This window comes from Lonchura striata, chromosome 3 (genome assembly GCF_050655825.1).
Source record: "Lonchura striata isolate lonStrDom1 chromosome 3, ASM5065582v1, whole genome shotgun sequence".
Taxonomy (NCBI): domain Eukaryota; kingdom Metazoa; phylum Chordata; class Aves; order Passeriformes; family Estrildidae; genus Lonchura; species Lonchura striata.
In genome coordinates this window covers 37,212,885-37,284,973 of record NC_140705.1, presented here as the reverse complement: position 1 = coordinate 37,284,973, position 72,089 = coordinate 37,212,885, and positions in this window count along the sequence as shown.

Here is a 72,089-nt window from a genome sequence, read left to right as displayed (position 1 = left end):
TGCTACAGACCCAGCACAGATGCCCCAAGAGACTCAAAGGTGTGAAGCTTTATATCGATGTATTCTGGCACAATCACTATTATTTCTATTGTCTAAACTAAGGATAAAGGTATCAATTGAATTTTAAAAGCAGTAAGGTTCTTACTGACAACAGCTGCAGCTCAAGAAAATGATCTTACAGTTCATATTGAAATCTGCATAAGCAATTGGCCAGGAAAAATATGGAAATTTGACTTTTCTGTGGTTTTGACCAAGCCATAATGGCAATAAAAGCCTGATTTGTTCCCAAGCTGAATTACTGCTTAGAAACTGAAGGAGAAGTGAGGTGTAAATGGCATAGGTAAATTCAGGATATGTCTTTGTGTGTATCTGGAATAGAAGAAACAGGTAAAGTGGGAAAGCGGTCAGGAATTGAACATACCTTTGGTATAGAATGAGGCTGAATTTTTATATGTGTTTACAATATGACTACTGCAACAGAGTTTTAAATTTTTCACTTATATTTTCAGTATTCTCGAAAAATTGATAAAAAATGTATGAACACATTTGGACTTTCTCAGGTACAAGCCAAATTTTACACTGCACCGTAGAATTGCCAGGAGTATGTCATGAATTCCATATGGAAAGCAGATTTTCAGTGTTGAAAGCATGACTGAAATATTTAAGGTGTTTCAGTCGTGAAACACCTTATACATTTACTCTGGAAAAACACTGTTTCTACTCTTAAGGAACTAACTAGGACAAAATCTGAATCCTCTTTTAATTTCCAACCCTTTAACTCCACACACTGTCATATTTTATGTCATGTGGTTGAAGTGGAAATAATATAAAGACAATGAAAAGAAACATGCCTTTCAAACCATAAATAATGCTTGAGTAAGGTATGTACCACACACATATCATTGGCAGTGCCCATCATCTGTTGAAACTCTTCAATAGAAGTGCTAGATAATAGTAATTTCATTGGATCCAAATTATAAATATAGGAATGGCACTTGTCCCTATCACTTTGTATTTCTATATATGCTACTCTGTTTACTGTACACTGTTTACAGATCTTATAAATATATCCTTAGAGAATGTTCAAACATTTATAGCTTGTTTAATTCATGAAGAAATTATACTTTAAATATACATTTGTTTTCTGCCAAGTCTAGTATGGCTAACATGGCTCAAACTATTTCCTTCCCTGGAGGTTTCAATGCCAGAAGAATGTTCTCTGGAAGTTGTACACAATATTTCTATATATGCTTTACTCCCAAGTCTTAAGAAAAACCCAACAAACCAAAAAAGCCATTCTAAACAAGTATATTAATGCAATGCTAATAGTGTTCAGTTTTATTTTAGGTAACATGGATCATAAAAACTCTATTAAAATATTTGTACTTTTTAAAGGTTTTTCATCTGGATCATTATCATACACATTCCTTAGTTATTTTTACATATAACCTTCTGTATTTTTTGAAATGCAATAAGACTTTATGGTATTCATCACGGTTCTAGAGGGAAAACAAATGTCATTTTAAAAATCATTTATAGTAATACAGAAAGGGTAATAAATTAAAAGTCACCTTATTTTCCTATGATTTTTCTTCCTTTAAACAAGGAAATATCAAAGAAAATTGTTAAGATTCAACAAGGAATTTGAGGGATGCATGAAATGAGAACAAAACAAAGTGAAACAATAAAACAAAAAAAAAAAAAAAAAAAAAGACACAAAAAAGCCAGAAAAAATAGGAAAAAACAAACACAGATAAAAAAAGCATGAGAGGGTTCCAAAAAATTTCAAGCCACAATGGATTAACATTTTGGATTTTCTTCTGTTTTTGTTTTCAGAAATTAACTGTTCATTAAGGCCAGGGCCTGAAATAGATTGAGGCAAAATGTTAGTTTGTTGCTGTGTTGAGAGCTAGTCCACTGGTTTATGGAATATAAGCTATGAAATTTGATTTTTGGACATGAGATGAAGACAGCTATCTATTTTCTTCTGAGGCCATTTGTGCAATCAAAAAGAATTGCAATTATATTACGTCAATAGAATTATAGTAGCAAACCACTCTGCTAGAGAAATAGTTCACCATGGGAATGTTTTTTTGTAGATTGAGTTAGCATCAATTTATTGAGAAATAAACAAACATCATGCACATAAGAAGAATATTTTGCTTATACAAACATTTTATACAAATGTTTTTACCAATATGACTATACCAGAAACGGTAATAGGGCAAAACATACTAAGTGATACATAATAGAAAATATCTGCTCTAGACTAAGCCTGATATGAAATATTACATTTTAGAATTTACTGCAAAAGTAAAAGAATTGGTAGTGAGAATAATTTGGGATATCCAAAACAGTTTACACTGTATCTTGGAAGGTAATTTACATGGCTGTGCTGTTTTATTCATATGATTTCCCTAATTATTTTCAGGTCTAGTGGAAAAAATATTATTCTTTACTTTTTGTGTGTTTGTTTAATTTCATGTATATTAAAATAAGTTTCTTAGTCATAAGAAAGGCAAATACGATAAATGTTTCCACATTCATTTTTTTTTTTTTTTATATTGAATAGGACCTGTATATATGTTACTGAATGCTGGTTTACAACTGCATTCTTCTTTCTTTTGCATAAGGTGGTATATTTATTTCCTTATTAGCATGATTTTGGTTTGTCTTTTCTTTTTTTTTTTTTTAATGAGCAAACTATAATGGTTAAATTAATTAAATTAATAAAGAAATAGTGTCAGAAATAACAAAAAGTGAAAGAAAAGTGCAAAGGGATATATTTCTAATGCCTTACAAAACAAATGGCTTTTAATTCTGAAAACAAACAAACAAACTAAGCATTGTAAATTACATTTTAAATTCAAAATATGCTACATGATCTAGCCTGAAGGGGACTTTAAAACCCAAAAAGGAATATTTCAGATTCATTTGATGATGTGGAAAGCCTGACACACAAGAAATTTGAATGAGACATACATTTATACATAGATGCATATATATAAAAATGTTACTTTCCTTCCCTAAAATTCTACTTCATAATTACTTAAAGGTGGGAAATTTTTCATGAAAATTAAAGAGGAACAAAAAATTAATAAAGTGGAAATGCATATCTGATTCACAGAATTATCTTTTTGCATATCACATTTTTATTTTTAAACAGCTTGCTACAAGATCAGTAACCTAGTAAAATTCAGAAATAATTGAAATCTTATGTAAACAATAAGCATATCTGCTCCTCATACATAGTGCTAACAGAAAGTTTAGAAAAGTCTGCATCAGTACTGTGGTACAATGTCTCCCATGTTTAACCTTAAACTAAGACAAATCTTTATGCAGGAAGGGTTCCTCCCCTGTACACCCAGATTTTATGAGCTGGAGAAGGAAGGCATGTAAAAAGAAAGCATTCAAGGAAGAGAACAAGATCCTACTATAAAAGATTCAGCTACAAAGCTACCACAAAATTTGTTCAGATATTGTGGTTAAAGACCTAAGGAATGCTGGGTACCTGTGGTGGTTATGTGAATATTGATAAAAGTTACTTTGATGCAACAGAAACCCTAAAAATGATACTGCATAGATTTTCAGTTACTCAAGTCTGTCTATGTTCTCCTTTAAAACATTATTTTGAAGCCCACACTAGTGCTTTGCTTCCCATTCTAGGCTGTGTTTTCAAAAGGGGCAAAAGCATACTCATCAGCATACAAATTATATTGATAGCAGAAAACACCTCAATGAAAGAAAAATGAACTGTATGTCAAAATAGATTATTCTGCTGTGGAAGCCAAGAAAAGAGTTACAAGTTCTGACTTGGCCACATCTAGCTGTGTCTAACCAAAAAATCAACACAGAAGTAGCAGGACCAAACATGGAAGAAAGTAAATATCTGACTTTGTTCCAAGACACATGACTGAAATACAAGGGCAAATTAAATTCAATAGTGACCAATTACTGGACCAGAAAAAAAGAAAAGAAATAAAAAGAAAACAAAAAGAAAACAACAAAAGAATAATGTTAGGCTTCTCTCCAAGAAATGTCATAAAACAGCCTAAAATGCTCATTTTTAGTGCAGCAGGAAGGGCTAATCTGTAATTAAGGCTTTACAAAAATAGGACTGCCTACACAGAAGAATATGGAGCTTGATAGCCTTGACTAAATAATACAAGGTCAAAGTAAGAGAGAGTAGTGGTTCTATTAGCACAACAAAAGAGGAAATATCAAGGCAATCTCTTGAACAATTGCAGCAACTAAGTTGCCACACGTCAAAATGAACAGCCATGCAAAGCAGAGGAAAAGAGACAGACGAGGTTTATGCAGAAGAGAAAACCTAAAATTTCCCTATCACACTGCTGATCAGCATTGTAGCTGATACATGCTCAACAACCAAATGGAATTCATTCCTGAAAATGAACTTTCTATTAGTGCTGAATGCATGATGTAGAAGAAAAAAAAACAAAATTACTTCAAAGGCAAATGCCATTCCTCAGACCAAATCCATATCTGTCTGTGTATGATACTGACGAAAGCTAAATGGAAATGCGGTGATTTGATATGCTGCTGCTGGGATTAGTTCGGATGGCAGCACTGTGCTGTCCTGTAACATTAAACGTGTTGCAGCATGATCCAGCTTCTGTGCGGTCTGCAGGGGTTTTTCACTGAAATGGGAAAGGCATCATCTTCTTAATAAGAAAGGAAAGGTGGGGAGAGATGACAGGCTAAATACTGGAGGGCATTCATTGCTGCTGCTTTCAGCCCAGCCCAGCATACAGAGCAGTTGCATTTCTGCAGTATCACCTGAAATGGAAATTGTCACTTAGTGGGCCACAGGCTAAAACTCTATATCTCAGCTTCTTCAAAGAGAAGAGCAAGCATCAGTCTGCATGCATGCATTATCCCCCCTGCCATATTTTCTGTCAGAAAGCACACTGAAGGTGCAAAGACACTTTATGTATTCCCCACTCTTGCACTCTCTGGTCACCAGAGTGAAGAAATATGTCTCCATGCAACCATCTCTTTTCTAAGTGCAGTTGGCTGTGGCATGTCATGCCAAAAGGGTATCAGCGCAGTTTCCTGCAGGCTGAATAAGCCATGACCTGACCTCAAGTTCTGCTCTTCTCTCTGTGTGCATGTGATAGAGAAATAGCTCTAAGGAAAATATGACAGAAGCAAATCAGTAGTGATAGAGGCTGTGGCTACCTTCTTAATCAACATGTGGCCCAGGTTCTTTTAAGAAAATAATGCTTCACAATAGCTATATCTTTAATTCTATTATGCTATTTTCCTGCTGGCTTCCACAAAGCATTTCATCTGTCTAGTGAAAAAGAGAGGCCTCTGACCTTCCCATTTAGAGCAACCATTGTGAGGAATTCACTTCACCTAAGCTTGGCCCCATGCAGAATAGTCCTCTAGCTTAACATATTCATTTTGGTACCCTTAGAGAACATTGCCTGTATTGAACATTTATTTCAGGATACTCTGTGTCATGCTATTGATGAACTAAATGTATATGCTGTTGGCATAAATCTTCTTTTCTCTTTGTGCCCTTCATAAAAATTCCTACTTATAAGATGCTGTCCTGATCTTTTTCTTCTTTGTGAGGCTTAGCATGTTTTGATTATAATGAAATCCATGTTAATTGACCACTCAAAGACTGGGTCTATACTTCAGTCACAAACTTACACATCTCAGCTATTTTTAAAATAGCTGCTTCTGATATTGTAGCAGTTTAATCAAGACAGTATGGAGCATAGTGCAGGCTAAGCACTTCTCCTCTGTAAAGACACTACTATTGTTATTCTTACAGCAAAATAACATCTCAAAAGTGTCCTTTAAAGTATGCTGTTGTAACTGGAACAGAGAGCATTTTAAGGACATGGTAGGAAGGATTCAAAAGAAAAACTGTGAAAAGAAAAATACTTCTCAGTCAAAGCATAAACTCAGGATGTTTCTAAACATCATAAAATAAAAAAGGTAAAATACCTTTCTTGGAATGCTGTTAGGAATGCCCACTTACTGATGATCTTAGTGATCATATAGGAGCACACATACAAGATAGGAACAAAATTTTTTCTGGAGGTTTTCTAGTTTCCCCAGTTTGAGCACCTATCAGTATTTCAGAATGGCAATATTAAAGCCCTCAAGGAGGTGTCCAGTGGTCCTCTCTCATCTCTGAAGGCAATGAATTTCAGCACAGGATCTGTTTTCTGTAATCTAGATGAAAAAGAAAAATAACAATCAAAAGATTCCATGAAAATTGAACTTTTAAACATCTGTCCAGTGTATACATATGTGAAATAACATTTGAACTCCTTTAAAATATCTGAGACACAAATTCTTCAACACATTAAAATTTTATGAAATATCAAAAATACCCATTTAGATTAAACTCCATTTATTAACATCTAGAAGGTCAACCTTCACCTGGCTTCATTTAGCCAAGCCATTGATCTATCTTTCCACTTATTAAATAAAAATAAAGCTTTCATATTCACTGGATTTTACTGCAGTCTGGTGTATATATTTACTCAAAATAGAGCTGTGACTTTGTAAAGTGAGGAATTCCAAAGTATATAGTAATTGGTATTAGAGTTCAAAGCATTTTAATCAACTTACCAAAGATAGATGTTACTGTCTCTGGCCCTGGTCTAAAGATTTAATACTAGAAATGTTATTTTGCTCTGAAGATGCTTCTGATGTCCTTTTAAAGTGTATAGTCATTTCACAGACATGGACTTTAGATACTTGCTTCCCCCTAATTATTTTTCCTTTAATTTGAATAAAGTTTATTAAAAAAAGATTGGAATGAATGATCACTCTTTCCATGGCCATTCATTTGCCTGCAGCACCACTTTTTAGAATTTTCATAATACAGAAAATGCGATTAAAATAATTTACTGTTCTTCATGAATAATAAATTATACAATAATTCACACATCTTGTACATAATAAGCTTGTTTGGCTATATTGCTTGTCATGATATTATGAAGCTATTAAAATTTTTATGGGTTAAAGTAAGGATTCCCTAAGTTCGCTTCAGCATGCTTGGTCACAAGTGTAAGTTTATTCTAGTACATAGCTATGTTTAGTACATGTTTAGTTAGCTTGGATCTGGGTTCTGGCAATAGTTCTATTGTCTTCTTGGAGAATCATCTTTTTGTCTTGTCTTGTCCAAACTTCCTTAGGTTTTACATTATTTTTTTCATTCTGGGTCAGAACTTCCCAGCAGCAGCTAAAAAGCACTGGTGTGTTAACAATACCTTTCCTAGCTACCAATGAAACCAGCACTGTGAGGGTTGCTGTGGGAAAATGAACTCCATCTCAGCCAGACACAAAACAATCTCTAGCAATCATACCTGGGAAAGAAGAGCTGTTCCTATACACAACTCTCTAACAAAAATAAATAAGTAAATAATCCAACATAAACCCTGAGTTATACTTTGGTTGATCTCAAAAGCAGCAATCCATAACTGAACAAAAACCTATGGAACGTGGCAGTAATAGGCAGACTATGAGCAGATTTGGCATTAAAGTTTCCTTCTACTTCCCACCCAGAGTAAAACAAAGAATCCACCTAACAGTATTTTTTTTTCCTTAAGACCTTTCTTTGTTTTTTTGGAAACTAATTACTGAGATGTTAATATTCCAAGACTTTAGGCTTCTAAGAATATTTGAGGTGAAATGGTCACAAGAAAAGTACCAGAATAGTTGTAATCCCCCACAGAAGCACAGACATATTTACCCCGACCTTTATCAGTTGGGATAAATGAAGTCTATTTCTCACATTAAAAAAAAAAAAAACAAAACAAAACAAAAAAACAAAAAAAAAAAAACCACCCAAACAAATCCTGACCTACAACTTCTTTGCATTTTTCTTTTCAGGGTTTTCTTCTCATTTTGTATTGCTACTCACTAACTTAGCAAGACCAGTGTCCTTCATTACAATACTCTCTTTCTATCCTTTCATTAATGAGTCTGAGTTGAAGACTAGATTGAGAAAAACCCCACATGATTATGAAATGGATCATCTGGTAGTATACCATTAGATTTCTCAGATGACATTTGTAGAGGAACTTAACTTTTTAAATGAAAATTCCATGTTAATAAAAATGTTGTTTAATAAAAATTTTTAAATGTGATCATATTTGTTCATGATATTTCAGGTGTTAGACCTTTTTCAGTTGATTATATTAGTCTTTATAGTTTTTGTTTTCTTCTTTTTAAATCTCCATTAAATCTGCATGATCAAGTATATTTGCTTTTAGTGTTGAAGTTTGATGACTTATTCAAAATCCATTTTCATACTGTTTTCAAAGATGCTGCAAACCAGCTGTCTCCAGCCAAGTCTTCTTCAATTAGAATGAGGGTAAACCTTTGTTCCTTCCATCACTTGATCATACAGCTGACATAAAAACACAGAGAAAGTAGGGAAGGATGGAAAGGAGGGATAACCTGTTTTACAGTGAGGAAGTCTGATCACACAGCATTTTGAGTTGTTTTTATTTAACTTGGTAGGAGTTTTGCTACAGATTCTGGTGCCTATTGGTCCAGCCTTTATTGAAGAGATTTTTTTGTTGTATTCTTAAAGACCCTCACATTACATTATTCAGAATGGAAATCAATCTACCAAGAGAAGTCACTTTTAGAGTAAATACAGTATTGAGCTATGCAAGTGCACATATCTAACCTCTGAAATTTCTTTGAAAAATTTTGTTGTTCTCCCAGTATCACCTTCAAAGTTCTTCCTGTAATGGCTCTCTTTCATTTGATTTAATTGGAAATTGAAATCAGTGCCATTAAAAGACACTTGAGTTTTGATAGCAAAGGAACGGAGGGATTTCTGACTATTTAATAAGAGGTTAAATAAAAAATGTATATAAAACTCAGATTAGCACCAGACAATCCTTTCCACATGCAACATGGGAAACCTGCAAGTACTTTTTACCCAATATTATAAATGCTTGCAATTAGTTCATATAAGAGACATTAATAGTTTCTCCCTGATTTCATCAATACTTCTAATTCTTCTGTTAAAAAACAATGCAAAAATATCAACTTTCACTAAGTATACAACATAACAACAGTTGGCAATCTGATTACTGTCTGTACTATGTATAATATTAAAATTATACTGTGTGTGTACATGTTTACCCAAGCATGTTCATATGCAGTTTGGCTATGCAGCAGCAGCATACACAGCCCTTTCCACTTAGGGATTTGTCATCCAGTCCTCTGAAAGGACAAAACAAAATTGTGACATCCATTGCAAATCCAACAGCATCACAAACATTAGATCCTTGGCAGGGCAGGTGTAGAGGTTCATCTTCAGACAGAAAATATGGAGATGATCCCTCTCCTCAAAGGATTTTTCATTTTCCACTCATATACTGATATACCTTAGGGTTTAACCAAAACAAAACCTGGACACCAATGAATTTGCACAGCTTCTGTCAAACAGCCTGAACTTTTTACTCACTGTATTGTTGTACTCTACCATTACCTATGCGGTAGGTGTAGGGTAGAAAAGCCAAAGCATTTCCAACAATTCACAGTGAAAGGATGAGGAGCCATGGATACTTGATATAAGGAAAAGAATTTACAATGAGAATGCTCAAACACAAGACCAGAGAAGTCTATATTTTGCAACTTACTGACGTAAAATAGCATAATGATAAAAAGCTGAGGCAACCAGTAATGTATTTCTGAAGTTTCATATCATGGTGTGTGAGAATTGCTGCAAGGAATAATTTGTGAAATATCTCTGCAGATGCCTCATATTTTCAAAAATAACTAGGTCATTAATCCCTCAGGGATCGAATTCCACCTTCCTTTTACTTCCTGAAGTTCCTTTATTTACAGGAGTTGTCTGCCAAATTCAGGAAAATGTGTCAAGACTGGAGTACACAACAAACAGCTTGGATTACACAAGCATTGCCTCCCTTGCTGTCCGATGGAATAACAAGAGCGTGGCTCTGAGAAATGAGCCATTTCCTTCCATCTATTTGAACTGGAAAGACACCATGCTGAACTGCACACTGAATCTTCTAGTGTGTGTATCTTTTATTCAAATGAATTAACCACATATCTAGATAAATCTGGATCTAAGAGCCAGATAGAGAAGGATAGAAATAGAGTTCAGCTAAAAAACCATGGGCATCCTTCTTATTTGTGACTTTTCTTCAGGAGAATACTCAGGGTTCAATCCCATGGAGTGCTGAGTTACCTCACCTACCACTAACATCAAAGGGGTTCAAGGGTACTTGGTGTCTCACAGAACAGAGCTTCAGCCTGTCGACATGTTTAAACTCCAGACATTTTATTTTAATGAATAAAATAACATTCCCTTCTGTGCTCCCCGTCTTTACTAGCACTTTTGTCCTTTCAGGCTTGATTTAGAAAAGTGCTAAGTAAAATGAACACTTACTCCCTTCCTTTTCCATCACCAATTATCCTTGACAGACACAGAGCCAAATGGCACAGAGGATGTCTTTGCCACATGGGTGGTCTTCAGGCTACAGTTCTGAAACAAGTAATAAATTCAGTACTGCCTAACAGAAGTCACAGAAGCAAAAGTTAAGGGAGGGCAAAGTTACTTTCTAACATTTTGCTAAATGAGATGGAAAAGAATGTTTCTGTTCAGAATCTCAATTCCTGCTTTATAAAATCTGGCACCTACCTCTGCAAGTAGAATAATTTAACTATGGCTTTAACTATCACTAACTTACTAATTACTGAAATTGTCTGATGGGACAGAAGCAGTATCAGAACTGAATCACTCAACTCCCGCCACAACCCAAGCTGGTTGAATATCACAGAAACATTGAGTCCTGCAGCAAAAGAAATCTGAGATTTACGACTCAAGTCTCCTCACCAAGGAATAGCCTCTTTTTGAAGGAAAAGCATAGACTCTTCAAAACATATTTTTTTCCTCTTCTTTAATTTGGGTGAAAAATCATTGTATGACAAAACAGGACAAAAAGTGATAGTTAAGAGCACACCCTGCCACTGCAGTGAAGCCTACTACACCACGTCTCTTTGCAGTCCCTGTGCCAGGTTGGATGAGTAAGGCAAAAGGAAGCATTTTAAATGAAAGGACTGAAATTGAACTGCATCTCACCTAACGTCAGGTGAACAATAATGAGGCTGCTGTTACAATTCCCTCTATAGTCAGTAGGAAAAAACAGGGAACTGCACTATTTTAAAGGTTTCTTTTAGGATGGAATGAGATACTTTTCTCCATGGACTATGAAAGTGGTTTTGACAAACTATTGATTAACAGGTCCAAGATTCCTCTGTTGCTGAAGACCTGTGACTTTTCAGCCTCTGGATACTGTATAGTGCTCTCTATTATCTGTGTTCCAATCAGATAGTGAAATAATCTGGGCTAGGAAATGGCTTCTATGTGTGAGTTTGTGGGGGAAAAAAAAGCACAGTGGAGAACATATACGTATGTTCTCCTACTAATAAATATTAATGGTGAGTATCTAGGGAGCAGGGCAGTAGTAAACAGTAAATAAAACCAATCTCAGTTTCTGAAACGTTATTTATTGTAAGTAAGACATTATATTACATTACTTATATATTATTAACATTATATTGTTATTTCATAAAGATGTCAGCTACTTTGATGGCATTATTTTTTAATAACCAGCTGTTGCAGAGTACAGCATTACATTGAAAACCTATGGTTGCATTAGATTTGGGTAATTGCAAGGGCTGAGTCAATGGAGAAAAAAAGAGTATTCTTATATTGAGAAAGTTCCCCACCACATTAGCAGCAGAGCTGGGAGTGGAGAAGCTCATTGCTTTCAAAAGGCTGGAAACAGTTCCAACATTTCCACTGCCAGAATACTTTATTAATATTCCTTGTCTTACAGCCTGGCAAGTGAAAAACTAGAGACCTGTCATCAATTAGAATGGTGATGATGAGCCAGCCTAAAATAGGCCAATGAACAGGGTAAGTGCCCCTGTGGTTTGTCAATTACCTGAATTATTTGCAGTAGTTTTAGTGTCATCTGCAATGAATACAAATAGAAAGCACATGATGTCTGGAATGCAGCATGTTCAAGATCAGCTTCGGTGTTAACAGAGGCGGGGAAACAACTGACATGTTTTAGCAGAAATATTGCAGAAGAGGAGCTCTCATTCACATCTCTCTCCCCAACTTCACACATGTTAAATGGACTCCACTCTGTCTGGCAGCCCTGTGCTTTTTATAGAGGGTGAAACCTAGTGGAGGGAAGTGCAGCTCTGCTGACCCTTCAGTCTGTGTCACAGTGTCACTGGCCAGTGTCACCACTCCTTGTCAGTGACTCACCAGGGTCAAGAAAATGGGCCAGCAGGACTGGTAGTGTAGGTAAATTCAGGGGATCTCAGATAACCAATGCTTTTCTTTTCCCAAAAAAATCTGTTTTATACAGAACTCTACAATAAGCAGAAGAAAAGGCAAGAGTAAGGAAATCCAGTATTCCTGAATTCAACCAAATTATAAAGAGTCATTTTTGAAAAGGGGAAAAATAAAATAAAAGAGATTGATCCCTTTTTTGTGTGTGCTTGTTTGAAAGATTTTTAGAAAGTTTTGTGGTAAAATGTGTGAGAAATATTTAACGGAATATATTATACTTGTGCAACAACGAACTTTTATTCTTTATCATGAAAACAGCTGGATTACCACTGGTTTGGTGACTATGTAGACTGATTGCTCATTTGTTGGTCTTCCTTTCACATTTCTCCTTTTCTTTATATCTTTCTGTCCTTCTTTGCTTTGTATCCTTCCCTCCCACTTCTTCTTTAACTTCTTCAGAAATCATTAGGTAACTGCAATGATTTGACATTTGTAATTATGTATCTGGCCACATTGATATTCTTTGTTATTTAAAAGAATGCATGGGTAATTATTGGTAACTCATCAAGTTGTCTGCTGTTCCTGAAAGGTATTTTGAGATGTGTATTTTATATGGCATGGTAAGTTTCAGAATATTCAGTAAAATCACTGAATACAATAAAGGTTTGGAGTACTACAAAGAAACCTATTACTCTAGAATCCTCTCCTTTCCTCTTGGCTTTCATATAGCTCTGGAGGCTAAATCTATCATAAGCATCTAACCTTCATTAAGAAATTAGCTGTTTAGAAGCCTGGCACTTTAAATATCTGGCTTCCCCATTGCCTAAGCATTCAGACAAAGACAGAAGAAAGAGGTAACTATTGTACTTAATTTTCCTCTACATGCTCAGTGTGCACCAGTAATACAGGCCTCCCTACAAAAAGCAGATAATTCAGGAGAAGGAATACAGAAGTCCAACTCACCTACAGGAAAAGGGTTATGTTCACTGGTCTTTCCAGGGCAAGTAATGCAAATGAGCTAGGAGGTCTTGACCACTAGAAAGAAGGAACCTCTAAGACCCAAAATGTGAGCAGAGATCATTATTTTGAAAGGAGCACTCTAAGATAGTGCTAAAATAACAATTGACTTCATTCTGCCTACCAGTAACAGTGACTACATCTTCTATAATGAAAAAAGTTTGAATAATTAAGATCTTGAAAATTTCTTAGAACTTTAGAATATACAAAACATTTAAAAGAAGTCCACAATCATTGGAAATATCTCCATAAATAATCTCAAAATCATTCATTCATGTATAGAGATACAATAGAAGTGTGGAGTAGAATTTTGGCTACTTTTTTACTTGGTGCACATGCTGCCATCATGCTACAAACATTAAATGGGATGATTCACTTTACAGAATATCCAGTATTGTTACTAAATTCCACAGTGACTATTTTATTATGCTAATTGATAATATAGTGTGCTCCAAAGATTAAAGGAAAATGAAATTAAAGCTACAAAATCAAAGGGTAACAACTTTATAATGCCTCTTTAATTTAGTGAAATACAATTAAAGTCACACAGAGATAGAATTGACTATGAATACCAAAATGAATGTAATTGACAGAATAAATGTTACAGAGCAGGGCTGCATAAGAGTAAAAAGAAATGTCAATAAACTTCAGTGCCATTGAGCTGTACAACTGAGCAGGCGCACAGAACATCACAAGCCTTAAAAATCCTTGGGGATAGCCAGCCACAAAGAAAGCTATGATGAATGTTTATGAAATCACAAGTAGATAGTATTGGAAGGGTCTGATTTTATAGGCATGAAAAAAGCACCTGAAATGTAATGTGGACTGTAATTACAGTAGAAGCTTGACAGTGCACAAGAAAAATGCTCCATTGATTGGAAAAATTTGAGCTGAACAAACTGCAGTTTTTAAAACCTTCTGTGCTCACAGTCTGCATTTAAAAAATAGTTTATTTTAGGCCATAATCTGTGGAGAAGTTACCTCAATATTTAAGTTTTTGAAATTTGTAGAGACATGGTAGTGTACCCTTCAAATTTGTGCTATTGTTGTCCAGTAATTCAATAGCTCTGTGCTGGACTACCTATTAATACATCTTTTCCTATGCCATATCCCCTGACACCTTCTTATTGGTTACATTTGATCTGGGAGGACTGCACCAATCCTATTTAACTGAATATCATACCTTCAAATTACTTTGTGGACTGCCGGGATCAATGACAGTGTACAAAGCCTTTTCAGTGGAGATTGCCATTTCCAATACAACTCTGATGTGAGAAGTTTGAAGGTGTTAACTCCTACAGGCCTTGTAGCTATAGTGATAAATGTGTCAGATGTGCTCTACATCCCATGTGATATTCTTATTTATCACAAAAAAAATTAATATTTTATTATCCCTAGAAGTAACATGTATGTATCTAGAAAAAAGTTCTTCCTGGAGTATCTTCCCTAAATTATTCTTTGAAGAGGAGTCCAGTTCTTCTGGTTGTCAACACAAAATATTTTTGAAATTGTGCATTCGCAGCCAAAGAACATTTTTCAAAATTGTCTATAGTGGACCAGAGTTTACATGAGTATTATAATCAGGTTTTACATAGTCAGGTTTTCACATCCTAAGTACTTTAAAATTGCATACTAAAAAATAAGTGAACCTGCACTGAGGGATACATCTCAGATTTTTAGACATTTACAATGCAGATTTTTATATATACTAAGCATCTAAAAAACTTCTGTAGATGAAGTGAAAAATAGTGCCTTCTGAAGGATGATTTGTTACAATAAAGAAAGATAATCATGGCCAGTACATGTCTAAAAAGCTCAAGTATGTCTATCTACACTGTCAGCTATTGAAATTGAGTAAAAATGTTCCCTTTTCCTCCCAGTCAGGAATGTAGAGGTTATAATTACATGTTCTTTAAAAAACAAGTCCTATTTATGAACAAATTAATTAAAAAAAATTATTTACATTTGACCTCAATATCATATTTATTTATTTATCAAAAAAATTGAAGGCAGGGAAGAATCTCTTTGGAATAATTCAATAATCAAATCCTGCCTCAAATATGGGGATCCCACATTTAAGTCCTAGTCTGAATGAGAATCTTTGATTTACTAAAATAAGCTTTACATTATTACCTGGTATTTTCCCCACTGTTGCAGTTCCTGCAAATATTTCAGTTATTAAGTTCATGTTCGAGGAAAATTAGACCCAATGGTGATACATGCACATTACAGATTCCCATACTGGCTTTAACACTGAGATTCACCAGCCAAGAGCATCCCACCTCCCAGCTACTAAACCTTCCTATTCAGCCTAACACAAGGCCTGCAAGCTATCTCTTATAATGCTGTTCCTGCATTGGAATTGCAAGCAATTCCTGCATTGCCCTCTGCCTTGGAATTGTTTGCAGGTGCTATTTGGCCTGGGCTGAAAATAATGCCAGGTGCTACACTAACAATTAAGACAATCAAGGCCAGTGATATCCTCAACACTTCATCTGCACTTTGATAAAATATATTCAATTCCTCTGTAATTTTCAGAAGCCAGTTCACTGATTTTTTTTTTTTTTCTGAAATATTAGGAAGTGAATGGGCTCTACCAACCACCTAAAAGAGGTCTATATAAGGGTGTGGGTCAGCGGCTAAGTGCAAACACAGATTATCACTCATTCCACATCCACACCCGAATGGTAAAAGCAAGAGTAAACACTTGGGTCAGCATACAAACACTTTCATAACTAAAGGAAGGAAAGGTAAAAAACAAGAATGTGGCATAAAGGCAATCATTCACCAACTCCCAGCAGCAGAACATGCCCAGCCAGTCTCAAAGCAAGCACAATTTGGGGAAGATTTATCTCCTCAACTTCACTGTTGAGCACAATGGTTTATAGCACACACTATCCCTTTGATCAATTTAGGTCAGTCATCCTGGCTTGGTCCCCTCTCAACTTCTTATGCACCCCCAGCCTATTCACTGGCAGCCAAAGGGATAAATAGAGAAAGCCTCTCTGCTCCAAAATTACTGTTCAGCAGTAGCCAAAACACTGCTGTGCTATAAGGACCATTTTAGACACAGGTCTATACAGCTTCCTATGAAAAAGATAAACTCCAGACCCAGTACAAAGTCTACTACCCAAAATGAACAAAAAATTTTGACCTATGAAAGAAGCTCTTCCAACAGCCAAAAATCTCAGTTAATGGGAAAAGCATTTAAATATGTTATTTATTTATAAAGAGAAGATATTTAGAAAGGTAATATTGTTATTGCTAGGATCAATTTTTTCCTAAAGTGACAGAATGCAAAGGATCAGTCATCTGAAATAATACTTTCTTATTAGTCTTCTAAGGTTTTATTTAACTCAGGATAAAAATTTCAAGGTAAGTTGAAAGACATAGGAAAGAGCACAAAATTATAATTCTGGTATCAGTGTGTCCCATAAATTATAGGATTTTGTAAATAGTTAAACAGCCATTTAAGTATAGACAGTAAGTTTATAACATCCAGGAATGTTAAATGCCACTGGCTAATTGAATGTTGAAGAATAATAAACAACAACTTTCTTATTTGCAAAGTAACCTAAATCTAGCCTGTTTAAATTATTAAGTGTAAACCAAATCAAGGATGTAAATTTCAGCTAAAAATAATGCATCTATTAGATCAGAAAATAAAGTTTCACATCCTTTGTGGGTAATGTCAAAGACAAGAAAGGAAAAAGTGCTCACTTTAGGCAGGTACATCATCCTATTTATAGCAAGAGAGAAATTAGAAAGTTTTTCTGAGGTTTATGAAGTTCTGACTCTAGTGTGCACAAGGTCAGAACTTCCCCGGTTAAGCTGTAGGTTTCTCGGCCAGAAGTGTAGTACACAGGAAATAAAGAGTCACAGTGACTAAGAAATAATTTTGTCTGGAAGATAAAGAATCCAGGAGAATCTTATACTCACCATATATTCTTTATTAGTCCAATAAACCAGTAAAGCTCATTTGGGAGCCCTTTGTGAGCTGATGACATGTTTACAACATGAGGTAGCAAACTAATATATGAGTTTCTGTATTAATTTGTGAGTGGCTGAAATGTATTTCAAAAACTAATGCACCAGGAAAGCAAAAGAATCATCCATGTAGACAGGGAAAAAGCATAAAGAGCCAAGGTCCAAGCCTGTATAATAAATATGGTCAGGCCCTGGATTAAATCCTAGAGATGAGCACTGCTAACTCAATAATTGTCCAAGTATGGGCTTCACTTCAGCAGGAGGAACATTCCATATGCAGTGGAGGAGATGACAACTGCCAGGCCTTGATGGGTCAAGGAGACACCTTCACCATACATCATGGGAAACCCTTGGGAGGAGATCAGTTACAAGCTGGCAAGTTGAAATCTTAGATCATTAAAGGACTCATCTCTCAAAAATATGAAAATGACAAAAAAACTTTTTCCTATGATAAGAAAGCAAATTGAAGAGAGAACAGGAAGGCAATAAAGATTAAAATTTATTTCCCTGACATAAAAGCAAAAGGGAGAAAGAGCAATTTCTCTTACCCCTACCTCTTTACTGCTTTTGCTGTAACATCTAAAAGTAAGTTTTAATAATTTTTCCTTATTCATTTGTAAAAAGAAGCTGCAAAAGAAATCCCATTTCACTGCTAAGTCTATGGAGACAGAACTATTCTAACACCAACAGGGGTGCAAATTCATCTGTTGTGGGCTTTGTCACAGGGTGATGAACAAACAAACAGTAAAATCTGCTTGTCCCAAACTTATGACAAAGCTGTGATTTGGAGAGGTGAGCTGCATCTTTATTTCACATGTACTGGAAAAATGTTTTTGTCAGAATTTCTCTTCAAATGTTATCAGACAGTTCTTGTTTCTTCCTTTTTACTATTTGACAGTCAGTGTGGGAAGGGAAGTCTTCATTTGAGAGATTTAGTTGCACTATGTCAAGGCGTCACAATAATTTAAAAAGTGCATTGGGAGGATAATTTTACTGATGTAGTGCAATCTGATCCAGCACAAAAATTACATATCAAAACTGTCATTGGTGTATTATTTTAAGGTTTTTGCTTTTTATGTCATTATAAAGGCAGAAAGGAGTGTCTAGCAGAATACTGACATAATTTTGCTTTTTGTTTTTAGTAATTAAAATCTGAAAATACCTATTTTACCCTACATATTTGCTTTACTCTGAATTGAGGTCTGTTTTGGGACCCTTTAAAGATCTGAGCTAAGTGACAGAGATGTGCTTATCCAGGTCCTGGCTGAGTAGTCAGGGCCAGTATTTGACTGTGCATCTCAAGGCTCTCAGTGTTATAGACAACATTGTCAAGCTTTGGTACCCAAGATTAAGTCAAATAACTTTCCAGGATATGCAAATCTTTCCCATGCTCCTCACTAAGTGATCATCAGTCTTCAGTCCATAAAGCTAAAGGTAGTGAATCTAATGGTGAATTAGCACAGAGGAATGCAGGACTGTGTAAAGATAACTACTTTTGGTGCAGAGAGTCTTTCAGCAAACTCACTGGAATAGAAAGGGTTAATATGGCTACATATGAGTGGTGTAGACACCAAATGCTCTTTTTCAGATCCCATGAAAGCTTCTTCTTTCACTTCAAGTTGCATGGTGGCTGCCTGCTGAGATGAGACATAGAAACTCCTGGTAACATTATCTCTTCTTTTTAACTGACATTAATGATTCTGTACGTGTGTGAAGTATGCCAGGAAGAGGAGGGCACAGAAAAATCAGGGCTGCTTTTAGAAAGCTCTTAGGCACATGCCTATCAATACAGACCTTTGCTGCTGGGATTAGTCATGTTCTGGTCTAGCTCCATAATGCTTGCATGTTGTAGATCCACTATGGAGAGCACAACCTCTAAAATTAAGATGTGGTGTGCACAGTACACCAAAGCTGCCTTTCTATGCTCAAAACTGGATGGTATTGTGATTTTTTAAAAAGTTAATTCCATTGTAATCCATTGTTGCACTCTCGTGGGTTTTAAGGACAAGTAAGAAGAAATTTTGTAAACATGCTAAGTTTTGGCACCATTATAATCACTTTTGTGTTTGATTTTTTTTCCCAGAATTATACACAGACACATTTACCCAGAGCATTATACTCATTGAATTATCTAGAAGAAAAAAAGGAGTCATTTAATGCAAAGGGAATATTTAGAGTGTATGGTCAACATTTCTGGGAATTTATGACTGACACATTTATTTGAGGCTGTTAAGGAGGTCTTGCTCTGACTAATAAGTCCTTTGAGAGGTATAATTGAAGCCTGATGGATTGATCATAGTGGATAAATCTTTGTTTCCCAAGCATTTTTTTAAAATTCCTGGTACTCTTCCTACTCGGTTATTTATAAAATACATTATCTTGTTTTAATCTTTGCAAAGAAGTTAAACTAAGCATGTCTTTATATATCTGTGTTGCATTTTCCTGAAATATTGTTTAGAGTAATTCTCCCATCTATACAATTTCCTTTACAGTAATTTTTTGCAGAAGTACAAGTGCTGATTTAACTGGCCATAAAAAGAGAACATTTATTCACAGCATCTGGCTTATACGCTGTGTTCAGAATGGCAAACGTTTTTGTTTGAAACAGCATTGGTTAATCTAGACCATCCCCCTGCCTGTGCTACTACAGTTCATATTGCACCATTTAATTGAAAACTAAGCAGCCAAATGAATCCTATTTTGCAGCATCCAGCATTCCTCCCAAAAGAAATGTGATAAAATACATTGTAGGAACTGCTACAAGCTGGCAACAGAAATTCAGCAAATCACATTTCAAAGAAGAGGGGAAGAAAAGGATTTCAATCATGCTATGAACTACAAAACTCATGTTTGCTGTAAGTTTTTATGTCCAGATCTCCTTCTTCCTCTCCATCTCTCTCCAGCCCCTTCTCTTCCCGCATCACCCAACATTTATTTCCTCAAAGTTTTAATGCCAATTTCAATTTAATGGATTACAGGTGAGATAACTCCATTGGTACAACTGCCAGTGTGAATATCATTATATTCATGTCTAAGTGTTTTTACAAGACGGATTTTCAATTTGGTATATACCCAATTTTTTAATTTGTGTACTTAACACGGAAAGAGCATGAATTTATGAATAGTACTTCACATACTTCTAAAAATCTATTCTCTGGTTGTTCACTCTGATAGGTATGGAAATCTTGAAATATGAAAATTAGTGAAGAAATAAAAAAATGTTTTATTTATTATAACATTTTATTTTTTTATCATACAATATTTTTGGACCATATTAAAAATTACTCTTTATAGAAAGCCATAGAAACCATAAATTTTAGTTCATTATTAGTACTTTAAAAAATTACTAAGACAGTTTAATTATTTCATAATTTTCCCTTTTGATTTAAACACCACCTAAAAGAGTATCTGTCTACATCTTTGCATAGCACTGACATAAGTTTTAAAACACAACTAAGCAGGGTTGTGCAATCAATCTAACTAGCAACAGCACCCTTTCTACCACTGTGATCATATCTCAAACAAATCAGGAACTGCCAGACTCAACATGGATTATAATTCTATTCCACACTTCTGAATAACACTCCAGCTCCCAAAATACAAGTTTTGCAGTAAGCTCCATGGTGAATGACTGGGACCAGAGGAGCAACTGAATGTTTTCTTATGAAAGGAACCTTAAATTGATCCTTTTTCATAGCTAGTAAAAAATGCACGCAAGCATCATGTTCCCACCCCCATCCTGGGCTGCAACAAAGACTGTTAACATAGCAGAGCAGTATCATATGATCTTCAATAAATCATTAGCCTATGAAACTGCTTTTCTCAAAGACCTGAGCAGATAGCAGTCATTGAATAGTTTGACATAATTTGACAGGAAAAGAAAATATGCCATTAACATATAAGTTGCTGATATATAAGACTCAATATAAAGACTATAGACTGAGAAGAATATTGGTATTTGCAAGAAAGTGGGCCAATGGAACATAAATTCATGGTAAAACCTGAGAGATTACTCTAGTGCAATAGAAATGGATAACATACGTTTGATGTGGATCCTCATTTCAGACAAGTTATGAGCAGTGAAGTGAAAATCTAGTAGGAAATCACAGTATAACTGGACAAGACAAGGATCAATACCCCTGAATGAAGTCCTGTGGCACAGGAATTGAATTAGGAAGGATGAAACCACAATGAGGAATGATTCCAAGTCCACGCCTGTCATTGCTGTCTATTTTCAACATCCTATCCCATCAGAGAGCCTATCTTAAATTACTGCTCTAGATTTAGAACAACCAGGATGAAACTATTGCATACTCAATTTATTATCTACTCTATCATATCTTAATAGGTTAGTTAAGACTATAACTGGAGAAATATAGGAGAAATCTGCAATGGTACATTAAAGTAAGACAGAAGAAAATATTTATTTTAATGTAAATTAACTGATGAAATATATTGCCTAACAAGTAACATGTCATTTTTATCGTCCCCTGCTTACCAGAAAAGGAATTTGCTCATTTTTGATTGAATTAAGAGTCCACATGTAGCAACTCACACCAACTCTGATTAATCATACTTAGTTTTCAGACATTATCCTTCTCTTGTTTATACCTTGAAAACATTCCCAACTATACTTCAAGCAAGATAGAACATTCCAAGCCCAATACCAAAAGTCCTCCAAGAAAAAATGAAAACCCATTCCTGATCTTTAGGTCTAGAAATAAGGCCTTCATTTGGGAATGTAATTCATTTATTCATACAATTTGATTGCACATAGAGATTTTTTTATTTTAACCCTGAATTTCATGATGACAATTATCTGTTAATGTGTGCCAAAGTGGTCATCTGTAAAGTCATGTAAAGTATTACTTGAAACTTACTTTTGCAGTCCTGGGTCATTTGTAAATACAATGGATATGAAAGAACATGAGCTTAACAATCTCATATGCAGCTTTGGGAAATAAAATTCATGGTCTCAGTAACTGCCCTGGGACAGGGCTTAGAAAAATATATTTTTCTTCAAAACAAGCCATCTTCTAAAACCATAAAGAGGAATGTTTGTTTTTGCATTTATCCACATAGAACTACAAACAATGCGTATTTTTAAAAAACATTTTAAGCATTAAGGTATATTTTAGAGGACATGAAGCTCATTCCACACTGCACAGTCACAGCAAAAGTTTCTGCTACAGGTCATTGATGGAAAGGAATGTTAAATAAAGATCACCTTCAGATACCCTGACCTCAGGGGCAGACTCGCCAGCTTATCATCTTCCTTTGTACCTCTTCTGCCTCATCTATCCTCTCTACTTCAGTTCAATTGGTCTTTGAACTTCTCTCTGTAATATATCATGCCATATTTTTCAAACTGCATTGTATGTTAAAAGAAGCACAAGCAAACAAGCAGGTGACACCATCTGGTACTCTGTTCTCCCAAGCTGATGGATAATGGACAGTTCTGTGCTGCTTTTTCTAACTACTAGATATAAAACTAGATTTAGTTTCTCTCCACAGCCTTCCTCTCTGCTGTCTTTCATGACTGTGCTATTCTCCCAGTTCTGCTCTTGCAAAACAGTAGAAGAATGCTGTCTGGATTCTCCCTTCACCCCTTTGCTGTATCCTGCTTTCATAGCAGTCAGTTGAAGTAGTGGCTTGCAGTTATTTGCATACCTCATGAACTACAGCAAGACAGTCAGGACCTTCCAAGAAAAAAAATATCTTACAAGAAAACTGTCTATTTAACTACAGATAACACCTACTTAAATGTGTTTATATATGTTTATATGTTGATAAGTGGAATAGATGATAGATAGAGGAATAAGGTGATAGACCAGAGAAACAAGTACATAAATAGACTGCCGGCTAATACTCAGGTCTGGCCATGCCTTGCATCTGATCTGCAGTCTACTCTGTCTTCTCATTAAACTGCATTTCTATTTTCCTGAATGATCACACTCTATTCTGTGGCCATGTGTGTGTGGATATCTAAGTGCCAGAAATCAGTGACCAGGTCATAAGGACCCTGTGCTCACAATGTCAGAAATTGAGTCATATGTTGACGTGTCATCACATCAGAAAGGATAAAGCTGAACTAGCTGGTGAGTAGGTGTTGGGTAATAATTAACATTGACTCTGTAATTGCAGAAGGCTGATCAATTGCTTTATTATATCATCCTATACTATATTATCCTATACTTATTAAGAAACTCCGTAACCCTTACAGCCAGTCCGATACAGCTTTGACTTAATTGGTCAATCCATCCAAACAACATCCAGCGTCCAATTAAGAAATCACCCTTTGGTAAACAAATCTCCATGACACATTCCACATGTGCAAAACAGCAGGTGCAACAAGTGGAGATAAGAACTGTTTATCACTCTTTTCTCTGATCTTCTCACAGCCTTCCCCGGAAAATGCCTGGGAAAGTCTGTGCCTGCTCTCTGTGGCCAGAGAGCTGCTGCCACAAGTAGGGTAGCTTGGTAGCCAGCTTTTAGAGCAGCTTTAGGTCTGGGTGAGATATTGGAGAGATTAAGGAGTCTCAGCACTTAGTGCTGAAGGGACAGGAGGTCTAACTCAACACCTGTGGACAATGTAAGGTCTGGTAGTTGACTACTGGTAAGGTCATAGGTCAGGACCAGACAGAAAGCCCTTTAGTGTGCGTACATGTGCAAGCCCTGTACAGGAAACTGCCGGCATACCAAGGGATCCAGTTTACAGCTACTGGCTAAGCTTGGAGTGTAAGGCCAGCTGCTGGGAGGATCTGTGGTGCTTGTGGCTGTGAATATGTGCTTAAGCCAATGTAACAGCAGCTGAACTATATCCACACGCCAGCATCTTGGATGAGAGAGCGGGAATGCAAGGCCAGCTGCAGGATAGACCCGGGTGTATAAGATCAGCAAGTGAACACATATTGTATATGTATACATATGTATATTTCCCACTAACAGACCTTCCTCTGGAACAGCAAGCAAGGGAGGAAGATCAGACCATTTGAATTTAGATCCTTAGTCATTGCTGGAAGAGTAATTTTGTTCTTGTTCTCAGCAGGTGCTGCTCATAACTGAAATTCACTGAAATCCCTTTCAGGAAAATCCATTTTCTTTCTTTAGGATTGGCAAACATACTTTCTGTTAACCAAATGAGTTTCTGTATCATTGGAGAACTCTGCAAATATAATGCTCCCTATATATTTGGTGTCATAGATGTTTCCTAGCTTAACTACATTCTCCTGCAAAAATCTTAGACAATTTCTAAGACAGAAACTTTAAATACACCTACAGCAATGCCCCTTTGACTCTTAACAGCAGAGTTCACATAGCTTGTCAATGAAGGGCATGTTTTGAGGCATTCTCAGATGGCCCTTACTACTGCAGGTAAAAGATCAAAAGTCTGGCTTTCTGGTTTTAATTAATGTACTCTTGTACTCACCTGCATGCTAACTCCAGTTAACCTATATTTCTCAAACTTCTCCCTGAAAACTCCTATTTGTACCACCCTGCTCACTTGCTGTTTTTGCAAAACCTTCTTCAGATAAGAAGCTGCAAAACAACTTAGTTGGAGTAGGAAAGGGGGGACACTAGTTAAAGACTTTTCCAGGGACCTTCTGCCATCTAAGGGCAAGACACCAGTGTGATATATTGTCTATTTTAAGCAGTTCCTCTAAGCAGCATCTTTTCTGTTATATCCCTTAAGTTAAGGAACCTATGCTTTCTTTACATCCAAGAATGGCTAAAATAATAACTGAAAATTTTATCTCATAGTAACTTTAATTATTCATGTAAATAAAAGAGAAAAGAGATACATAGCACTGGGGAACTCTTTCTTTATACATTTGAATCATTTAATTCCCCTGTATCATACCTCAAGAAAAGGCTATAGTACAAACCATATGGGCTTTCAAAAATCTGTCCATATATATTTTCTGACAGTTCAAGCTTCTCCATTCATCACTATGGTACCAAATACCCAGAATTTTGTCTAAGGTACTAAAAGATATTAAACTTCCTCATAACAGAAATATCTTCCATCTCCTACAGCAGATGGAAACTTTCTTCTGGAAGATTACAGTTGAGAGGTGAGTCTTCCTGATAATAAACTGTAAAAATAAAAGCCTAAAGTTAAGCACATAAATCCATATTTAGATCTATACCTTATTAAAAGCTGAGCTCACATTAATTTCTTTCAGAGTGTTTCAGAATCAAAGATGGTATGAGCTGGAGACCCAGAGTGCATACTGAAAGCCAGACAGGTATCTGAATAGGACCTTGTATTTATCTGTTCCTGTACTTTTATTTTTGAAGGTTTTGTGCTCATCGTTGAAGTTGTTTCATTGTGGGGAAAGAAGTAGGGAGAAGATTATAACTGAAAAAAAAGAAAAAAGAAAGAAAATCAAACATAAGAAAGTCTCTTGATTCCTGAATGTCTCTGCCTATCCTTTCTGATGTGTGACTCATTGCTGGCTGGGAAGGGAATGAGCTTTCACAATGAATAATAAACTCTGCTGAAACTCAGATCTGTTATGCAAATAAACATATTAAATGAATGCATTTTCCATGCAACATAGCTTCTGCCAGGAAATTTGTTAAAAACATTGTTTGCCATTGATAAAGGCAATGTGCCAAATTCAAACCTGGTGTGAGTGGGAGCAAGTCTGCTGGTTTCAATGGCATTGTGCCCATTCACACCAGGTCTGTAATTGGCCTATTGTGTTTCGAAGGCTTTCATAGTCCAAGAAGTGCCAAAGTGCAGATAAACAAATTCTTTAGCTATAGAAGAGCTTTTTCAGGGTCAACACTAATTTTCAGTTCACTTAGCAGACATAAACTCCATCTGGCTGAGTTCAGTCTGTGACTGTACCAACCTGCTAACCTACAGAATGAAAATTCTTGGGTACTTCCAACTCCCTCTCTGCAGAACTGCTAAAATGAGCCAGCCTTGAAGGCACCAGCTTCATAAATTTTATCTCAGTAGAAGATGGGAAACAGGACTGATTCAATAAAAATTAACCTGACCTTCCTGTTCTGACTTCATCCCAGGCAAAATCTCTTTCAAGTTTTAGAAATATTTTATTTTCTCTTTCTCTCCACAAGTAATGTCAAATGTCAAAAAAAAAAAAAAAATGCCTAAGCATACAAAAGAGTGTAAGATGAACTGTTCCTGTGAAATCTTTAACCTTGTTTTATGGTTACAAATTATGTAAATAAACATCTCAATTTTGTGAGATCTACACACAGATTAAGTCATCCCTCAGAACCTTTTGAAGTGTACCCATGCAATTTTAGATAGTTGTTTATGAACTCATACTTTCTTTTATCTCAACTACACCAAACACTGAAGATTATCCTGATAACTTTCATAAGGACATGATAACAAACATCAAATTTGGCAGAGTTACTAAGCTAAGTACAATATTTGGTAGATCTAACTTCTCTGAGACATTCTGTGACCATGAGAGCAATATGGGTATCTAAATGGCTAGAATAAACAGTGACTAGGAGATTTGGGTTCCAATGAGAGAGAATCAAAGATTAATGTGAGAATTAATAGAGTGGTATGCAGTATAAAACTAACAAATCAGATATGATAAAATTTCTTATTCAAGTTGACTTCCTTAACATTTTTGGAGTGTAAACATGAAGCTGGCTGCATAAGATCAGCACACATTGCCTGAGGAGAGCAGACCAAGTTTTATTTTCTTGATTTTGGAAGATATAAGTCTTGATTTGTCTTTATTCAGGCATAAGAAGTCCTGGAGCTATTTTCTCACATACAAATTACTGATTTTCATATTTTAATCATAATTTGGGTTTGGTTTTCTATTGCTGCTACTTATTTTTTACATTAGAAATACAACTGCTACATATATGAACAGTGTCTGTAGCACAAAGCAGAAAAATCAGGTTTCTTGCTGTACAAGTATGGCATAACAGCAAAAAGTGCCATTAAATCAAAGCTGCAATAGTCTGCAGCACCACTGACAGATATCTGCACATAACTTCAATGTGACTTATGTGCTAAGATAATGAATTCTATAATGCAAATTTACACACGGGGGGTCAAATAAGGAAGTTCTTTGTATTTGACACTACATTGGGTATTAGGTATTTGTCACAAAATAAATAATTCATCTCGCATAGCTACTTGCTATGTAAATGATAGTCTATGTATATTAAAGCATTTAGCACTTAGAATAAAATGGACAGCTGGGGCCAAATGAATATCTCTCAGGACACATTACCATTAGAGCTCCCCTGTGAGTTTTTAACTCTTTTCACTTCTGAGTGCTGTCATGAGGACACTAATTGAATAAGGCACAGAATTCGTTCTAATGCAGGCAGAGACACAAAAATGAGAGGAAAATAATGTAAAGCAGCACATTAATTTCAGATTCGACTTTCCCCCAATTTTAATGTTTCTCAAATTCCCCATGTAATTTGGTTCTGATTCAATTTGGAAAAAAACAAAGGTTAAATATTTTCAAAATATCAAGCAGATGACAATCAATACATAATTTAAATATGTTTAATACAAGCTGAGATTTGGGCAGAATTTAAAGTCCAAAATTCCCCCTATGTTTTATATGAATTTAGACTATCATTGAACGTATTCTCTCATTCCAGCCCTCTAAAAATTCTTCTCCTATTGACTCAGACCCAAAGTGAATTTATATTCCTTTCATATTGACTCAGACCCAAAGTGAACTTTAAACAAAACATGAAGTTTAACCCCCTAAAGAGTGGCCATGCAAGTGGTTTGAGGGTAACCCTCCAGACCCTATGGAGTGCATGCTCTCAGTCCTACCCAGTATTGCATAAATTTCCTATAAAGATAAAAGAGACAGAGGCTGTTTTAATATTCTGTGCCCTGATCCTGATGTCAGAAACATCATGAGACTCAAATTGTCTCCCAGACCTGTAGCTGTGAATGCAAGTCGACTAAATTCAGTATAATTGCCTGAGACTTTCCTGGTTTAAGCTCAGCATCTTCTCTGCACTGGAACTGCTCTGAAATACTCATATATATAGCATTATAGCATTCAATGATTACTTTGAACATGGTATAAACCAGACTGGACCTAATTTACTGATCTGGCTGTTACATATATTTCAATAATCTTTTCCTCCTTGGTTTTAGGATGGTCACACGATACCCCTGTCAACAGCCTAGGCTTTCCTAGGGTTAATTTAACAATTAAAGATCAGATTATACAGAAATATGATATACAGACAAGTAATTTAGAAAAATTCATAGTATCTGTGATCATCACTGCTGCATCAGTGTAAAGTCTAAGCTACAGTGGAACAGATTATAAAGCTGAATAGTGAAGAAAGACAGATAAAAGATTCTGATGTTTTAATCATTCACAAAACATGTCTGTACCCAAGCTGAACTCCTAAACCCCTAAGCCAGCATGAACTGTTACTTTTTAATACTGCATACCAACATTTATTTCATTTCTAGTTTATATTATAATCATACTAGTTATCATGAAATGAGTTCCCTGCTGAATTCAGCTTTGAATTAAGGTGATGAAATTGAAAGAGCTAGACCTATGCGTGTCCTGGATTTTTAGTATCCTGGTTCAGCACACGATATGTTAACATAACCATCATTTGACCTCAACACATTGTCATCTAATTCTGTAAAACAAAAGAAAGTGGAAGAATGTTGTGATTTAGTAAAGCTACTTAATTTTTTTTTTTTGTTTTCCTAAATGAGAAGTTACAGGTTCTGCCACAAACACAAAGAAAAATCTTTGTACTTTGAAATCCTGATCATTTCAGCTTTTGAGCATAGATCAAAGACACCTCAGACAGTAATACTCTCATTGACAAACCCATCTAGAACAGTGCAAACTTTGGCAAAATGGAGTTTCAGCCTCAGGCAGTAATACTGAGATAATGCTGGTGAGCATCAGCCTCCCTCCAGGAACCTGGTGTTATTCAGGTCAGGCAGAAACAAAGTGCACCATTTGTGGGGTGTTCTTTATTTGCAGCCACCAAGGTGAATACAGTGTTCCACTGTCAGTTTGCCCCAGCTACCTGGCTGGTTTGCTTTATTTAGGGCTGTAAACAGCTTGACACATTTTAAGGCAGAAAAAAAAGCTGCCAGTGTCTGTGAAGGTGGAGAGTAAGAAGGAAGGGGGCTGTTTAAGGTCATCTAAACATAATTTTTGGGGCTATTTAGGGTCATCTAAACATAATTTACTTGATAATTTCAGTATTATAGCCTTCATCGCTACTTTAAAAATGTTTCTCTACAACCTGATAATGCCTCCACAGTCAGCAGTGTAGAAAGGAGACCTTAGACCTTTTCTGCAATAACTCTAGTCCTGGTGGATTCAAATTCTCATTGGTTTTGCTCTCAAAGTCACATTTGTAAAATGGTGACAGCTGGCTCAGTGCTTTTTCATGTCATTAAAATCCAATGTCTTAAAAGAGTAAGTTTTGTGAAGCCAAGACACCATTTCAAACCCAGAAAAGAAAACAGTATAATAAAATCTAAATTGGAGTTTTTTCTCTCTGAGATAACCTTTCCTTCACAGCAATAACTGAAGGACAGGATTATATGGCATGAAGGGGGCACACTGTGCAAGATAGTTTGGACCTCCTGCTGTGGAAGTTGGGAGAGAAAGTAAGGAATATTTCAGAGTGGCTAGTGAAAGTGAAGGTTTGTTTAAATTGATGGAGCACAAAGGGGATTGTGTAATCCCCTTTGAGACCACCAGCTGTGGTACACACATGCAGTGCCAGTTCCAGTGGTACGTGCATGACGCCTCCACTTGCAGATGCTCTTTTTGCCTCTCTGGGTGGCATGAGAATTGAAACAGTTTCAAGAGTGCTGTGGCAACTGGGTTTGTGGGAGATTGGTCTAACTCTGATATTTCACTCCTGTGCTTCTTCAGTACCAGAATGCACAGCTTCTTTGCAGTTGGGAAGCTGCATTATCTTGCTCGTGAGCTGCTTTCTCCCCTGCCTGCCTCCCTCTGAGATTGCCCTTTCTGTGAGCTCTTGTTGCATCTTCAAGGTCAAATAGTGTGGAAGAAACATAATGTTTTTCCAGGTGTTTTTCCTAAACAGCTTATTCTCTGAAGATACCATTGTTAAGGTGGCACAATAATAGGAGCTAAGTGAATAACTGGAAATGGATTTGAATCAATCAAAGCATTTAATTTTTATTATTCTTGCAGTTTGATTTTGCTATATCAAGATACAGTGGATACATGTAATAATCAAATACACTACTAATCATTTCAAAGGAGAAATTAAACCATTTTGTTCTAACAATGTCAAAAAGCAGGCTTAGTTTTTGCCAAAATAGATTACCATTTGGATGTGAATACCCCTGCAAACCATTCCAATTTCAGTGAAATGGTATTTGCAAGTGGAAATTTCTTTAATCTTTTTTCCTTACCACTAAACAGACATCACTTTCACAGCAAAAAGTAGACAAACCAACATGCACAAAATAACTACAAGGTTTCTATTTATTTATTCATGTGTAGATTAACCTGTTCCTGATCCAAAGGCCATTGGATTTCACAGAGATTTCCTTGAACTCTTTCCATATGTGTGATTTCTGAGCAAATATTGAGACAAGCACAAGCAGCTTATGTGCATCCCCATATCCCACTCTTTCCATGAATCTGCATGCTAATCCACATGTTAGTCATTCTGAGGTCTGCCTTGATGAACAATTAGTGTATTGTGATGTGCAAAGCATTGATAAAACTGTTTCCTAACCCATTTTTGCATATGCGAGGAATTTTAGTTGATCCCAAGAGCTTGTAGCACTAATCTGCTTCTTGTATAATGCACTCTTTTCCTTTCCTTCTCACTTTGATTAGTTCTGAAATCTAGTTTGTTATTTTCCATTATTTGTTATTGTTTTATTTGTTATTAATTTCTTAGTTTACTCTCATTATTTGTTTTTCTTCTTTTCTATTGCTTTATTTGTTTGCATTCTGTTTCTGCAGTACTTTTTCTTTTGCTATTATTTTTCTTCATTAATTGAAGTGAACATTTATCTCTGCATATCATGTAGCTTGTTTTTATTTCATTATTTCCTGTGTTTGTGTTACACAGCCACCACTGCTCAGCCTCACAAAGTCTTCTAAAGGCGACTCTTATCAATACAGCACCACTGAAACTCACAGATAATGCTTTATTAAATGTTACACTGAAGCTGAAATCTTACACAGTAGGTAGCATAAAATCATTACCAGCTTGAATATTTTTGAGGATCAAGATGACAATGATAAGAGCAATGTCCCAACAGGGGACTTGCCACTTATTACTTAATCCACCAGTCCCCTATAGGTGTATTTTGGTGTCACTGAATGCCCACCCAAGGGTTGTATGAAAGCCTGAAGAAGCTAAGACACATCAATGGTTCTGCAAAGGTCTTGTAACACAGCCTAAGCTCTCTGGGGTTTTTAAGGGCTTTTTGTTATTAATAAAAAGTTAATGGGAAGTAAAAGTATTGCATGGGAAATGTGTGCTTAAAAGTCTTATTTCTTTATGACTCTCTCCTGTAAAACTGCCCAGGAAATAACATCCCATACTGTCTCTTCTTTTTAAATAGTATATGTGAGTGATCTCTCATCTCTTCTTTATCTATGGGATATTTAGATATGTAATATAAAAAGGATTTGTAAAACAAATAGTGGTCCCCACACTCCAAATTTCTCCAGTCAGAGCAAATGCAATGTCATTCACTTCATAATCTGAACTATATTTCAGATATGAAAGGCTAAAGTAAGTTAATATTTTCCTGAGCAAAGCTATCAAGCGACAACCAGTATAAAAATGTTATATGGTGTTTCCTTCTCCTCATGTCAGTGTAGATCCAGTTTTAAAATCTTAAAGGACTGAGAAGATCTACAATTTCTCTAATAATATTGGCATTTTCATGAACTGTATGTCCTCTACCCAGATGGTCAAAATTTTCAGGAAGATTATGTCTCTCTTTTGAATTATTTATAATGTTTTGAAGGTCTCTGTTCTAGTACAAATCTGCATTTCCCTCTAAAGCTCTTAGGATTTATCTATTGGAACAGTTGGAGGTTGGGTTTAATGGTTTTTATTTTCTTTTTTTTTCCCCATTTGAACCGTAACATAAGCAGGTCAAGTCCAGCACTCTCCAATGAGACCAGTGTTACAGGAGCATGGTCTTAGCATGTTATACCTGCTGTTCAGAGAAGAGAGAGGTCCCCACAATGAATCTGATTTGTATAAAATAACAGAGTTCTCCACTATCTGTCACTCTTACCATTGACATGCAAATGACAAAGCCTTCAAGTCAAGGCTGTACTACATCACCTAAAGAAGCAGAGGTTGAATGCTAACCCTAATTGAATTCCCAAAAATTGCAGCAGGACCAGGAATTTACCCACTACTGCATAGAAGGTAATACATACCAAAGACTGGAATTTTTTATAGGATAAAAATTTATACCAGGTTTCTCTATACAATTTCTTTAATTTCTCATTGTGTTTAACGTTCAATTCTGCATTTCTTTCAAGTGGTAAAATATTACCCATCCACACTGGTATAAAACCAATGCAAAAGGGTTATTATTTTTAACTACAAAATTTTCCTTTAAAAGTTATATACTCATACACATCCTATGCATTAAAAAAATGAGAAAGGGAGTAGTAGATACACAAACCCTTTTCTTTTCTTTCAGTAGAATGAGGTAAATTGCACAATAAATCAATTTTTATGGATGCTGTTGACTTGCAACATTTGCTGCTTTTAAAAATTAATAGCTGAAATAATGAACATCCTCAAAAACTCTCTGAACAGTCAGCTTGATTAATTTCCTGATATGAAGAGCAGTTGACAGGTGCAATAGTCTCTGCTGAAATTTTCTTTGGTCTGATCAGACTACAATCTAAACCTGTTCCAGTAACATGAGTTTGTTTGTTCTGGTTTTAATTTGTGCAAAGCAAACAAACTTAAGTCCCATATTGTGCTTTGCCTAAACATGCATGCGCACACACATCCATAAAATATTCCTTCCTGTAAAATAAAATCAAGTTTAATTTTTGTGCAAATATTATTCTGAAGTCATAATAGCACTACACAGTGCAAAGTGCATCTGGCATCTCTTTATATTATTATTGCATTATTGACAAACTGATAAGGAATTCCTGGGTATAAGCAAATGTGTGCTGCATTTTGAAGATTTTCTAAATAATGGTCCATGTATCAAAGTGATGTAATCAGGAATACCCCCTTTGAATGAAATGTAGATACACAGCTTCACCCCAGTGTTTCCATTTACTCCCCTTTCTGAGTCTCACTATTCATACTCCTTTAATATAGGAGTTGAACACAAAAAAAAAAGTGATAGCCATTTCTCTTTCTTTTTTCTAGAGTTGGAGTTAAATAATGCTGTTCTCTAAAATAGGAAACATTTGGGGTATACTTCTAGTTGGGATAAAAAAATAAGAAACCAAAAACATTTTAGTAAAGTATTAGGGAATTTGTTTACATTTTAAAATGTTCATAAGATTTGAAATATCTGAAATTTAATGCCACCTTTGTTGTCCTGCTTTTTGTTTCTGAGATTTTGGTCCAAAATAATCAAGACAAATGCCTGCAGTCATGATTAATGAGGCTGCTGTAGATATTCAGATGATTCAGGTGACTACATCCTGCATCACAAGCAGTGAATGGACATAAGATCTTCACATTCAATGAAAAAGGTGATCAGTTCCTCAGATAAATACAATCTCTGCTACCTAAAGATCCTTTAAAACTAGCTCTTGTGAGGAATGTCTGAGTGAAAACTAAGCAAAATACGTTTTCAGTCTGAATGCAACCAATTTGATGTTCTTTCTTATTTTTCATGACATTAAGGTCCATGATATGTCCCTGTATACCTCTGGGATATTTTCTCTGTTATTCACAAGTTTTCTCTGCTGATTAACAAATTCAGTGTTACTGTGAGAGAAAACTGCAGAGGCATGTCTTGTTCAGCCTCTCAAATAAATGAAGCTATACAGGAATGTCTGAGTGAGACTGAAGGAAACCTTCGTAAAAGTTTCAGTTGGCAGATGGGGATATCATCTATGTTGCTGTCGAAGATTTCCAAGATAATAAATATTTCTCTCTTGATAATCACGTTAGATAACTTCTCCATCAGCAGCTCTTGCAACTGTTAAGTGTCTGGGGGGTTTGTAGATTAACAAGATGTCAAGGCTGGTCTTTACTGTAGTCTTGCAAAATAAAGGGAAACACTCAAGGGAGTCTGCTTCAACAGAGTTCATTAAATTTCTCAAATATGCAGAGGAATTGCAGAGAGGTAGCTAATAAAACTATGCAATCTGTTTGTCAGATATGTAAAAAAAAAAATTAATTTACAAAAAGTAGACATTTCCACCACAACAGGGAGGCAATTTTTGGGATAGGACTTTCAAATGCATACACGATCCATCCAAATAAGATATTAGAAGACAGAGGTATAGGTAACAGGACAAAATGGGCTTGGAAACATGATTCTAGAGAAAAATCTAAAGCAAAACTCATCAGGAATAAAGAAACATGAAAACAATCTTCTAGATAAAAGTGTAGATAAAGTGGGATATGAGAAGGTTTTAGCTTTGTTCAAATAAAATTACATTTTTTCCCCAGGGGACTAAGAAATCTTCCTGCATGAAGAGAAACATCAAGGTCTTTAGCATCTGCAAATATATTCTTGCTAAGTGATAAATTCTGGCTCTTTTTAGACAAAGATGAAGACCGGGCGTTATCAAGTTCTCAGAGACATCCTACTGACAAACCAGCAAAAGGCTTCAGACAGTAATGTGCTTTTCAGTGTTTCTTGGCTTGATTGGAGAAAGGAACAGCTGATGTCACCCAGGGTAATTTGCTTGCAGATGTAAATTAACTAGAATAGTAGAGATGGAACTCCTATACATATCTGGTCTCATCTTCCTCTCAGGAGCATCTACAGTCATAATTTTTCTCTTCTCTTGTATCTCCATGGTGCCTGAGTAACACAGCAGCACACTGATGCTGAGTACATTTGTAAAGGCTGTGCAATCACCTCCTCCTAAACACACCAGTGCTGCATTGCATATGTCCATTTACTACCCAGAATTAGCTGGAGCATTTGCTTGGGTTATAAAACATTGATTTTCATGGTCCAGGGAGGGGGAAAGGGGAAATTGACATCTCAAAATCAGAAAAAAAAAGGAAAAGCATTGAAATTGGCATTGTATAAGTTAAAGTACACGACATGCAGTGACAGAAAAGCATGTCACTGAGCAGAATAATAGTCTACTACAAGTTAAATAATGACACCAGTAGGAAGAAAGGAGGCCAGAGTCAAATAAAAGACACCTGCTTATTCACAACCCAATTTTTAACTGTTGTTCCCTGACTCAGAATAAGCACCCATAAGATGTTAACTCCAGATTTTGTGATAACTTGAAGATGGAAGGGCACTTCATCTTTTTATGATTAATTATGGACAGATTGAGAACCAAGAAACTGCTCTGATAAGCTGCTTGGGCCATGAGGAAAGAGAATATACCCAGAAATGCCCAGCTGTCAGTTTTGCTGGAGGCATTGACCCCAGGGAGCCGATTTAAGGCAAAGCAACATGAAGATGGAAGCAACACTAAGGAGGCTAAAAGACTCTCTGCTTCACATCTTAATTGCTTGAGCTATTAAACAAACACATCTGGTGTTGATGTCTCTGGAATGCTGTACTTTTGGATATCACATATGCCTCTGTGTTAATGCTTTTATGAGCTGCTCACTTTTGGCTTGGAGACTTAGGCTGCTAGCTTTTTATTTTTTAATCCTCTAACACAAAACATGTAGCCACTTATTTGGTGATTTCATTTTATTTGTCTTTACCCTCAGCCTTTTGGGATTTGCCTATTTCATTGTCTATCCATTCGCCTCCCACTGCGTCTGCTTTCCCCCATTTGTTCAAGAGAAATTAGCAAAATTAAATAAAGAAAAATTCCGCTCTGGCAGGCATGAATTTGTTAGAGTGAGTTAAAGGAGACAAGTTTGCACAATTTCATTATGAACCCAAGTAATTCTTAAAAGAGATGCTGCTTCTTATTTGCTCAATAATGCTTTTATACATTTCAAGCTTTATGAAGGATTGATTTGATAAAAATATCCTTGGAGGACTGTGACCTTGAGTTGCCTTTTGTGGAGGAATTTGCTGGGAATAACCTGAAAAAGAAATGAAAATGGAGACTACAGAGAATTTGTATTTGTAAGATGATAAATTTGTACAGATATACAGAATAAGAGTAATTGATATTTTTTTTCAAAATGTTACAGGCCGTAAAAGGCATTTCCACTTAGCTTCCTGAAAATTTCTTATATTCTGTAACCTTTAAAGATGTAAAGTAACAATAAAAATCACATGTACAATATGTCAATTACTTAGGAGTCAAGGATACTGTAAAGGCAGAATCCTGTGTTGTTATCTGATAACATGAAAATTCTAGACCACAGAAGGTATTTTGGCTAATACTTTGGTCTCTTTTTGTGAAATAATGCATAAAGGACTGCATTTCCCTCAAGAATGGCCTCACTGCTTATTCCATAAGAATGGGAAACATTTCTTGTTATCCCAAAAAAATATGGTGTATTATTCTACCTAAATTGTATCTGCTGCATAGGCTAAATACACACCAATGATGTTCTGCCAACAATCGAGCCTGCAACATTTTCTATGAACACAGAACATTTATCTGAGTAAATGTATCTATAAATAACATATATGAATCTTTTTTTCCACTTACAATGATACAGATAATAGAGTAACTCAAGATTCTTGAAAGTCAATATTATATGTTCCTGTAGTTTCAATATATTTCTTATAAATATTTTAGTGGCTTTATTTAGTTATCTTTCCTTCTGCAAAGTTGCTATAAAAGCAAAATACATAAGAAAGTTATATGTACAAGTTTTGGGTAGGGGGAGTAGGCGGGGGGTGGTATTTGGAATGTTTTTTCACAAATGTTATTTATAATATGGTTAAAGTATGGATTATATATTATAGGATTTAGATTTAGACCAATAATCTGAATTTTGGGGTACTGAATTTACAGAGTGGAATTATACATCTTAACTTCCACTTAAGCTTTCCTGCCATTTACTCTACACTGACAATGTCTGCAACATTCACTGTTAGATTGCATTTGTAGCTATGAAAAGTTCATTTTAGCATTGTTTAAATGGAAAACAAATTTCAGCTGGCAATGAATATAATTTATACTGCTGTGTTATTCTACCATATTCATTCATGCAGTGGCATTTGGTAACATTTGCATCATTTGCAATGGATTACGTTGCTGTTAATGAAAAGCTAAAACAAATATTAAGTCCTTTGTTAGTTTGAAAGCTAACATGAAACATAAAGATCTAAGTCTGAATTTCTAGAATTGCTTTTTAACAAGGAAATTTTGCAGCTATCTCTGTCCCCAGGATTTCCAAGGAGAATGCCTGGCTATAACTGTGCTTCTTGTTTACAGAAAGGGGCAAGAAAAGCTTAGATAAAATCATAATAAAAATTAGTGGTCATTATATCATTGTGGTTTCTGCCTGTACAAATGCAACAATCTAAGTGAACCTTTAATGTCAGCTACCTGTTTCAACCCTTTGCAGCACCTGGAGATACGGAAATGCATGGAATTAGCAGCTACCTTTTTCTCCATCCTATAAGCACTTACTTTAATAAACCCCATGTCTCTGATGACCAGTTATGAGAATTATCTAAAAGTACATGGTTTGAATTTGGATACACATTCCTGTAGTTTGACACCATTTTCAAAAGAACTCAGTTAAACAAGGTCTTTTGTAAACTGCATTTGTCTTCTCCAAATCAGTGACTTTTTTTTATGGTTTTCCTTCCAAAATGTACATAATGGATGAAAAGCCTTCAATGTTCATAAAATTGATGTCACTCAACCACTTATAAACTTCCCTGCTACAGATATTCTGAAGGGTTACAAAAAGATACAGAATTTTTACTTTATAGTAATTTTCATTTGTTGAATGAATTAGGAAAATATTGAATTGTTGAAGTGTAAATATAGAGAGAAATTATCAAATTGAGTAATTTTAGCCATTACACCTTGCCTGACTAAAAACCAACAAAACCACAGTCACACAGTCAATTCCAGTGGCAGCGAGATAGTCTTTTTGAATGAAAAAATCTTTTGTTCAGATTAACTTTATTCCATAGACAACAAACCTCATAAAAATATTGCTGACACATAGTTTTTTAAGATAATTAGAAAAATGTTCATAAGAAGTCCAAAATTTATGTAATATAATGATATGCATAAATTGTAATGGTATCTGAATTGAAAGACAAAATAGCATACTCCAATTAAGAAATGTCATATATTTCAATATATTTTATGTCATTTTGCAGCTGTACACACATAGATAATATGTGATCACAGAACATACAACAGGACTGACAAGCTCAGGAAGTGACAGTTCATCAGTTCAGTGTGCTGTAGGATCAAAACCAGTTTTATCCTGTTTTCAAGGACAAGCTGGGAGAAAGTTTCCTACCTTCATTTCAGCATAGAACCCAGTGCTTGGCAGGTTACTGACACAAAGCAACAGGCCACTCCTGTTCCTTTCATCACTTTAAATATGTTTGAGGCCATCTTTCTCTCTGCAGAAGACCATTTCTCACAGACCACATTTTCAATATCTCTGCTCATTCTGATGGTTGGGTTTTGTTTGGGTGTTGGAAGGATTCTTTCAAGAGGTCCTTTTTTACTGACATTATTACCTCAAAATATAGTGCCCAAAGTAGAACACAAAATAGAACCAACTGAGTAAGTATTAGTTATCTTCTATGTTTTATATATTACACCTACCTATTTTTGCAACAAGGTCAGACATTGACTGTGCAATTTCATCGCACTGTACATTTCTGCAGGGTAATTTTGCAATTTCATAAGAAAAATATGTCTCTCAACTGCTATACATCACACTCATCTTCAGTTAATTCCTTTTGTTATAATTTGGGTGGTTCTTTTTTCATTCAGACCCTTTCCAATTTCATTTCCATCCTTAAAATCCTGACTTTATACAATGTTCATCAAAATGCAACTGTTTATGATCCACAAAGAAACATATTGCCTACTGCTGACCTAGTCAGTAAACACAAGTACTGGACAGCATCACATCAAAACAGCCTCCTACAAAGCAGATTTTGTCCTACTTCAATAACAAATAATTTTTCTAATTTCTTCTGGACTACATTTTCTTTCTTTCAATATAAGAATATTTTGGCCATGTGAAAAATTTTTCTAATATAATACATATATCTCCATCACGTATTTCACAATTGTCCTCTTCAGGAATTAATGTAGTGGGGTTTAAGCACATTCATTTTTAGCAAAATGAAGTCTGCCTTCTCTGGGATTCCATAAAATGATTGTTTAAAAATGTATCATAAAAATGCTATCTTCATTAGTGATGTAGTCAGACTGACTTGTCTACAACTCAACATTTTTACTTTCTTTCTAATTTTGCCACCTATTCTTTTAAATAAAATTGTAGTGTGTTTGCCTGTCTACAATCTTGTAGGACTGCCCTAGAATTCTTAAACATAATTAATAATGATTCAAAGATAATTCTGGCTTAGTTAATTTCATCACATCCTGACATCTTGGCTGCTTTTAAGTTATTTAATATTCTCTAACTTGTCCTTTCTTTGTTCTGACCCATCTTCCTAAGTTTTGTTAAAATTAATTGTGTTAAAAATTAGTTGTTATAATTTAAGATGCAAAAATCACCCTTGTGTCCATGCCAATAATGTATGAAGGGAAGCTAGTCTTTGAAAAACAAATTCAAGCTAATTTAATTCAATTAAAAGGGCAAACTGACCAAAACTGAAAACCAATCCCAATACAGACACAGGTAATGTAAGGTTCCCTATCCACCTATCAGTTCAATATACAGTGAAAAGATAAGGTCAAGGGCCATTCATTCTTATGGGTCTGCAAGAGCTTTAATTTCTCCAGAATTTGGCACAGTGCATTAGCTGATTTATTGCTTTTTGCAGCATGGACATTCTGTCTTGAAAAAATTATTTCAAATTATCAATATTTGCTCCCCAAAGTAATAACAAATATTAACTGCCACCAAGGGCTGTATTTCAAATGGCACTTTGGATATAAAGAACATTTTTGAACAATGAGCAATTTGCCAGGAACATATTAATTTTCCCTATCATCTTCTTACAGAAAGCTCCAAAACAAATGTGGTTGCATGGCTTTTCCTCTTTCATTTTTGTTATTCTGTGGCCTCTGATATCTGGCTCTATGGTATCATGCAGCTGGGGGACTGAACATGACTTGTCTTTTTTATTATAGTCTTTTACATAAATTAATACTTTGTTTTCAAAGTAGGAGCATCACTCCTCTAATGAACCCACCAGTACACAGCAGCCTAACCCCAAACCTATGTCAATGTACAGAGTCGGAGGTTCTCCTGTCTACTCATGCCATTAAAAGTTAATTTTCACTATTACACCATCAGCCATCATAGATAATTGTCCTTGTAGTTTACTCTGAGGGGGACCTAATCAATTGCATCAGATGTGGATGCCATTGGACAACAGACAAGATAATCAGTTATTTTGGGAGTAAGAATGTACCCAGTGCACCACTTGATCTAATTCTTCTATGGGGGGGAGGCTCTGAAAAAGTTAATAGAATTTCTTCTTCATCTTTGCAGGTCATCTTCAATTTATCACTATGAAATCAAATCTTTTGGGAGCACCACCATTAACCTCCACTAGCTTAGGTATATCCATCAAGTCCTCATTCTGTTTATCATTATTATCAGGGAAGTCATTGCTCTTCAAACCACTGTGACTATTAATTTCCCACACATTATAAACTAAACCCTATTTTATCCATAAAACTCGGAAAAGCTGCAACATTCACAGGTTTTCATGGGACATATAAATGACTTTACATTCTTGAAATATCATCTGTGGAAGTATATTTAGTATGTCTAGATAAGAAATCTACACTAAATAAAGGCCAAACTTCCTTTGAATAAAAATACTAGTTTCTCTTCTCCTTTCTTAACACTTCCTGTTAAAGGATGTTTCAATGAAATATCATGCATTTGAAAGACATTATGAGTAATTGATTCAGTAACCATGTCATCTATTCTCCACTCAATGGGTGCCAATAACTCCTTTTAATGTCAGTGAATGCATTTATAATAGAATGTACTCCCATGGTAGAGATTAAAGGTTTTCATAGAAACTGCAGGTCTATACACTCTGTTTCTGTAATTAATATCCCTTAAGACAGGAAATAACTTCAACAACCTGGCTGTCAACAACTATCGGCAAAAGAATGGACTCAGCCAAACAAACAAACAAACAAACAAAAATAGAAACAAAAACCTATCATCTTTTGATTTAATTGTTTAATCTCATAATCTCATTTCTCCTACACTTCAATACACATTAATTTGTTTTTAAACAATGAAAACAAATTAAGTGGCTCCTACTTACAGGTCAAGCATTTCCTCCTTGTTCAGTCTCTTATACCATTGTAGTTTGATAGTTTAAACATTACAGATATAATGGAGTATTTTGTATTAGGTGTAAAATATGACTATAGCCTATAGACAAGCACAAAGCACCCAAAAAAATAAATAAAGTAAATTCTAGGATATTTATGGTTGGGACCACACTGATCTAGTCACAGAATTAATTTATTTACCTATAATGGTTTGGGATTATCTCTGTGCTCTGTGCTCCTTTCCCCAGGGATGCATTATACTCTATGCCCCATTACCCAGTTTGGGAATAGCTTAAAATTCATTGCCAGGAAGGGAAGAAGGAGGGCTCCTCCCATAAAATATATATTAAAAACATAAGTGGTACAAGTGCTGAGAACCACACCACGAAGGCAGAGACAGGAAGATGAGAAGGTGTCCCAAGCAGGCAAAAAAAAGCCAAAAAGATCTGAGGTGGTCAACACAGCAGTTTTTGGAGGTATGGATTCAAAATAAACTTGGGGACTGCTTCTCAGGAGACCACTAAGAGTTCCTTCCATGGACATAATATTCTTATCAAACTGCACTTGATTAGGTTACTATTGTCTTCATAGCAAGTGTCAAAAGTGTAAGAACAAAGAGGTATCAACCCTTTGAAGGGGAAAAGTGAATTGAAATTGAAAAGAATAGTGAAATAGAAAGTGAAATTCTAAAGAATAGAGAAATAGAAAGTGAATTTCTATTATCTTATATTTATGATGGGAGATGAAAGAGGTTATGTGAAAATGGATGCTGAAAAAAAGGGTTCACCACATTTATTCAGGGACATTTTCAAAGTTTCAACCAGTTAAGTGGATTTGAGAAAAGACACTAGTATGGCTGAGATGTACAACCATTTTCTGATGCTCTCACTCACTCAAGTGACATGACATAGCCAGGTGTACTTCTCCAGGGTGTTAAAGACTGAAAGCAAAGGGAGTACACTCCCTCACATCAGCAGTAAGTGGTGAAAAAAAGTCAACTTTGGTGAAGACACTGGGCTTTGGTTTCCCACCCTGTTAGATACTGTGCCCTTTTTCCAGGTCCAACCAGTGGCAGGGCTTAGTGCATGTACCAAAGATGAAAAATGCACACACACGGAATGTAAGTACACACAATAAGACAAGGGGAAGAGCAAGGTCTTCACTGGCAGCCCCATTAACACAATCAGCATTTACACAATGAAGGTTAAAGCTCACAAGGACAACAATCTTGATTCACATGGTTGCTGTCATTTCTGGATGATCTTTATATTTTAGCATTGGCCTCCAGATCTCACAGCTTTGGTGTCTGCAGAAGGCAGTCTTCTACTTTTAGGCTAATCCAGTTTGTTTAAATTTCTTAGAAAATATGCCCACATACTCACAAAGCCAGTCTTCTCTGTCCCCTCTTCTCTCTGTTTTCACACTTGTTCCTCCCAGATCCCCTTCAACTACACACCCCACACCCCTTTCCCCAGCATGTTGCCCTTCTTCTGAACACTCTGTAAAAATTTTCACACATCCTCACAGCCCCCTTTCAACATTACATAATAAATTTCACACAATCCTTCAAGCCCTGAAATACTACATGTATTTGCTCCTTCCAGTAAGGTTCAGCTTAATCTTATTTCTCCTTGTTCCCATCAGTTACAAAGTTCTAACAACTCTTATAATGTTATATTGGAGTGGTTTTTCCTAAGGTTTGTCAGTCCATTATATGAACCCCTTTATATAATTTCCCCTATCTACCACTGCTCAAGTTTGCATTTCTGAGTGTTTGATTTACTTGTTTTCCTGTCTCTTCTCTTTGTTTCCTGTCTCTTCTCTTTGTCTCTTAAGCTGAATAGCCATTAATCATATGTCTGTAATAGACTAGTTATCCTTGAATGCCTCTTATGGACACAGTAAGGTCTTCAATCAGTTGCCAGGCCAGGGCACAGCACTTAACTTTAGCCTGTAAATGGTTGCAGTAACACCTGCCCAGCAGGTGTTGTGCTGCAGTTGTGGTTCATTAGAGCAATCCTTAGATCAGGACTTTCATACACTTGCATGCAAGAGAATTCATCCTGTACAGACTGAATCTGATTCTAGGCTAAGACTGTAAAAGGAGATGTCTTGTGTTGTGGTAAAGTTTGTACACCAGTTTAGGACACCACTGTCAAAAGAGGCCATTTTAAGGGCGTGGCTTTTAAGGCTAGACCTCAGCTTTCCATAGGTGAGATGCTGGTATACAGCACAGCTATAGCTGGTTTTGCAGAAAGCATTAATGAGATGTCTGATGTTACAGTTATTACAGTTATTGCTTCAGAAGATCTGCAGGGATGCATAAATAACCTGTGAAACACAGAGGAAAATTCTGTGGAAAAGGTTTTTCTCTGAGTCTATGAGATTCTCAATATTACCTTAAAAACTACTCCTCAGAAGAGTGGGTTTTGGCCCAATGCACTGACTATTTCTATATCCCAGTTTCAGCAGAAAACTTAAAAAAACACAAAGAGTAATATTTCACAGGTTGTTTCTTTGTTTCCTTTACCTTACACAAATATGAAGCAACTAATCAGTTTCTAACATTCTCCTTATTTTCCCAGCCACTGTAGTAGTATTTAACTTACTGGTAAGGCTAACAATTCTACAGACCACAGATCCTGTGTTATTTTAAAAATGTCTCCCCTTACTTTCTCTCACTCCTATTTATTTCATCTTTTTTCTTTGGAAAAGTTGATTTGTCTAAGATACACTTTTGTATTGTGCTGAAATAAATTAAAACTACTTTAAGTATAAGGAGGAAATATTGCAAAAGAAAAAAATCTCTCCCAAGTCTACAGTCCAATAGTCATTGGCTTTAGTTGAAATATTTTTGGTCAACTTCTGTTTTATGTCATTAAGGTGCTTTGATTTTAAAGTATTACGGTGACATAAGTATTAATCAAATAATGTGTGTGTATATCTTTCCATTCATCTTAAGAAAAAAAAATCTATAAAAGCCTTAAAAAAATGTTTACAACTACAAAATTGAATTGGTTGAATCTTCAGCTTTGGTAAGAAACAGCTATCTTGTGATGTACTTTAATTTGTCAACCGATTTCAGGGTCATGAATTGTATCTTAAGATTCTGGTTTTCTTTGGAGGATGAAGAAAACTGATAGTTAGTATGTGATTTCCAGCACACACAATAAGTAAACAAACTGCACATACGATGCACTTATTTTTGTTTCATTTAGACAAATGCCATCTGAAGTATGCACTACCAAACAATGAATTATGGATTGAAATTCATACTGCTTGATAGTATGGGCACTTTTTTCATATTTTCCCAGGTCAATTTCATGGTAACTTGGAAATTATCAAAACAAAAATGTTCTACTATTTCAGAAGTGAGGGAATGAAAAACAATCAGGTATCCTGAAATTTACACATCATTGGACACAGAGATAAATATGTCCCTTTCAATCAGGCTTGGGGAGCCTTCTCTTCTAGCAACTTAGAAACCTTCAGTAATTGCCATCTACTCTTCTTTCTGGAATCTGCTCTTTTTCCATGACCTTGCCTCATTTTCCTTGCTACATTGTGTGAAGAAGTGCAGGAACGACATTTGGGCTTCTAGAGGAGAGGGGACTTCAGCTGCAGGAAAAGAAAGAGATGATTGCTTGGGGTTAAACCTCAGAGAAAGATGCAGCAGGAAGAAAGGAACATCTGAGCTCTCCTTAGCACCTTTTGCCATCTCCTGGAACAAACTGGTTCCCTCTCAGTTTGACTTTTCCGTAGTCTAGAAGAGTTCTGCCCCTGAAGCAAGATTTAATTTTGTCTTCCTCACTTCACAGCAAAAAAGGCTTGAGTCAGCTCTGACTCCTTTAGTAACATCTAAACTTTTAACTTAAGTGTCCAGTGAAAGAATTTCAGAAAGCTTGTCCTTGGAACTGCTGTTTATGACCAACCCTTCTAGTATGTCGGTTCATCTACTATGAAGTCTATCATAAAGAATCAATGTTTTTTCTCCATTAACTATGAAATGGGTTATGGTGATCATTGCTGATTTCTGGTACATCAAATAACTTTATTCAAGGGTCATAATAATTTTGAGTCAGCCGTGATTAACTATCTTCTCATTCTGAAAAAACCACTGAGCATATTTTTCTTTTATTTTTCTATTTGCTGATCAGATGTTACCAATCTAATCACTCTTGTACTCACTGTCTAGTCAAAGACATTATTTCACCAACTAAAGGTATATAAATAGCATTTTTATTTAGGCCTAGGTCATTATCACTCTGCCTGCTTATGATCTAATGATCTAATTCTGTATGCTGTGAGTACATTTACACTCCATAGTCTACTTTTGTTCATTACAAATATATGATATAAAATAATCCCAAGACACTGAAAGACAAAGTATACAACACTGACTACTGTTTTTTATGACTGGAAATAAATGTGGAACTTATGTTTTGGTTCTTTTAGTGTCTCATCTTTTTCACCTACTTGTATTTTAGACCAACTCGATTTAAGATCAGAAAAATATTAAGATATTTTATTAGTTAATAGAGGGATAAATAAACATTAAATGACGAATCTCTATCCATATAAGACTTTTGGCATTATCCCAATCCTAGTTTTTTATTTCATCCCAAACCTGAATTTACAGAGCTCATTTCAGTTCCAGTTTAATTCAGAGTGCTGAAAGTGAGCTATCTAGAGGCAGAGACTGTAGCAGAACACACCTCATTCTGGAAAAGCCAGTTCTTAACAATCAGTCATTGTTTTGAATTCATTGTGTAAAAGGCACTTAAACCACAGTCAAATTACTTGGATAAAATTACATAGTGAAATATTTAAATGTGAAGAAAAGATTATCCATTATCCTGCCCTTATTTCTTGTAATGCTTGGTAGACTACACTCAAATTAAACTGAGGTGAAATAGGCAAGAAGTGTAAGAATTTGGGTTACTCCCTCACAGAAAGTATTGTGTAACCATTAAGACTAACTGCCTTAAATAACCAAATTGACTAGGTAAGGTTGGAGGACTGGCCAGTTTTACAGAAACTTTCTTAAAACTGGGTAGATTGGAAGGTCAGCAATTAAACATTATAGTAATGGATACCATGGAAAACTTAAGCCAGAGAATTTCTGAAAAGATAAGAGATGGATTAACCTGGAATGCAGACGGGTGAAAGTGAACAGTGATCCAGAAGAGCCCCAAATCTGCTCTTATCACACTAGTGTTGATAGACAAGCCACATACAGCTAGAGTTTTCAATTTCCTTAGTGTGCAATGTTGTGCTGTATTAAGTTACATGGGATTTTTTTACCATTAAATAAAGATTTATTCTTTAGACTTTGGACTGTAGTCTGAAGAATTTGGTAAATTCAACTCATGGGACATTGAACTGGTGTAAGTTTCCAATTATATAAATATAATTTTCTACTTGCAGCCAGCTATTTTCATGATATTTTATATTGAAACCGTTACCTGTCTCTATCCTATAATATCCACATTTGCAGTTTACAAAATGTGAAAGCGGAGAAAGTCCCTAATTTTTAAAGTTCAAGATACCAAATTGTTACACTAACCCTGAAAGTATGAAAACAATAAAAACAAAAAGCCTCATTAATGTTATCAATGACATTGTTTACCATGCAAGAAACAGAATCTCTGTTGCATTGAGTTTTCCAGGTAATCAGAAATAATTTTATTTTACTTATTGGGCTGTGTTTTCTTGAATGCCAGCCTAATTCCAGCATCAGGACAGGTAATCTTCAGGCATAATCTGGTTATAGATTCCAAATTTTCTAAGTCCTCCAACCAAGTCTCCATTAAACAGCTGTGATTTATGTGAGATTCTCCTCTGTTGGAGAACCCTCCAAGCTAACCAAGTTAGGCTGGTTTTCATCCCTTTTGCACCACTTATGAAAAACAAAGATCTCAGAACATCTGGAAATCTGATTTTTGTCCACTTGCTGCTACTTAGCTCCCCTGTTAACTTGTGCCCATGAATTCCATTAGATGCATATTATGAAACTATATATTTTAGCATTTCTCTTACTGTTGTTCTGTCTACAGCTGGGACTACATTCACTTTCTCAGGTTGTTGGTGAGTTTTACTATAAAGCAAAATAGAGTATAATTCCTTCCTCCCTTCTTTTACTGTCAACGTATCTCTTATGATTTTTGGCTTTTTACTTCAGCTCTTAGTTTGCTATAAGGTCTTGGCATGTGTTTTCACAGGATAGAGCTGAAGGGTGGCATGTAGTGTACACATTCTGTCAGCACCAATAGATGTGTAGTCCTGGTGCTTAAGGAAAATAAAAAATATTTAAACAGACACTGACATTCTGTCAGTACTACTCTTTCTGATCTGAGCAACAAGAACTGAGTTTTTGGTCAGCTAACAGAGCTAAATATTCTTCTTTCACTGAAATACAAAAACATAATCCATTTTATTATTGGGAATCATTACCAAAGATCATCAGGCATTAGTAAATCTTGATCACAACTGATCCAGGATGGATTCAGATCTCTAAACCACAAAAAAATTTCTCAGCCAAAACATTACCTTTTGCCTAAGTATTCAAGCCTTCCAGAACATGCCCACCACCTCAGTTTAAAAACACCCCAGAAACATTCTTTTTCTAGTACATGAAGTTTCTCAATAAAAACCTGATCTAATAATATCATGTAGCAGATTCCACAGTCCATAGGCAGTCCTGTTGATGAGGTCCAATATGAGGTTTTACACATGACTGCTTACCCATAATCAAAAGCAAGGCTTGCTGGGGAAGGTGGGGAGGATGACATTTTGATTGTATGAGAGCTCTAATTTTTTCATAAACTTGACAGATAGGAGAAGGGAGATATGAGAAATGGAAGTTAGGCTGATATGGCAACATCTGGAATACAGAGTCAGCGGCCTTTGGATGAGATTTCAACCTCAAATAAAAGTAAGAGGGCTGAATAAATCAAATACACACTGTTTAGAACTAGCAGGGGCACTGTAATCTTTTCCTTCCACAGCTTACTTGTCCTTTATGGACGTGAATTAAACGACCTAAGGCGATATGAAGAAACTGTGTGAGATAACCCAAAAAAATCCCCTAACATTTCCTGATTCAGTAAGGTAGTTTTTGATAAGGGCTTTCAAACTAGATGTATACAAACAAGCAGCAAATATTGCCTCCAGCACTACATAATTGTTCTGACTAGCTGTACACCTAATCATTCCTCACAACTCCAGGGCCTTATTTTATATGTGAAATTTAATACAACAAGAATTAGTGCAGTTTAGCATTCAGGAATCAAGGAGCAAACTTTTCTAATAAAGGAATTATGCTTCCAAACTGAGGACAAGAGACTATGGGAGGACTACAAAAGAATAAAAGTTTACTGATATCATGAAGAATGCGAACTACTCTGGCTGCTTGGGCATGGAAGCCAGAAATCAAGGATTTTATAAGAATATAAACCACCCTCCAATCCCAGATTAAAGTTTAACATAAATGAGGTAAAATAGCTCATAAGAACAGTGATCCCAAAATCATTTCACTGTATCAGCACAGTTGTCTCAGTTGCATAACCTCTCCATGCTTTTTCCTTAAAACACTTGTATGGAGAATTGCTTTTAAAAATAGATTCAATAAATAATCACATCCTCGCTAACATTTTTATGTTCAGCATTAGCAACATCCCACAGTAATTAAAAAAGGTTAAAATTAAAGCATGATCAATCCTTTTAGAAGGCTGTTTATGTCATAGTACCACATAAGGTGTTGAGGTCCCTAAGTAGCAGAGAGCGAAGTACAACCTGGAATCTACCTGTGTGAACTCCCCATCTCATATCTGAAGCAATGTGCCTTCCTCTGTCCAAGGCTTCCCCCCCAAGCACACCACCACTGTCATTTTTAGCTTCTGGTGTTCACTTCTGATTATTTCTGTTAGTACAAATGAAAACAGTTCATATCTGTCTGTAGTTGAAGTTTGTATCTAAATGTAAACATGTCCTTAAGCTAGCAGGGATTCATAGAGATTAAATGTGAAAGGAACTGTTTAGTCAGCTAGTCTGGTAAACTCTTGTATTTCATCCAGTTTCCCTTTGCATATTTGAGGGATAATAGGTAGCCCACACTGTCAGGAAACAGTGCAACTAAACTGATTATGTGCATCCCTGTCTGCAGTTACAGGCAGTGGAATCAGATGGAAACAGAAGCACTAGGTAGTGGGTGTGCAAATCCCTTTTTTCCTGAACTCAGATATGCGTTTGCCTAAAGTTTTGTTATGAACATTTCATTACAATTTTTATTTCTCATACATATTAAAATCTGCTAGATCATGTGTTCTTCTGGTGACAAACATCATTAAAAGCCTGGACCCTTTGGCCTGATTGGCAAAACATTTACACAGCCTCCAAGAGAAGCAAAACACTGTAGGACACCCTAATGTTTTTGTTGTTCCTAGCTGCATTTTTTGCTCAATCTCTTTCCTGCTAAAAGAGACAGTGTAAACCAGTTTAAGCATTTTAATTAGCTGTAGGGTTAATGGCTTTTTTCTATTACTAATATAGTAATGGTAGCATCCTGTATCTTACAATCAATATTATTTTTTGAATTCTCTTTATATTCATATAAGTCCAGAATTATTCTTTTCACTGGGCAGAAAAAATCTCCAGCTATTTTTTCATCTAACTGCCAATTAAATATTTAAAATCTGTAAAAATAAATGTAGCTTACTTCCCTCTAATTTACACAGAGGAATAATCAAAGGCAGGCCAGGTGCTTCTTGTATTCACCAAGAAAAAACAGATTTTTTTTTTTATTTTTTTTTTTTTTTTTTTTTTTTTTTGTGTGTGTGTGGGACTGGGGATCCAGGGGTGATTTTAAATGAAGTGTTTCACATCTTTAGTCAGGAATGTCACTTCTCTCTTTAGAGATCCTAGGGAAAAAAAATAAATCAATGGAATAATTTCATTTAGAAAAGCACCTGCTGTGAAAAAAAAAAAAAAAATCAAATAATGATTAATGCAGTACCTAAACATTACAGCCCTATTGCTATGATACATTATGGTGGCTCTGGTGGCTCATGCACGGATTACAGCTTCACATGTCAGGATTGTTCATGCTAGGAAAACCCTCATAGAGATTTCACCATGAAAGCAAAAGACCCAGGAATTGCTCAGGGGATTTGTAATGGGCTATAATACTTCTGCCATCCACAGAAAGGTGTTGCCACCTACTGACTGCTGAGAAGGGTGCGGGAAAAGAATTTGGTCTGCCCAGGGCACTTCCATCTGTGTGGCCACCTCTGTGTCCGCCAGGAGCCAGGGGATCCTCTGGCACCTGCAGCCGTGTCTGAGAGGCTGAGATCTGCACGGCAGCCCGTGGCACCCCAGGACAGGCAGCACAGCAGGAGCCTGTTAGAATGCCCATACTATGGCTGCTAAAGCTGATCTCCCCAATGCCACAGCAAAATTTCTCCACCTATCTTTCTGAATGCTGATCAGCACTCACATCAGGAAGGAAAGAAGAAAAGAAAGGGAGGAGAAAACATTAATTAGTGATGGAAACAAAGACATCTTATTTTAACTTTGCTGAGAAATCAAAATTATAAGTGTCAGGCCACAGTCCCAGGCACCATTACTTAATTTACCTGGACAGTTAAATTTCTTGGACAGACTCTGGAATACTTCTGACTGGTTGGGAGGAGCTTTCTTTCAATAGGCACTGTTCATGTATTAGCATCATCAGAGCTTACAACAGTTTGGGTATGAACACCTGATTTTAGGCTCTGAGGTAGTATTTATTGATATTAACACATTTAACTTGTTTCTTTTGGTGTAAGGGCAAGAACTAGCCATAGCACTCTCTAACCTTGTAGGACAGCAGTACCCTTCTAATCTCCATAGATATTAGCATTGACATAATCAATATCTGCAGCAAATTAGTGTAAACTTTTAAAAATTCTGTTCTGTCCATCCTACATAATGTAGACTAAAGGTTTCAAATGTGTTATATTGTGTGATGATAACAGTTCTGGAGGTGTTTGGCTGATCTTTTTGATAAGAAATATGTGTTGCGAAAACTTTCAAAATACCATTGCTAGCCAAGTTGTCCCAAAAAAATTACCTAGAAAGAAATTATCATATTTCATGTGATGATTTTCCATTTTTTACAAATGTTTACTTTATACACATACTCACATAAAATTAGTTTACAAAACATATTTTGTATGAAACTTAAATGTTAATTCTTCATTAATTTTTACTGACAAATGCCTGCATACATATTTCACATAAAGAAATGTACATAGGACCTAATTATTGAATAATCTTCCACGTGGTAGAAAGAAGAAATAGAATTTAAAAATATAAAACAGGGGGGATCTGAAAAAAAGTCAGAGAATGAATATGTATTTATGGATACTTCACAGGGTTCTAATAGCAGCAAAAAAATGAAACTCTGATCTTAAATTACTTGATTCACTGCACATCACTGTCCAAATGTTCATTAAGTATAACTTTAGATGCTATAGTTCTCTGAGAGATTTTTGTGTAGTGTTCTTTTTTAAATAGGTCTAACAGAAAAGGAAATCAGTTGAGGAAAAAATACTTCATTTTTGCTGATATTAACTACCAAAAGAATTCAGTTCTGAATATCCACATTGAATTTAACTTGGGTTAGTTAAATGGAGAGAACATGCTGAAATTACCAGGCATGCATCTTTGCTCACTTCAGGAAACGGAGTTGAATCAGCGTGACTAATCAAGACCTCGGTGCTTTGCATACCCTGTATGATGGAATTTTCCTTCCAACTGCAATTTGAAAAAAACATTATCCCATAAAAGTGATCTCATCTTTAGTTTGGAAAGAAGCACAGGATCACTTGCTTGTGATGCAAGTCCTTGTAATTCCCAGAGAAATAGGCATTATCGGAGACAAATTCACCTTAAGATGGAATGACCTTTAATAAATGTTGAACTCTACTATCTCTCTCCATCCCATCACAGAGCAGAAACACCTGGGGCTATATTCACTTACTTAATGTAGACATCTAGAGTACAAATCATTTTCTCACTTACATCTCATAACTAGTGCAATTGCACTGACAGTGTCCTGTTTGATACAGTCTCTGATTGTTCCCCAGGAAGGGCATAGATGTGCCAGAGGTCCTATGTGGTCTGTTACAGCCCTGCAATTACATCCTAGAGATCCACAGACATTTTCAGATTACACTAGAAATTGGTGTATACATAAACACCTACTGAATTCAGCTGACCAAATAAATGGATATTTACTTTTGGATGAGCTAAAAAGATTTCTGGTTCTAAAAATTGAGTTGATCATGGTCTTACTTCACTTCCCTAAATATAGACTAGAAAAAATGAACAAAACTTACTAGAACCAGCATATTTGTGAAGTATCCTGGGATTTCACACAGTTCATAATATAAAATAATAATAATTGGGTTTTCACTACTCTTTTTTATTTTTTTAAGTAGTTCAAGCTTAGAGCTTTGCAACTTTTTAGGTTTTTTGGGTTTTTTTTACTAGGTGCAATAATCTGGCAGACACAAGTACTAACACATCTGTTCTGATCTATATGCACATCTCTCTCTAAGGATCAGGCCTCTCCTGACACCATCAGCTGCCTTTGCAATCTAGTCGTTGTGCTTATAATTTTACATCAAATGTAACAGCTCATCCAGCTGGCGTGGTAACAGCTCACATCCATACAGCTAAACACTTCCAGCTTCCCAAGAAAAGCTGTCTGTGTACAACTTGCTCAATGAGAACAACAATGGCCATAGCTTAACCTCAGTAGCCTGTAGCTTACCAGTTTTAATCCTACAACCTAGGTACCAGACCCTGGTACTGTTTAATTTGCTGGGACAGCAATATTCAGAGAACCAGTGGGAACTGAATAAGAAGTGCCTTGCTGCATAAGAGTGTGGTCAAAGAGCCCACTATTACTTCTCCATCAGTGACAGCAGTAGATATTAAAAGATGGTCTTGACCACTTTCTATATCCCAAATTCCTCATATTCTCCATTATCCAAAATTTTTTATTTGCTTTTATTACCATTTGGAACAGCTTCTAGACTGTTTGCAGACGTCTTCTTTTTTAGAAAACTGCTTTATGCTATTGTGGTTTTTTTATTAATTTCTCATTTTTATGTTGTTCTGTGTCTTAAATATTCAAGAATAATGTCAATATTTGTGCGCTATATTTAATTGGTCCACTCTTTCTAAGAAAACGATCAATCAAATTCCTTAGTGATCACAACTAAGGAGCAGCTTTCTCATTTTTTTTCCTTGAATCAGGTCCTGTGTCTCAAGATACAGAGATGCACCTTTTCTTGTGGAGTCTGAATCAAGATTTTCCAGAAAGAAATTATTTATTGCATTCATCTGTTCCCAGTAAGTCAATATAGGTAGTTTAAATCACTGACTATCAACACCTATGCTAAAGCTGCAGCTACCATGATGCTGTTTAACATACCCTGATCTCTATCAAGTTACAGTACAAGAAAAGCACTAGGTTTATTCTGTTGGAGTATGGGATTTCCATCTGCCAGTAATTCCTCTACTCCCACAGTATTTTATGCTGCAATGCCTTAAACTATCTTTCGTGTACTGTGTGAACAAGTCAGTCTGTCATGACTGGAAAGTTAGCACCAGCATCTCCTACAGAGTTCCACAAGGTCCCTGAGATATTTAAATCAGTATTGTCATTTGATGCCAAGCACTCATCTTATTCCTAGGATTCCAGATTGGTGTAGAAGCACTTAAAAGTTTTGCCCTTGCACTGTCACTCAATACCACATGTGCCAGTCAACTGGCACTGTAGGAGGTGTCATTTGCCTTCCATATTTATTATGATTGTTCTGTTTATTTCCCTCCTGGTCCTTTCAGAGACACATGGAACACTAATCTTGTCCCCTCTACTCTCTGTATTACTGAAACAAAAACAGACAAATAAACAAACTTCACCTTGAACTGTGCATTTCTACATAGACTTTTCAATGCTGAATTTAAAGAATTTGTACCTAGGAAATTAATTGGAATGAAAGTTTTAAAGCATACTGATTAAACCAATTTATAATTTGCTCCTCAGAGATATTTAGAAAGAATTTTTCAAGTTTTAGTTTGTGGAAAAAATGTCCTTTTCTTTTGGAGATTACAGGTGAAAAGTGAAGCTTTTTTTCCTGATGTTTTCAAAGGAAGTACAACCTATTTTCATTTAACCTAGGCATTGTTTTAAAATCCTTCATAAAAAACTTTAACTTAAACCATATTAGTTCAATGTTACTTTCATATTTTGATATTTTTTTTGTTTTTTAAGAAAATTAAAACCCATTTTGTTCAGCCTCAGTTAAATTTCAATAACAAGAGAACAGTAAGAGTGACTGATGCCTGAATCCTGCCACTCCTGCCAAATGAGGTTTTCTGTTTATTACTTATATTGAAATCAATGGGTCTACTCCCCCACCCACCCCCCCACCCCCCAAAAAAACCCACTTAAAATAACATGTATGCTTTTTATTTAATCTTGATCCAGACAGAAAGTCTGAAAAATATGAGCTCAAAAGTGATGTTTCCAATCACAGCTGCACAATCCAGGGAAAGATAGCAGAGTTTATCTACCAGAATCCCCCTTTTTTATTTAAACTCTTTCCTAAACCCTCCAGCATATTAAGTACACTGGTCTTGGAACCTGTTAAAATTTTGAGTATTGATCTCTACTAAGTGATGTGATCAGAGTTGAAACTGAATGAATGATTTCACGTTCAAAGACCTGAGAGAATTGACAGGGACAAACATTAGTTCTTGCACTCACACAAATAGTTACAATTTCTTTGTTTTCACGCTTTTTCATACTGACAGACATTTAGCCCTTGGGGTCCACTATTATGTGCAGAGTGAGTGGTTTAGCTTTGTTTCCATTAGTATGAGAGACAACAGAGAGACACTGTGAGGAAAAGAAAGGCAATACTGAGGTGAATGTTCAAAACAAATCAAATTTCAAAGGCTTGTGGTGCTGAAATGGAAAAGCCTGTGTGTGCGTTTGCGTATATGTATGTGTGGTGGCAAATGTCTGTTCCATTGCAACACTAGGCAAAAGGCATTTCAAGTGCTCCCTGAATGACAATGAAGTATTGGAAAGCAATGACATTCTAATCATTGCTGCAAATGTCAGTGCAAGAAGCCTGTGGGTTGTGGGTCCCCAGTGCACAAGTTAACAGCTTTACAGTAAAATCACTGGGGATCAATTAAAAGAAAACTGTTAGTAACCTTCATGCACTCTATTGCTGAAATGCCTGAGAAAAAAAGGTCTAATTATAGTCCTAACCTTTCCCAGTGGGCCATGAATGAACCTCCCAGTGGTCCATGAATGAGCTTCCAAATATGGCATCGAATAAGAAGTTGAAAAAAGCCAGTGTGTTATTTTCACATGTTTAGGGTTTCTTATGTAAGGCACTCAATAACACAGCTGGTGACCAAGCAAACTGAGCTGAAATGAATGAATACTCTGTAATGCTAACTACTGAGTTAGTAAGAGTTTCAAAAAAAAAAAAAAAAAGAAACCAAAACAAAAGTGTGATAGGAATTCAAGTTTGTTAAGAGACAGAAATCAATGTCAACCTGAAAACTATAAACAAGTATTAAACAAGTATTACATGCAAAAGCAAAATTGCATAGAGTTATTGTGTTAATAACTTTTGTGGAACTTTCTGCATATTAATTTTTACTCAGTATCATGCTTCACTTTAGCAATATTTCAAGAAAAAAGGAAAGAAGTGATGGAAGACTTTTCCAGCAAAGGAACATATTACAAGATTCTTACGCAGTAACTGTCTGAGGTGGAAAAAAATCCAACCTAATTTGCTTTCAGCCATTCATGACCTCAAAAATAATTCTGAAGTCAGGATAGATCACAGAAAAAGAGGGGCCCAGTGAGGACACATTCTTCATTTGGCCTAGTGTGACAATGTCTTGAAGCTGATTTTCATTCATACAAAATCCAGAGGGACAAATGTGCCTGGATCTATCAGCCTTGCAAAACCAAGCACAGAGAGACTTATGAAAAATAGACACAGTAATGAAATGTGTAATGACAATAAATCACTGCATGCTATTACCATACAAGACCCACAGCAATAGGTCTTTTATGGTAACTCAGCACCATACCTTCGGGTATGTCTCTTTCCTTGCCTTGGCCACCCTCTGGGGTATCTCCCTTCCACCTGAGCAGCAAGCAGAGCTAATGGGGACAAGAGGGACACTTTTCTAATCCTCTGGTCCAGGAAGACTGGGAGTTGAGAAGAGCAGCTTCCATACGTAGGTTTAAGCTCCAGTCTTTTTCTATTAACATCATGAGACAATGTGCAGTTCTGAGATGGAGAAAAAAAAGCAGAATGTATCCTCTTGGGACTGCAAAGACTTTTACCTCAGGTGCTGGCACATTGACTTGTTTTGTGAAGCTATGAGCTTATTTTTAAATGGTATTGACAGGAAACAGCAGATGGTTAAATTGCTTGCAAATGCTTTTATATTATGGTTTATATTCACCAAGACACTTCCATACTGACATGAGCAATGTCATTTTCTAGTAATGTTTGGAATTAGTCCCTTGGGTCACCAATTCCCAGGCATTACCAGATGATAACTCTAAAACTGTGATTACTTAAATATTTTCAAATCCTGAAGTATTCTTATAAGGATACAATTTGCAGCCATGGGAGCCTTGTTACAGTGTTGCTATCCATACAAATATCGCTAAAGTCATGTTTCAACTATCCATCAAATACCCCCTGGTAAAAGAACTGATAACTGGAAAGGAAAAATTTCTTTAGGCTGAAGCATATTTTATAAGATCTTCATCAAATTTGGTTTCTCATTTCCCTTTAGAAGAAAAAGACACTTATTTTTAAAAGAAAACAGTTATATTTAAACTAAAGCAGATTAATTTGAATTTCTTATAAAGTGTCTTAGAATATTTTTGACCTTGGAAAAGAGAATAACATACCTTTTGGCACTACACAAGTATCAAAATATGCATAAGGGAATTAGATATTCAAAACCTGCTAACATTCAATTGTCTCCAACTCCTCCATAAAACCCCACTGCTGTTAATTCCACAGATTTTATGGATTCATGCTGAGTATTTTATTTGCAAATCACAAACTATTTTCACTCATCTTCCTATGTAATTCTTAACTATATCTAAATATTATCCTATTCATACTTGTCTGAAAATATATAACATAATGTACAAGATAACATACAACCGAAAACTCACAACTATACATTTATTGGTAACATTTTGTCTTAAACTTTTTACATTAGTAATAACATTTTCCAGTATGAATTTTGTTGGGGCATTTAGTAGTTAAGATTATATTTTAATAAGTAGTGTGACCATGTTTTAACCCATTAGAAGGAGAAAATATATTAGCTAGAAGAACATTTACTTCTCTTCTATATATAATTTATTAAGACCATATAAAAATTCAAGTCAATTACATTTTAAGAGGATTATAACTTTAGCATTGATCTTGATACCTATTCAGTAAATTTCTGGAAATCTGAATGGCTTTAGACTTATATGTCTAGAGTAATGAATCATGGCCCAAATCAGAATGTTTCAAATAAACAGAAAAAAGAGAGCCATGTAAGAGCAAAAAGAATCATACATTAAGATGCTTGAACCATTAAGAGCATGAGTAGTGATATCAGAATATTTGATAGAGTATCTAGGACATCTAAAATTCAAAGTCTGAACATGGACAATAGCCATAACCAAAAGTTAAAATAATTAGAAACTCTTAAAATGCATCTTCATTAAACAACAATAACAACAACTACAACAAAAATATACAAACCAGATTGAGTAGCATTACTGAAAAGAGATATGTAAAATATTCCTAACTGCTGCTAACAAAATTCTGACAAAATGCCAACAGCTACATCAATAAACCAGCCATGATATATTGAATAATATCTAGATAGTAATGTGGACCAGTCATTAATCACATCTGTAGGAATGCCAGTGTTGATACATCTGAAAAGGTTCTAGTTTCAAATATTAATAGCATTCTTCTGAGAGTTTACCAGAGTAACTCCAAATTTTTGTCACAACACCTCATTTTACCAAAGCTGAAACACTGTTGAACATACATTTTTAAAAGCCATTTCATTAGGAGATTTTTTTTTTGAGGTTTCTGATACCTACATTTTATTTAGTATGCATGTTGATTTGGCTTGTTTTTTTATTTTTTTTGGGTTTTTTTCATTAGTTGGTTGTTTTCTGGGAGGGTTTTCCTTTACAAAGCCTGAGATATCTTGGTATGTCTTTCAAACTCCTGAAAACAGCAGCAATATGGAAGTGTCATCTCCCAGAGAGCTCTGGCTCCTGTTTCCAAATTTATATTTGAAAGGTGGACTTGAGAAGGCTTTCTCAAAAACCTTGTCTGAATTAAAAATATCTAGATACCACAAAATAATATTGTTTCTATTAGTGGCAGCACAAATCTCTTCAAGATGAAAGTTCAAAATTTTCTTGTCTTGATGACCACCTAAATGACAGTGTTCTACTCTACAATTCCCTTCATCCCCTCCAGGGAGCTGAAGCCCTTGACTTTTTTTTTTTTTTTTTTATCACGTCTTTTATGGTGGGTGTAAGAATAACATACCTCACCCGTGCTTTGTATCATCCTTCTGCACCAGCCTCTGTACCACAGTACAATATAAAAAAACTGCAAGGTGTGGGGAAGGATTTAACTAAATGTCATTAAACTTAGAAGAAATTTCACTGTAACTCCCTCCTGATATAGGATGTCCTTGACTGTATTTATCTGTTCTGGAAATGAGCAGTACAGAAAATAATTCATTAAAAAGTGATAAACTGCATTATCCTTCAGCAGTTGATAAATGCCATGACTCCCAGCTGATTGTAGCATATCTGTAATGGAGTGTGGGAGCGTGGGTTGTGAATATCTTCGTTATTCATTCTGAGGTTTATAAAATGCCTACAGCCACAATAGTGAGGCTTTATATACAAAAATCAAAGGCATAAATTTCATACACAGCCCACAGTGGGATATGCTACCTAATATGACTGTGGCTGCTGCAACTAGAAATTCATTGACAATCCAAGCAGGGGTGTAATATAAGATGGAAAGGGACCAATTGCCTGAAAAACAGAATCAAGTATCTAAATTTCCTCTCAAAAGGATTATCCACGGTAGTATAGTTTTGATACTGTACCAGGCTCAGGAGCTAGATGAGTCCTGGTTTCAAATGACAGAAGTAGGTTAGAGTGACTAAATGTTGCTCAAGGTTCTTTGCATGGGAGGTTTATACTAATCATACTTCACAACTGATTAATTGCTGCATCACTTGAAACACTATTTCCTCAAATTTCTACCATCAAAGAATAGACCAGACACACATGGAGGTCTCAGGCACTGGCGAGTCAGGAAGGAAAATGGGACAGCCAGGAGTACAAAATGTTATAAGCAACAAGAACATCCGTAAAAGGAGAACCTTGTAAAGTGTGTGGGAGAAGTGAGGCAAGACACAATGAGTGACAAATAAAATATAGAAGAGAGACAGATGGGATATGGGTGGCATAAACACACTGACTGCTGAACAGTCAAACTTGGGAGATGCAGTGTCAAAAATATAATGGAAGAAGAGGATGGTAATGGAGAGAAGCTAAAATTAATCTATGAGATATACTATGGATATAATGAGTGCAGTGGGATAGTAGATCTCAAAAAAGAGGAATTTCCTCTTACTTTTGACAGTAAAGGAAGTGTGACCTCTAGAAAATGTCAGAATCTATCTATCTATCTATCTATCTATCTATCTATCTATCTATCTATATATATATATATATATAATATAACACTTAAAATCCCACAGATGCCTCATGAACAGTATTCAGAGTATTTAATCTGTGTGGTTTTATTTTAAATTCTTATCCTCATATTTTGAGGACTCTACAGGTAACTTCAGCCAACTAATAACCTAAACTGAGAAACTGAACATGCTTATGGGCAATAGACAAGCACAGAGACTCCAAAGAAATCTGGTACAGTTCTGAAAACAATTTAACATTCCTTAGATAATACCTGAGACTATTCATTCATTCACTCCTGCATATTATTTATTTAGGAGATTTGCCTTACCAGGAGCCTTTACGAGATCTATCCCAAGCCTCCTGGATTCAAGCTAAGCTAGACTATCTCAATTCTAAAAAGTAAAAGGAGACTAGAGTGGCAGACTTAGGCATGAGCTCTTGACAAAAATTAATTCCTTAATAGTGGTAATATGTCTGCTGTATTCCTACCTGTCACCTGATCACCTGAGAGCAATTGGCAGTACCCCTCCAAAACACAATTGTCACATTTAAAAAGAAACCACATTTAAAGCTAAAGAATTCACATGCTTCTTTAAAGAAAATGGATGATTTAACAACTACCCAAAATTAAATATGTTACAAAATGCATTGTCTGTGAACCAAGGAATCAAACCATATTTCCAATGATCTGTGTCATACATTTTGTGCATCATCTATTTCTTATTGCAATACCACATTGCAATGTTAACACCCTTAGTGCATTACTTCCAGATGGTTCTCATATCAACAGACAGCATCTTCTTTTTGTTTCCTGTGCCTCTCAGAACTCCTTTCCCTGTTTCCTCCCATGTGCACTACCTATGTTTTGTCTTCTATCTGGACAAGAGAGAACATCCGCTACAGCTAATCAGGTGCTATGTGCATCCCAAATGATCAGCTAATGTATGGATGTTAACTGACAAGGAATTTGCTGAGTTATAATGGATAATGATTGAATTCACCCCGTAATTCCAACAGGGAGGTACAATAAAAGAACATACTATTTTTTCAAGTACCTAATACAGGTTTTAGTGTCATAAAAAGACATCTAAATTTAGATATTCATGTTTAGGTATCTAAGGATAAGGCTCCCATTTCATTCAATGGAGATCTTGTCTAACAGGTCAGCTGAGCCTAGGGAATGATCCAGATGACAAATTTGCATCTGGAGATGTTCACTGAAGTGCTCCAGATAATAATTTTGTGGTCAGGAGTACACCAGTATTTGAGAAGCACTTGGTCACCATAAGGGTTAGGCAAACTGGACACAGGACTTAGGAGAGATGCTCCTTTAGTGGCAGGAGGAAACCTGCCAGGTTGGGTGCATATAAGTTTACACCAAAAGGCACTGAACAGTTGTGCAGGCAGTTAATTTGATACTAGCTCTCCTCCAACTGTACCAGGAATTTAGACACCTACTCTCTGTAGGTGCCAACTATCCTAACACACTTATATTTACACAGCTAACCTCTAACTGAATGTCTCCTTTAATGTCCTTGTAAATTTGCCAGGTTTGGCTGGATTGATGAAAGAGTCTGTAGAGAATATCTGATGACATAAAATCAGTCTAAAGCTTTGGTTTCCAAGGTCTGCAAAACAACCTGCGTAGAAGGCACTCAAAATATGAAAATGTCAGAATTCGAGTTGCCTTAATCTGTCTCCCTCATGTGAATACATGATGGTATATTTTTTAATTACACAGTCACATTTTTTTCCCCAGAGGACCTCTGCTTCATTCAATGTGCAGATGAAACAGTGCTCATTTAATGAGCAGCAGCTCAGTATTTTGTTTTCTCCTTATTCTTCACTATGCAGCTCTAGGCCTTATTTATTGCAAACAATTATAACAGTGCTCAGAAGACAGAGTTATTAATTTCCTCATGGGCTTTTCTGTGTAACTCATCTCTATAATGCATTCATTTTCACAGCACCCTTTCGAAACACTTCCTCTATTCTCAGCTGAGATGCTATACTTGGAGAGATTAAAGTCCACAGTAACCATAGATTTGAAGTGGCCAATTTAAGTCACTAGGCAAATTTTTTTCAAGGACTTAACATTGCTTCACATTTATAAGTTCTGTACACACCCCTGTTGGTATCATCCTTGCACAGAGTACTCGTCATTCCTACAAATCAGATTTCAGGAATTCGCTAAGTACTCGCAAATAAAAATAAATCAGTAAACTATCAGAAAAAAAATTGGCTTGTGTGCCTTTATTAGCATTACAGACTTCTTGACAAATCTATCTCATTTTTCCATTGATCTTCTTCACCAACCTGCTTATTCTCTGATCCACTTTCTTCATTGACTTAATCTTAGTTTTCCTCCTGACTTTCCATTCAAATTCAGTCTCTTAAAGGAAACACACAACACCAAAAGTCACGAAAGACTTCTCAAAGCCTTGGTAAAACTTAGTTTTCTCTTCAATGCCTAAAAAAGACTGTTTGTGGCAGAAGTTTCATACAGACAGGAAAATTCTAAGAGAAACAGAGTTTCTAGTTCTGTCACTGGCATCCTGTAGGGGTGTGGGTATATGCATATGTGTGTATAGACATGAAGCAGTGCTAGTTTTTTCTCTCATCTTTAACACCTCACCCCAGTAGGTGCCATAGGAATTTGGCAAAGCAAAGCAGATGACAATGACTGCTTGGCTGTCTCCAGCTGTCTAATTCCCTGAACAAATGTGTATATTTTCTATGCATGTAGATGGTCTTGAGTAGCCCAATCCAGTCCTTCATTCCTTCAGCTCTCCCACTTCTTTTTGTCTTTTCCACCCTCCTCACTTACAGAAGAATGGCTTTATTGCTGCTGCCAAGGCTGTCACCAACCAAACACAAGACTGGGCTCTGTTCAGCACAGTCTACATCTATCATGTGCCTCCCATGACATTTCAACTGAGTGATATTTAAACAATGCTAAGAAATCAAGAACCATTTGGTGTCATTCCCATGAAGCTGGTGTAAGAGGATATTGATTTTGCAATTTGATACTGATAACCCTCAGCACTTTCCATCCCTACCAGCCATGGATATCTGCCCCTCATCTCAAACAGCTGCCTCTTGTTTCAGGCCCCTTCACAAAGAGCTGTTTGTTTCCTTTGGCACCATCCTTTCTCCAGCTTTGGCAAGATCCATTAAATATGGAGCTTAATATTGTGAACATCATATCAAATGACAGCTCACTTAGGCTGCTTCCAAAAAAACAGAGATATCCTCAAAAAAATACAAATCCTGAGAGTTTTCTATAGAGTATCTCTAGGGACACTTATAGATAGTGGAGCAATGGACAAAATTTCTTCAAGAAAAAAAAAGAAAATTCTCCATATAGACAATTCTGACAGGATTGCAATCATAGAACTTTAGCCTAGCAATATTTGCTGTAATGTAGAAAATATTGTAAATGCAGAATAAATGCAGAGATTATATTAGAAGTGAGAGTGATTAAGAGTTCCCATGACTCTATGCTAGATAAAGTTTGGTAGATAAAGTCTCAGAAATAAAAATCCTCAAACAGAGAGAATGTTGAAAAGAAGCAGCAACTTCCCACAGTGAATATGAATAATGAATGCAGATTAATGAATACGCTAAAAAAATAATGTGTAAAGGTAAAAGAAGAGATCAGTTATATCAAAGATGATGGTAAACATTTAATTTAATTGTTTAGAAGCTTATGCAACCAGTACAAAAGGTTCCAGACTGAGAGTTAAACAAAAGCTCTGGAAGAATAAATATCTATTGACACAGGAGTTACTGAGTTCATTTCATCCCAGTGTTCATTTCATTCTGCTGGTGTTGATCTGTGTTAATACCTTGTGAGAAGATTCCTTGTTAGTTTTTGCTGGAAAATGAGAAAAGACTGATTGAGTAAATAACTGAAAGATGATGTCTACGATCTTAAAAAAAATTGGGAGAGTTAGGGAAAAGGGGAGAAAAGGAAGGGAAAGGGAAGACTGAAGAAGAGGAAGAGTGGGAAGAAGTGAAAGAAGGGAAAAAAGGGAAAGAAGGAAAAAAGAAAAAAATTTAAAATTTAAAGAGGAATAAAGGAGGAAAAGGAAAATAAAACTGAACAGGAAGTGAAGAAGAAAAGGAAAAAGAAAGGGAAAGAAGGAAAAAAAATTCAACAATCAAATTCTATTTTACAAAGAAAAACACTGTGACAACAAAAGCAACAAAGCCCAGTCCAGTAATCATTTAAATCAGTAAAGAAATTCCTTAGCTTGTCACAGACTTTGAATGTGGACTGAGGAGAACAGCCAAAGACCTACAACACCCCAGAAATAAAGGTCCTGTAAAAGGGAACTAAAAGGCAACTGAATTTCACTTGGTGGAATTTGACTTCTAAACAATTTCCCAGTTGGGTGTTCACTATTTATTTAAAGGATTGAGATTCCATAAGTGAAATATTTGCAGTCAAGGAATCAAATCCTCTGGGCCTTGTGACCAAACAGTCTCCCAGATCTGAACCATCATAGGCCTATTTTCTAACTCAGCTGTGCAAATCCAGTTCTGATTACACCAACTCAGCTTATTGTAGGATGCAGGGAATATTTTCTAATTGTTCGGCACCAACTTTCAGAATGGCCAGCAGTCAATGAATTTCTCATTACAACTGAAAAAAGGAACTTTGAAACCTTCAATAAGTTACTTTATACAAGCTGAATAATATTGACACTGAAACTGATTTGGCCAGCTACCAAGCATTGTCACTGTTGATAACAGCAAAGACATGGTTACCTTCTCTATGCTTTATTTTGCCCGGTCTTTTAAATTATTTTGACCTTGATTGATCCTCCCCTGCTATTGGAAAAAGGTTTTCAGGTTTGATCATTAATCTCATAATGCAAATTGTTGAGCAGCACTGAAATTATTTGATAATTTACATAATGTTTTTAGTGTGTGGGTGAAAGAAACTAACTTAAGAGGGCATATTTGAAAACACCACTGCTTTGCCCAGCTGCCATAAAATGCATCAGCTTATCAAGCAAGTCAGGGTGCAGTTGGCCCTTCTGCTTGTTATGGAATATAATTATGGTGCCACTGATTGCACACATAGCAGCACAAAACTGTTAAAGAGGGGCTGTTAAGGATCATTTGGGATAAATGGCAAGCTTGTCTGCTACTTGTACCTTTAAAGTTGAAAAGTGTCAAAAAATACAGTGGACAAAAAGACAAATAATTTTTTTTCACCATAAGTAATATATTTTTCTGGGAAACTGAAAACACCACAGAATGAATGTAATAATGTACAATATTAATAATACTCATACCTCATATGACTCCTGCTGTGTCTGAAGGTATTCAGCACCTCCCGGGTTCTCACACTCTATAGTGTATCTGGACATACCATAACTTCATATATCTGATTAAAATATTAGTCATTTATTACTAAATTTCATGCCCTCTGGAACTGGAAAACACTAATTAGCCAAGTATGGCCTGACTCAAAGCCTTATCGACAAAGGTGAAGATATCCTGAGTTCTGACATGGATTCATGGTGTGGTCTTGAATACTCCATTTTCTTCTGCCTCCTCATGATCGCATTTTCATGATTTAAGGAAAATAACATTTAATCAGCTATCTCTCCAGGGTATTTTAATGCTTAACCAATCAACTATGAAGCACAATATTTTCCAGAGCTCTTGGAAATTTGCTCATTATCGTGCTGATGAAGAACCTCTGTCCTCATGATACCGTGAATCTTTAGCCTTTTCACAACCAATTTTAAAGGGGAAAAGACGTGGGACTGTTGCAAAGTCAGTCATCCCATCTGAGCGTACCTGATCTTGTCTTGAAGTTAAGTACTCAAGGGCCAGCTTAGCACTCAGATGAGAGACCACTCAGGAATCCCACAGGCACAAGTCAATGAGCCATGGTAAATTACAGAAACTGAATTAGTTCAAAGACTCTATTAGGTTCTGCCTTCATGACTCAGTATTTGAAAAAGAGGAGGAGGAGGGTGGTTGAACAGATAAGTATAATGTCTGCCTTTGAAAAACTGGTGATATTAAAATCTTTTTCTGACCATTCTTTTTTCTTTTTCTATTCTTTCCTTTCCACCACTTATTAGCTGATTTTCTGGCCTGTGAGGACCTACCCACACTCTGAGAAGGGGCACAAGGGAATCAGCAGCAATTTCTGTTCCTGCCACAGGTCAGGGAGTAGAAAGGAGCTCCTACTGTCCTGCTCCTCAGTCCAGTGAAATGTTCCCAAGCCTGTAATATTATCAAACAAGCTGGAAATTTTAAAAAGTCAAGCAGGTTAGCATAAGGAGCCCTAGGGAACAAAAAGAAGATAAATGGTGGCTTCCTGTCTACATTTTCTTGCTTCACAGCAGTTAACAAAGTAAGCATTAGTTTTCTTTAGGGGCATTGCTTCAAGTCTCACTTTAATATCATGTTTAAATGCTCCAGTAAAATTCTTAGTCTTTCAACAGTTCCCTCTCATGATACCATATTACTGATGGATTTTGGCAGTGACAAATGACAAAGCATGCCTGTCTCTGAAACCATTCTCATTTGTATTCTTTCCAGTTCCTTATCTGTCCCATGGGAATAAAAAATTAAAATTAAAAGGTAATATTTCTGAGAATAATATTTAAGTAACATAAACTGTAGCAGTGTTTTCATGACATTAAATTCAGTACAAAGTACCTTCTGATTCCCCTGGATAGAAAGATATCAGATTTAGACATAGCTGAAAGTGTTTTTGATTAAAACTAGTGTTCTGTTGAAGAAAATATTTTTTAAGACAAAAATTTTTGCCTAGAAAATATAAAAACAGCTGATGAAGTTTTCATTAATTTTTTTGCTTGGTTTTACCAGTTTAGTGTTTTGAAACAAATGTAAAAATTGCAGTATTTTACCTGAAAAAAATATAATAGTGATTTAATGAAACTCTTAAGCATGTTTCAGTCAAAATCTTCAATAGAATATAGGAATATTCTTAATGGTATGCTTGATTTACCAAGTTGAGGCCTGCTTTTGCTTTTGAAATACCCACATGAGAGATAAAGTAGCAAGAAATCACTCTTTTTAGAGGTTGAACATAGAAACATGTATCAAAAGATTTTCCTTCTTTCTTGTACATTTAATTACATGCAAAATATTAGTAGTGATATGTATGCAGCAGAAAGTGCACATTTCTTACCCATTTTTCAATAATAAAACATTTTCTCATTTCACTTCATTCAAATATTTTCTTAAATTATGTTTTGAGTAGCTTTTTCCTGACTCCCTATTGTTGTTAACAAACTATTTTCAGGCTCTTCTATTTGGTCTTTCTCCAATGTTGATGCCCTGCTAAATAATGCATACATGGTGATACCTCCGCCTGTATTTGCAAACTAAAAGCAGGCATAAGTAGGACACTAGGCATGGCAAATTGCTTAGGAAAGATTAGCCAAAACCCTGGTTAAACAAAGGAAAACTGAGTGGTGCTGTTGACACATCTGAAGGACAGGATGCCATCCAGAGGGACCTGGACAAGTTCAAAGAGAGTGCCCATGGGAATATCACACAGTTTAACAAGACCAAATGAAAGGTGATGCAACAGGGTCAGGGCTATTCCCAGGGTCAACACAGGCTGGGGGACGAACAGATTGAGACCACCCTTCTGAGGAGTGGAGATGAAAAAGAAAAAACTTTTCTTTTGGTGACCCATCTACAGCCTTCCAGTACCTGATGGGAGCCTACAAGAAAGATGGAGAGAGACTTTCTATGGAGGCATGTATTGAAAGGTCAAGGAGGGACATCTTTAAACTGTGAGTAGCTTTAGGTTAGATATTAGGAAGAAATTCTTTACTGTGGGGGTGGTGAGGCACTGGAACAGGTTACCCAGAGAAGTTGCGCATGCCCCATCCCTTGAAGTGTTCAAGGCCAGGTCAGAAGGGTCTCTGAGAAACATAGTCTAGTAAAGGCATCTTTGTCAAGGAGGTTAGAACTTATTTTGGAGGCACATTCTAAGCATAAACATTATATGATTCTATGAAATGTTTTTTGAAGTGGGTGTGCAGACTGATCAACAAAGAAAGCATGAGCAAGAATGAAGATGGTTTTTCCAAGGATGAAATTAAAATAAAAATCTGGAAGTACATTATGATCTTTGGACAGGACCTCATGGGCAAGGGCTGGGACCTGCACGAGGTGTTTAAGATTAATACATGTGCATGATAAATGTCTTCTAAGGCAAGGTGTATTGGTACTGTAGAAGCCTTGGAAAAAAGTAAACAAACCTCTAGAAGCATAGACAGCTATAGCTGCAGTAATTAAGAGAAGACTGTAGGGACATAGGCCTTTGCTAGCAAAAATGAAAAAAGAGCAGAACAGTCCAAGGTCATTATGTGAGAAAAAGCACGCAGCATTGACTACCAGTATTAGAGAACAGGGAATGGAAAAAGTGGTGTTAAGGAGAAGAATTAAAAGTGCTCATGAGAGCTGTGAAATACAGCTCATGCAGGGAACTGGATAGGCAGTAGGAGAGACAGAAAGACACTATCAATAGTTGAATCTATGTGATGTTGTTAGGTATGAAACAGGGAGTTTTAATGAAATGCAGTGAAATATGGGAAAGGAGAAGATGTGATTACTAGAACCAGTTGCACAGTAGAAAAAGACCTCAGACACCAAGGTGCTAAGACTGAAACGAAATCTAGACTGGAAATCACTGCCAATGAGAGCAGACTTTGAAATGGATGAGGGTGAAGAAGACATATAAATTGGCTTAGGAACTTAAGTGGTGGTTTTTGTCAAGGACAGATCAGGGATGCAGCAGAGATATTAACAGTAAGTGGTGAGAAAAAGACAAAGAAAGAAACTGCTGAGTATAGCAAGCTTGTATTCTTTAAGAAAAGTAATTTTAGACAGAAATAATCTGTTTTAAAATTATTTTCTAGATTCAAGAATCCTCATATATTCTTTGATAAGGGTAGTTTAAGTGGAAAAGTACCCTTTCAAACAGGTACATGCATGAGAGAATAGAGGAAGGTTTTTATATGATTTATATGTTCCATAGCAATTGTGTTATTTTATTCTGAACAACAAAACCCATATAGTTGAGACAGCATAAAGAAATAATGTTTGATTTAAAATATTTCCAAAAGAAGGTAACTTAAGGGTCATGGAAATGTATTATGCAGAGGGATATGTAGATTAAAAAGAAAACAAGACATCCTCCTATCAACAGTAAGTTAATATTAAACTGTGGAAAAGTCTTCTAAAGGAAGCACAGAAGCCCTGTCCCTCAAGGTTTTAAAATTAGGTGGAATAAAACAGTAGAAAACTATAAAGTATGATATAATCTTGCAGTGCTAGTAAGATAATCTAATTGATCTCTTCCAGCTATAATTTTTACAATTAAAAATCCATGGCTTTTGTGTTTTGCTGCCTCAGCTCACTGTGGGTATACAGCGATTGTGGGTTTGAAAGAGTGGTCAGCAGGAAAAGAGAAAAAGAGTTAATGAAAGCAAAAAAAAAAGTGCCTCCCACTAGAGAGGTAACTGGCAGTGCTAACAAATATCTCAGCAAGTCTGATTTCCCATGAGACTACCTCTGATAGCTAGACCCAGGCAGCCAAACCTGAATGGAAGGTAATAATAATTAGATTCTGATGAGTGAAGAACTCACAGGAGGACCAACTTTGCAGGATTTAATGAAAGGAGAAGGAAATATCCAAATTTTCCAAAATACCTAGAAGGCAATTTTATTATGGAATAGTCTTGTAAGTGGTTAGATGTTTCTTGCTAGCCTAAGGATGTGTATTTATGTAAGAACAGACAGATGCAGAGAAAATGGCTGGCACCTTAACAAAACTGATCACAGCTGGGGGTGTGACAATGTGTGCATTTCCAGTACAGCAAGATTCAGGGTGACCCATAGCTGTTATTCAAAGTCAGTATCAGACCATTTAATTTTCTGCTTCAGTTCCTTTCCTCTTCCTCTCTCCAACCTGAGTGTTATGACCATTCAGCATCTTCTCTTATGCTATTCTTCCTCCTCATTTGCTTTTGCTCTCAATGGTGCTTTAGGAAAATAAAGTCCCTCAGTGCAATATCCATCTTCTTGAACTAATCTGAACTTGGAGCAAGTGTTAATAGCTCAATAAGCATTTTCTGAACTGTCTCCATGAACAAAACTTGAACCACAGATGTGAATGTATTCACTACTCAAAGTCACTGAACACTGAATGGGATTAATATTTGCGCTGCTAGTGTGGTGCCTCTTTGTTTTGGAAATAAGTCACCAAATGAACATTTAGAGAATCACCCAATACGCATTTCCAGGGAGGAAAAATATCAAGTTACTATTAAGCCATCTTCCAGAAACTGCATTTTTTTTTTTCTGGAAAGATGCTCATCCACTGGAATCAAATGCTTCACTTATTTAGGAACCCTTGTTTTCAGTCAATGTAATTTTTTTCTTTACTTCTTTGTATCACCAAGCTTTTTTTAATTAAAAAAAAAAAGTTGCTGTTTATTCATACCTGCAAGCTACTTTCTCTCATATTTTAGTTCCTGAGTGTCAGTTTGTCTCCAGGCTCTGCCTGTTCATCCTCAGGTATGGGTGCCACAAAAATTAGCATTATTCCAGTAAAACACAGCTATACTCCTGTACACATTACTGCTGCTGCTGGAAACTGGCAGGTACTTCCTTTGACCGAGGAAGGGTGGTTTTTCCCTCTGGAAAGCAGAGATTATAGATTTGAACAGTGAAGGTAATTTGTAATATTAAGAAGATGATAAAATTTCTACCACAGTATGTGGAATATATTTTAAATTAAATATTGCTTTCACCAACTGAATATCCTTTAGTTTATCAAGTAAAACTATTTATGTAGTTTCTCAGCATTGCAGTGCATTAGATCAGAACCAGGAAGGTTGATAAATTAATTGTATGCATGATAGTTGCAGTAATAGATTTGCAATTCTGGGAAATAAGGCTCCACACTAATACTTAATGTGGCATCTCTGGTTTTTGATGATTGAACATTCCTCATGTAACAGAAACTATGTATTGGAATGTGTCAACATGCTGACTCCAAACCTTACAGAAAACTTTTATCACAAATTCACACAAGCAGAGTAGAATTATGTGTTGTGGTATCTGAGTCACAGTTGCCTTATAACCTCCTGTACCACTGACCATATTCCTGCCTGCTTATGCTCTTCCGTTCTTTCACAATGCCCATTTTTTGCTTTCAAGTATGGAGAATCCAGTCTCTTGATAGATGAACTAGCTACCAACTCTTAATGTTATATTCCCACTGAAGAGACTACTAAATTAACTAGCACTTCCCGCTGTCCTTGAAAAC